This window comes from Gastrolobium bilobum, unplaced genomic scaffold (genome assembly GCF_033153095.1).
Source record: "Gastrolobium bilobum isolate Gb01-03AN ecotype WA unplaced genomic scaffold, APGP_CSIRO_Gbil_v1 utg4377, whole genome shotgun sequence".
Lineage (NCBI taxonomy): Eukaryota > Viridiplantae > Streptophyta > Magnoliopsida > Fabales > Fabaceae > Gastrolobium > Gastrolobium bilobum.
Window position 1 is genome coordinate 995,003 of NW_026895684.1, and position 71,492 is coordinate 1,066,494.

Sequence of the window (71,492 nt, forward strand, 5' to 3'; positions counted from 1 at the left end):
GCAAGCGATAGGTTGGGTGAACAAGGCAAATAACGCACAAAATAACCATTAACCCAAAAAGAGTGAAAAATAAATGAACTTCTGCAAATATGGTTCCAAACCACACATAAATCACAAAACACAAACCATGGACACAACTCAAGAAAACTCACAGAGATCTAAGGAGGTGAGTATGTCGAACGAGGTGAGTAGACAAGTTGTCAAAATGGAAGGGTAGACATGCCCAAAAATTCTAGACTACAATTCCTTGTTTCCGGTAATTCACAAATACCACACTTTCGGAAGTAATTTCAGAACGGAAACTAATCACAATTTCTTCACAACTTTATTTCCTAGGTAAATTGGATACCAAGGCAAATAATGACAAATTTCCTACCAAACATGGGTAAAGGCAATACCCACGTCACTTTTTCTGACATTTTCACAAATATATCTCTACCAAACGGGCCCTAAATCTCACATGGTGTTAGGAGAAGATCACCTTTGATCTTATCCTTTAGCAACTAAGTCCTAGTTTTTAGCAAGAATAGTTTGTTATTATTCCATGTATAGTTTGTTGAACAGTATACTTTATTCTAGTTGATCCTCCTTGATTCTGTATAACCGACTTGTGTATATATTGGCTATCAGCTATTTCATTAAATATAACAACATATTCTTTATATGGTATCAGTTTGAAGGTATCGATCCACTTTCCCAATGGCTGATTCTGATTCTTCCGCTGTCAATATCAATGCTAATGACAAGCGTCCCAACCCATTCAATTTTTCTGCATCACAAACAGCAGCTGCAACACCTATAGTGTCCAACCAAAACTCGATTCCCAACCTGAGTCCTGAGCTTCTACAGCAAATTGCCAACATGGTTGTTTCCTCCACTACACCGTCTGCTAACACTACATCCCTTTCTGGTAATCACACTCTGCCTTCTACCTGGTTGGTGGATAATGGCGCTTCTCAACACATGACAGGGAACCTCCATTTAATCTCCAATGTTACATCTATTCCACCCACTACAATAGGTTTACCTGATGGTGATCAACTTGTTTCCAATCACAGTGGCAGTCTCAAGTTGACATCTCATATTTCTCTTCATAATGTGTTATATGTTCCCAAATTACAATGCAACCTCATATCAGTTGCTCAATTACTTGCTGATACAAATTGCATCATTTCTTTTACTCACAATGGCTGTGAATTGCAGGACCCCATAACGAGGATCAAGACTGGGCTGGGTAGATTGCAAGCTGGTGTTTATGTGCATGACTCATCCAACAACAAATCCATCTCTACTGCATGTGCGGCTCACACTCAACAGAATGCAGATGTTTGGCACCGTCGATTGGGTCACCCTTCATTTCAGTTTTTAAGCTTTCTTCCTTTTGTTACAGTGAATAAAAATAGGGGTCATTCTCCTTCAGTTTGTGACATTTGCCTACGCGCACAACAAACTCGTACTGTATTCCCTATTAGCATTAATAAAACTACTGCATGCTTTGATCTTATTCACTGCGATATCTGGGGTCCATATCAAACTACCTCTCTAACCGGTGCAAGATATTTTTTAACAATTGTGGATGATTATAGCAGAAACGTCTGGGTTTATTTAATGACCACCAAGTCTGAAACGTTCCAATACTTAACTCGATTTCTTCTCATGGTACGTAATCAGTTTAATACCATGGTCAAAATAATACGCTCCGACAATGGATCAGAATTTTGTGCTCATAATCTCCGCAAGGTTTATTCCGATATGGGAATTATACATCAAACATCATGTGTAGACACACCACAGCAGAATGGTCGTGTTGAACGGAAACATAGACATATTTTGAATGTTGCAAGAGCATTACGCTTTCAAGCTAGTCTTCCTATCGAGTTTTGGGGTGAATGTGTTCTAACTGCGGTACATTTAATCAATAGAACCCCCACTCCTCTTCTCCAAGGAAAAACACCATATGAATGTCTTTTCAACCGCACACCCAGCTATGATCATATTCGCATATTCGGATGTCTTTGCCATGCTCATCCACGTCCCAAACCGTTGGACAAGTTTGCAGCTCGATCAACTCGGTGTCTGTTCCTGGGATATCCTTTTGGCAAAAAGGGTTGGAGGCTTTATAACCTTGAAACACATACTGTTTTTGTATCCAAAGACGTGGTATTTGAAGAGAACACCTTTCCTTTTGCACCAACCACAGTCATTCCTACCACTGATATTCCTCACGACCCAAACCCCCATAACCCCATTTCACCCGAACCAAACCTTGCTCCACAAAGCCCATCCTTTGATTCCCAAGTTGTTACCAACCCTGTCCCTTTAATTGAAGACACTCTCCCTGTTGAACAGGCTCAGCCCGAATCTGCCCCTACTGTCTCCAATGAGCTTTCTATCCGACAAGAACAGCCCCCAGAAGTCACACATCCATCTGCACCTTTGGGACGTGGTCACCGTTCTCGCCGTCCTCCATCATATCTCCAAGATTTCGAATGCTCCAAAGTCATCGCACATAATCCACTAGCTTCTTCTACTTCTTCCAGTCCTTCCTCAGGTATGGCTTATCCTATTGCTAACTTTGTTTCTTGTTCTAGATTCTCTCCCAAACATCAACAATTCCTTGCTGCCATTTCTTCTGGTGTTGAACCAAAAACATTCAAGGATGCTGTAACTGATGAAAGGTGGCGTGTAGCAATGCAAAAAGAAATAGATGCCCTTGAACAAAATCACACGTGGGAACTCACTTCTTTGCCACCAGGAAAACGTTCCATTCCATGCAAGTGAGTATACCGCATTAAGTACAACTCAAATGGTACAGTGGAGAGATTCAAAGCACGGTTGGTCATTGCTGGTAACAATCAAATAGCTGGAGAAGAATACTTCGATACATATGCTCCTGTAGCCAAAATGGTGAGTGTCCGAACACTTCTTGCGGTAGCTGCTGCCAAATCATGGCACCTATACCAGTTGGATGTTACGAATGCCTTTCTACACGGAGACCTTACCGAAGAAGTTTACATGCGCGTTCCACAAGGTTTCAATCATCACAAACCACATCAAGTATGTCGCTTACGTAAATCTCTCTACGGTTTGCGGCAGTCCCTCGCAATTGGTTTGCTAAGTTGCGGTCTTCCATTGAATCATATGGCTTCATCCAATCCAAGGCAGATTACACCCTATTCACCTTACACAAAGATGGCCACTTTGTTGCTCTTCTCATCTACGTTGATGACATTATTCTAACGAGCGACAATGATGCCTTATGCACCGATGTCAAGGTCTTTCTCCAGTCATGCTTTCACATCAAGGATTTGGGGATTCTTAAATATTTTCTTGGCATCGAAATAGCTCACGGTCCATCAGGTCTTTTTCTGAGCCAACGAAAGTACGCTCTCGACATATTGGAAGACGCTGGTCTCCTTGCGTGCAAACCATGTGCCTTCCCTCTCGAAACAAATCATAAGCTTGCAGTTACAGAAAGTCCTCCATTCTCGGATCCCGCACGTTACAGAAGACTCATAGGACGTTTGGTTTACTTGACAATTACTAGACCTGAGTTAAGTTACTCTGTCCATGTTCTTTCCCAGTTCATGCAAAATCCTACTATTGCTCAATATGATGCTGTCATCCGTGTTTTAAGGTACATCAAAACTGATCCTGGCCAAGGTTTACTCCTTCGATCCGACAATGATCTCCTTCTTCGTGGATATTCTGATTCGGATTGGGCTAGCTGTCCACTCACCCGTCGATCAGTTACTGGTTATTTTATCATGTTGGGTACTTCTCTTATCTCTTGGAAAACAAAGAAGCAACCCACAGTGTCTCGCTCCTCCGCTGAAGCTGAGTATCGTTCAATGGCAGCAGCTACAGCTGAGTTGTTATGGATCAAATCGTTTCTGGACTCGCTTGATGTTCTACATTCACACCCTATGCAGTTGCACTGTGATAACCAATCTGCCATGCAAATAGCTGCTAATCCAGTTTTCCACGAACGTACCAAACATATAGAGATTGATTGTCATTTTGTACGCGATCATGTTCTCAGCAATACAATCACTACTACCTACGTTCGTACAGATCAGCAACTCGCAGACATATTTACCAAACCGCTTGGCATGAAGCAATTCAGTTTTCTTCGCAGCAAGTTGGGCATTTCGTCACTTCATGCTCCAACTTGAGGGGGCGTGTTAGGAGAAGATCACCTTTGATCTTATCCTTTAGCAACTAAGTCCTAGTTTTTAGCAAGAATAGTTTGTTATTATTCCATGTATAGTTTGTTGAACAGTATACTTTATTCTAGTTGATCCTCCTTGATTCTGTATAACCGACTTGTGTATATATTGGCTATCAGCCATTTCATTAAATATAACAACATATTCTTTATACATGGTTGACATGCAAGATTGACTGCAATATTCTAGATAATTATTTTAAAAATGAATTATATATATATAGAGAGAGAGAGAGAGACAGGATCCTTTGACACCTCATCTGAGAGTTATTAGATCAAAAAAGATCAATGGTTGTGATTTGTAAGCATGTGACACCATTGATATTTTGTGATTTAATGGCTCTCAGATGAGGAGTCAAATTTCAAATTTGACACTGGTGTCAAAAGATCCTACCTCATATATATATATATATATATATATATGCAAATGTAGTTCTCCTTTCAATGGAGAAAAAAATTACGCAGCAATCGATTTTTACTATGTACCTTTGAAGGTACATAGTAAAAATATTAAAACTGCAAAAAATTTCTCTCCCCTCAAAAGTTGTTTGCTGAGGTGGAAAGAAAAAAAAATGACTTTTCATATTTTCACTACGTATCCTCGAGTATATACAGTGAAAATCGGTTCTTGTGAAAAATTTCTTCTCCATTTATATAATGGTATATTCTATCTTTGCACGTAAACCTAGCATACACATGATCTTTATGTGAAATGATGGCAAACACATAGAAAGGAAAAAAAAGAGTAAAATTTTGAAGATAACGGTCAGACATTAAAAAACAATAACCCAAAAATATTTAAAAGTAAGATCCAAGAACCCAATAAATAATAGTTTGCAAAATAAAGAAAGAGTACGAAGTTTACATTCTGAATTTGTCTGAATTGGGAGAATCTCGATTTTTCTACCTCAACCCATTGTTTCTTCTTAATTATGCAAATACTGTACCATATGGTCCTTGTATCTCTCTACCCGGAAGAATCAGCGGTTAAATTTTGGGGGAAATGTGTAGACACAAATTTAAGATATACAATGGCCAATCATGTTATCATATTAACAGAGAGATAGATTTGGATCCTCACGTTATCATGTTATTTTATCATAACTACTCATTTAAGAATCATACATTTTTTTCTCTCTTATGTTATCATCAACTTGTGATTGAGATCTACATCTTTATACCTTTATTTTTTTCAATATAACTCGTACCTCTTTATATCTATCTGTCTCTTTAAAACAACTAAGATTCTCTCCTTTAAAAGGATATACATTTTTTCTATAAATTTTATTGATGTTGATGAATATAGCTAATTCTTACGCTCTTGAATGCGGCCTTGGCTTGTGGGCACTTTTCACATTAAAAAAGTTGCTGACCCTGAAATTGTTGCCACCAATAATATAAGAAGTACCTTTTACATGCATCAAATCTTTTAACTTCTTCACCTACCCATTTATTAGTGTATTAAGGAGGTTCTTCGTAGAATTTCAATGTCTACACCTACTAATCCTTTTGCAGTTGAACTAGTCACCTCTAGGGGAAGCAAGTTGAGTTTTACTGCACCGCAATATGTTGATGTTTCTCACCAAAAATATCTACTTATTTAGATATTTTTGACGTGGGGACTCCATGAACCATACCAAAAATATCTTCGTACTATTACATCAATACAGAATTTGAACCGAAATTCAAATAATAATCATAGTGTTATGCAACAGAAAAGTGAAAGTTAGAATTTTTCTTTTTCTATAACCGTGAATTGGAAAGAGTAAGGACGAATAGGATACATCAATTTTCTTCTAGCCAGGGGAAGAACAAGTCAATCTGCACACTCAAGAAACTTGGTTTAATTCATTATCTTGAAGATATAACTTTCAATGATCATAGATATCTGTGCAAAGAACTACCATCCCGTAATGCAGATAACAAAGAAATAAGGTGGTCATCATTCGCATCATATTCCACCTGATTTTGATATTTGGACACAACATCATCTGGCAACACTTTGTTCCTGCAGAGTGGGCATGTAGCACAATATTGCTGCAACCACTTGTCCAAGCAATCCTTGTGAAATGTGTGTTTGCAATTCAAGTTTCTTACCTTCTCCCCTTCCTCGAATTCTGATAAGCACACCCTACATTCTATCTGCTCTGGCTTCAGTCTTCTGGTGTAGCAAATTGTGGGGTTCTTCTCTTCTATGAAATTGAGGTACTGGGTGGTGGTAATTGGATGTGTATCTGACTTTAGGTACCTAATGAAAAGGATAAGTTCTATTAGCATGTATGTGAATAGGACAATTGTCTTGGTGAAAAGCTGATCCAAGAGATCAGAGAGAGCCATTATGGCTTCTTGCTGCTATTGGATTCCTGAAAGCAAAATGGCTTTTTTTCTTTTCTTTATATATTGTAAAACAGTGAGTGTAGCCGGTTGGAGTATAATTATATCTTATAGATTCATATTAATTACGTCATATATCAACTACCCCTCTATTAACTTTTTTTAAAAAAAAAGTACCATAAGAAAGTGTGAATCGTATTATATGGTTGCAAGTACTTATATTGCTTTTTATGAAAAATTGATGAAACCTGGTCCCTTGTCTCAAGCAGGTGAAGTGGGACAACTGCTGGGGAATTATTATGAATTGTAGCAATTGTTGTTCCACTTTCAAAATAGAGTCAAACTAGTAGACCGTGAACGAAATGAAATGGAACACTCTTCCTTTTATTTCTCATGTTTATTCCTTTGTGTGTTACAGCAGGTATATATATATTCATGTTGGATATATTTTTTTATAAAAAAATATTTCTGTTTGTTGCAAGGTTTAAGAAACTATATTGGAAGAATAGTATTTTTCTGTATTTAAAAAATAAAGTATGAATTCTTTTGCGCAAAATTTTGACTAGTTGACATAAAGAATTACTTCAAAGTTTCATCTAACTCGTGCAATAGGCAAATGTTGTTTGCCAATAAGTACTAATGTAAACTTGGTATATCCAAATTAGGTGTACTATATTAATAAACTATTAATATATAATTAATTAAATAATTTATCTGTGATTATTATAATTAATAATGTGTTAATAATTTATGCAGGATTTTCCGCCTAAAATGAAGAAGATTCCACGAACACAAAAACGAAGAAAACTATAAATTCTAGTTTAAAATAATAAAAGATTTGTATTTTATCAGATAATGTCTCATATATGTAATTCGCATTAATTAAGAAATTTGGTGCGGGTATACGTAACGTTTTACTTGTCCTCATTAGTTGTTTGGAAATCGTCGTGGCTTTATTCATTCAGAGTTGTATTTTTAATCATACCCATACAAAGATCTCTTTATTAATTTTTTAACTCATGTGTTTACCAAAATAAAAACTAATTTTTTTTTTGACACAAATGTATATTCACATTGGAACTCGAAATCATTAATTAAAATGAAATAATACATACTAATTTAATTTATCATCCACATGCATAATCGTCATTCAGAGTTGTATTTTATCCGCAAAATAAGCTTCAATGCAAGATTTGAATTTCGCACTCATTAAAGGGGTTGGGTACCGTCAAAACCCGCCATCTAAAAGAGTCAAATTATATAAAACTAAAAGCTGATAATGGACCAGTCCCATCTGGTTTTGGGGTGGCTTCCTTAAAATGCAAATTATTAAAGGCATTGAGGTTTGGGAATTGGGACCACTTTTTTTTTTTTTAAGTAAGAATTGGGACCACTTTTTATTTAAATTAAAGAGGGGGGATATTTTGACTACCAAAAATGTCCACTACCACCTTACTACCTATCAAATCACCATTAGATCAAAGAGAGAGAATGTTAAAAAGTTTTTTAAGAGAGAAAAAATATTAATCCAACGGTGATTAGATAGGTAGTAAGGTGGTAGTGGAAATTTTTGGTAGTCAAAATATCCTCCTCTAAATTAAAACCTTAAAAAATGATTTGTGCAGCAAGACTTCATTCAGCAGTTTAATTATGCACGAAAAAAAAATATAAACTTAACTTCGTTACGTAGAAATGTTATATTTAAAACATATTTTCATTTACAATTTTTTATAATTATATCGTTAATTTTTTTTAATTAACGGTTATCATTTATTATAAATTAATAAATTAATAATTAATTAATGAATTTAATTTGCACAAATAATAATCGTTGATTGAAAAAAAATTAAGATATGATTGTAAGAGGCTATAAACGAAATTAGGTTATAAATATAACATTCATCATCTTTCTATGTTATATCTTAAAATGGTTATTTTAATTACCTGTATAATTTATCAATAACGTTTAAATATTTTTTTTACTTCTTAAACTAGACAAATGAGGGAAACAGTACTTACAGAAAAAGGGTGAATTATTTTTTTAAAAAAATAACAAGCTATCACAATTTCGTGAACTTAGAAAATAATATTAAAATTTATGTTGATTGATTTTTATTTGAGAAAAATGATTTTAAAAAACGAAGGACATAGTTGGAGATGAGAAAAAACTTGGATCAGTAAGTTATGGTAACTCAACTAACTTATAAAGTAATTTATTTGAAAGAGGTGACCAAATTATAAAGAAAAAAAATTCTTTAAACAGGAAAATTATTATAATTCAGCTGACCTAAATTTTATTATTTAGTTGTTTTTTATTTAAGAATAATGTTTTTTATCTCGAAAAGTTGGGTCTCGTTAATTTTAGTGCAAAAATTGGTTCTCGGCTCGCCCTCACATCCAACAGTGAGGTTATTGGCAAAAATGATTTTAGCTTTTTCTCATCAATGCGACAGTGAGGTTAATGTTTATTAGAATGATAGTAAAAAAAATGGATAGAAAAAATATCCTACCTTTTAAAAAATATTTCTTACCTATATATATTATCCCTTAATTTATTAAAGTGATATTTTGCATTGTATTTATAAACTGTTATTCGGCCAAAATATAAAATCAGTGCTCATTATTCATTCTTTTCTCTCATCGGACCACTTAAGGGAACTCCGAAATTTGGTTCATAGGACCAATGTTAATAAAATTGGACCGACCTGGTCAAGTCGATCTGAGAACCGGTAACTTGATCATATAACTGGTCTGGTTGAAGCAACGGACCGACTATGCATCAAAATCGTTGTGATCCGATAAGATCCGATCGATTTTCATGAGCACCGGTGACCCGATCCGGTCCCAAAAAAAAAATTCCAAATTTTTTTTTCAAAAAAAATTATAATGGACATATTTGAATTATTTTTTCTTATTGACTTACATAAGTTATGTACTTACAACACTAATATTATCTCAATTATGTACTATGCAGAAAATTTTGATTTGATTTATAGTTAAAGATGTCATTTACTGAACCTAAAGTCACATATTACGAGCATTATATTTTTGTTTGATCCTTTATTGGATAATAATATGTGATTTATTATTTTTTATATTAAAATATTTAAAAATTATCATTTTTTTAGATATTTGAGTATGTTTATAATTTTTTAATTAAATTATAGAATTGCATATAATTATCGGGTCATGCGAATAAATCAGCGACCCACTAATTGAACCAGTGATCCGCTGACCCAATACTTTAATCGAATCAATGACCGAGCCAATTTTAATAAAATTGCATATCACTCTCTCAAAAAGCACTTCCATAATCTATAACAATATACTTCACCCTGCATAAAATACATACCTAAGTTCATAACACTAACCGTTCAATTAATATTTTAATTTTTAATGTATACATTATAAATGTATAAATATTTTTTCAAAATATATTTAACTTATTCTTTGTAAAATTTTATTTATTCTATAATTTATCATTAATAGGGTTTATATTAAAAAAATAATAACAAATATAGGTTTATGAAGTATCTATAATTTTTTTATTTGTGCAAGTAGCACGGCTGTAAAAAATAAAAAAATAAAAAAAATCTGGGACAATGACATATTGTCACTTTTTAGACAAAAATTTATCGAAATTTTTTTATTTGTGCAAATAGCACGGCTGTAAAAAATAAAAAAATAATAAAAATCTAGGACAATGACATATTGTCACTTTTTAGATAAAAATTTATCGAATTTTTTTTTTGCCAAAATGTCACGTCACAATCTCGCTGATCTGACAAGCGAGAATGAACTGGACACGTGGCAACGTCTGAATGGTCAATCATTCTAGCTGAGCAGCCCAGCGAGAATGACACAATGTTGACACATGGCAAAAGTACATGCATCCTGTACTTTTGCCGAGAATGTCTGTATTTTTGCCACATGTCAGCATTATGTCATTTTCACTGTACTGCTCAGCTAGAATGGTTGACCATTCAAATACTGTCACGAGTTCAGTTCATTTTCGCTTGTCAGATCAACAAAATTATAACGTGGTATTTGGACAAAAAAAATTTCCTCATTTAACAATTCGGTAAATTTTTATTAAAGGGGTGTTAGTTGGTCAATGTTCCCAAAATTCTCATATATCAGAATTCACAACAAAAGGAAAGAAGAAAGGAGGGAAGGAGAACTGCAACATCATTATCCTGACACCAATTATCAAACAGAAAATGTAGCCTCTCTTAACTAAATTTTACGACCACTTCATTGTCCGCAGTCAAGTTTGGGTCTTTCAACATATTTATGCCCACATGGACACATTCCAAAAATACGGTCAATAAATGCTTAATCACATCCAAATTCCAATGCAGCCAGCCTAGCGTATAGCTACTAGCTAAGGCGGTTAGGGTTTAAGGTTGCAACTTGCGAAAAAATATTTGGTGTTATAATTGTATTAAGGATTCAGTATATTTTATTAATGAAAATATTATATATTAGTCAAAATTTTATTTTTTTTGTCAAACTTTCTCTCTTTCATTTGACATGTAATGCTTCTTATAATGAGATACACTAAATCTAAATGCAACAGATGAACTTAAGATTTATTCGCAACTTGCAAGTGTATGAAAAAGGATAAATTGGGTGGGAGTGAAAATGGACTTTTTTATATGACAAATGCATTTTTTTAAATATTCTACTGGCTCAATTTTTTGATAAAACCTATTATTAGACAAATACAAAAAGACGTGCATTAGGTGTCCATGTCTAATTGTCTATAGTCATGCATAAGGCAGGTGTGCATATGATGTCTGTGTCGCGGGAAATACGTACTTGGTACTGACATGATTAGACGAGCATACACAAACTTTACATATTCAGATTATTTAAAACACGCATATGATGATGACGTGACTAAACACGTAGTCATAGATTACGCGTCTTGCCGCATTACTATAGTAATACATTTGATTACAAAACTAAACCGGTGGAAATGCTTTATAAAATCCATTAGTACGGTCAAAAGGCCGTGAAAATGGTTAAATGGGTGGACGATTTCGTTTGTGCCTAAAGTGATTAATTTAAGGATTAGGTCCAACTGTATATTATAGAGTTGGGCCACTTTATTTTACAAAAAAATAATTTGTAAATGTTTTTTAAGGGATTCGTTTTTTTACAATTGCAGGAAGCAAAACATACCTCCCACTAAACCTTAGTTATTCGTGCCATAGGTTTTTTTATTTTTTATTTTTTTTACTTAACAGATCCAACGTGTTTTTTTTTTGTTTTTATACATAAGGTAAAGAATCTGTAGCAACATGAGATGATTTTTTAATTCTTCATATTGTATTTTTTTCAAAAATTTAACTTTTTAAAAATATTTACCTTCCTTTTTGTTACATTTTTTTTTAATTTAGTCAATCAAAAGTAATTTATTGTTGCCAGAAATTGAGAACTAAAAAACAATGTAGTTTGTACCATAAAAAAAAAAAACAATGCAGTAGTTGTTGGCGTTGCAAAGGGTGTAGCTCTAAGAAGGAGCGGTGCTAGGAGAAAAAGATGTTAATTTTATAATTAGTTGAGTGCAAGTGTGTAGGGTTAGATTTGTGTAAAAAATATATATAGATTATTATCCATTAAACCTCAATTAGCAAAGGTAAAAGTGACTTGTACATAATCTTTCTTTATATATTTACAAAGTGACTGTTTTCGAAATTCGAAACCTCAACCTTTCATTTAAAAAAAACAACAACTTCACCGCTACTTAAAACTTGCTCTCTTCTATTGTTAAATTTGTGTATTATTAGTTTCAAAAAAATAAAATAAAATTGTGTATTATCAAAAAGTAGAAAGAACCCAAGGTTGTTTATTTCTCTGTCACGAGTCATGACTGACGAAACGGGGATGTATGAGATGGGAAGCATTCTCAAATAACATGTTTGTATATGGAGAAATGTTTAGTTTACAGTTGATATAATTTGCTTTAATTAAATTAATAAAAAAATTTATGCATAATCATTCTTTATTTAATAAATAAAATTCATATAAACCTAGGTGATAAACAGTTAATTTAAATTTAAAATATCAAATATAATAATTTTGTTTATGCAAAACTTTATCAAATCCGGTACAAGTACAATCCAACCCGTTTTCATATGCTCCATTTGAATCCGATTTATCTCGTAACCTGATCCTACCAGTGAGCACCCGATCACCAATTAGTTTACAGGTTTTCTTCTTGTCATTAATATTCGAAATGAATTATTAAATATTTATTAGTTATTACGATTAATAATTAATAAACATACAATTGCGGCTTGGAGCCAGCCACCATTAATAAACAGTCCTCAAGTGCTACACTGTGCTTATAGGTTGGAACCGTACGCATGTCACCAAAGAAATTAACAAACTTCTTCAAGTAATCATGTAAAACAGCACACATATATCAAAGAATGGAAAGAGATTGGTGCATTAAAGCCCAAAAGGAATCAACCACTATTCAGAGTGGCCAAAATGGATCCAGAAAGCAGTCCAGTAGTCTATAGCCTTCTCCATCATGGAATATGAGTCGGTGGTCAGCTAAATGACGTGTTGCATTATGGTTCAGCATTTCATCTTCTAGGGCATCAACTATATATTCAAATTAACAGAATACCTTTCAAGGTCTTTGCTTAATAGGACTAGAGCCTTCTTTCAAGGGGATTTTGCGATCAAACCCGGGTCTATAGAGAGGACAATGACACAGAGTCAGAAAATTTTGAAAATTTTGTGAAGGGAGCAAAATTACAAATATAATATTCCTTGTAAGTTATAATTTTCTATATAATCAGAAGAACGGGAATCATGGTCACAATTAAAGACTTTTGTATGAAGTTGAAGGAAAGCGATCATTATCTATATAACAAAAAAAAACGCATAAATGACAACTCAGAATTAAAGCAATATATAAACTTGAAGGGGGACAACAGCCCTCCCAAGCCCCACCACTAAGGGAGGTCCAGCCTAAGGTTCTATACTCCGGGGGGACATAAAACTGAGAAACTTGTTGCACTAATACAAGCACAACTTAAAACACAAATCTAATACTCGGGGAACGTAAATGTTACTCTCTGGCTAAGTTTCCTTCGTGTAAGCAGGAGGGGTTATAACAATTACGTCAAAGACTGACCAATTGTTGGTTTCCTGATCCGTCTTTGTCCAGATGAATATGATTGAAGAATTATTTGATTAGCCAATTATATACAAGTATATTACCATAAAAAAATTTCTGTCAAAATCTTTCTATCTCCGATGAAATCAATACCTTGCTCATGGAAATTCACTGCATATTAGACTCGAACGAATTTGTTTAAAGCGTTTGGAATCTTACGCTGATCTACTTTCCTTTCACATCCCAGGAGCACGGAGCCAGTCTGTAATCTTGCTTCAACGTATTCACCAGCTCAATCCCAGCCAGCATACCATTCGCATTAAAATAAAATTCCAAATCTCCAGATCTTGCTTGTTTCAAACAGGTCATGTTCATTACGGTCTAACTACTGCAGGTCTCATATAGAATGCTGATGATTACCAAAGTACACCATCCCTGGTGGTTGAAGTGGTCTGAAACTGGGAGGTGCTGGGGCTTGCTGTGTCATGTTTATTGGTAGATGCTGAGTTATAGGTGCTGGCTGCTGCTGAGTTATTTGCAGTGTCTGATGTGTCAGTGGTACCATTGGGCCCGCCATATGGGGTGGGGGCGGTCCTGGTGGTAATTGTGGGATGCTACCATAACCATATGGAGAGACGACCCCTCCTGTTGACTGTAAATATTGCTGGGAGGATGAATTACAAAGCATGTGATATTGACCTTGTGATGCAGCGGCTGGATTCTGCATGATGGGTTGGGGTATCAAAACAGAAGGATATGAATGATTTGGAGTAGAAATCAACTGTTGTGTGGAGATAAAAGCATTTGGATCTGACATGGGCATTGACTTCTCGGGTTTTGACATGGACTCAGAATTTAGACCAGCATTTTTTGCCTCTTCTGCTGCAAATGTAGAGAGAACAGAAGCCATGATTAATTGAGACGACGATGAAGCTGCTAGCTTATCTGCAACCTCAGCTGCAATTGCTGCAGCTGACTTCTTTGTTGCAGCTTCTGAATTTGTATTTGCATCAGCAACTGAAGTTGTTGCAGTTGATGCTTTATGTGAAAAATCTTCATTATCAAGTCTCTTCCGCATGTAGCAAGCCTCTTCTACTTGTGCTTGTGCTACCTACATACCATTAATGAGATATATCAGCATAAAGTTCAAACTTGTTAGCATCAATAGAAGCAAAAACATCTCCAAGTTCCAGAATGAAAGCTTACTCAACAATGTAAGAATGACATCCAATGCCTAACAGGAACTTAGTTACTTTATATTTGTTAATGATGCTTTTACTGAGTAATTTTCAACTGAAACTAACTTTTTTCTCTTTCTAAAGTGAGTTTATTGCACTGAATGCCCTTGAGGTTTACGAAAAATTATACACAGTTTCAGAAATTACACCGAATTCCTCTATCCCCTTCTCCAGTTTAAATTTGTTCCACACACATTCTCCCTCAAAAATCAACTGAGGAAGGGTATGAAACCTCAATTAAAAAGGAATGTAATTACAACGAAGACACGCTCCTATCAGTTACTACAGATTGCAAGAGACACTAAATGGCTAACATAGCCTTGAAACAATAAGAAAGAAACACCCAGGGGACTCCAACAGTACCCCTTCACCCCACAATTCCCCACTTAAGTTCATAAACATCCTCCCCTCAATTTCCCCTTAACCCGCTTATAATCATTTCCTCATGTCCCCCCACTCTCTCTCCTGTAACTAACTTCCCTTCCCACAAAACTGTTATGGCCTCTGCGCAACTGATTCTCCTCCACTTGGACCTGCCTTGGGCTGTAGACAAATCCTCCTTTGTTGGGTGTGCTTCTTGGCTTGCTGCCTCTGGCCCCCCTTGTTCAGGCCCATTTAGTCTAACTCCATCCTGTTCTGGCCCACTTTGTCCAATCCCACGTTTCACTTTCTTTCTGCTGTACACCTTCTTTAGCACCTCACCAGAAGGCCTTTGAATAATAATATTTTTCTAAGAGGCAGGTGTTTTTGTGTGTTACGTAAGCTTCAAGGAAGGTACTTATTCTATTAAATGTTTTACAACTACCAACACTATTCATGAGCACTTTATTGACTTCATAATAATTGTCCAATTGCATCTTACAGATATATGTAAAAGAGACACATAAGATAAGAAATAAAACGATGAGAAACCTTGATACACGATAAATAGTTATCACATTACATCTGATAACAAATTATTCAATAGGATAGTCAGCTGAGGAAAAGATTCATGATAGTACAAACCTGAATCTGAGTACGAACATTCTCCAGTTCAGATTCCTGTACAAATACCCACCAAGAATAGCAAGATGGCATCAGGAACTCAAAATATCAATCAGAAAGCTAATAACTGCAGAATTCAAATACACAATCTTAACAAGCACATGAACACGATAACTTGCCTGCTCATGCAAAGCTTCTTTTAACCGAGATACTAGTGCTGCTCTACTTGCTTCAACTAATTTAAGATTTTCAACGCATTGTTTCAAAAGATTTTCTTCCTCCGTGAGTTCATTAGCCAAAGTTTTTCGCTTAGGGTCCTTTGCTGAAAAAGAAAGCAATATTAGAATCCTAGCTTCCGAAACTCAAGTGTTAATTTTGTTGTGTTGATACCTTACCAGTGGTGCATGCAATATCAACAGCTTTTTCCAACTTCCTCACACGATGAACAGAAGACTTGCATTTACTCATCTCTGCATCTTCATTGGAATGTTCATTAAGCACCATATGAAAGGCTGAGACTATTTTTTCTACTGTACCACCAATGGACAATTTCTGGATTCCATTAAATTTCACGACAATGAGTTATGCAACAAGAATCGCAGACTAGTTTGAAGGATGTAATAATCTAAAAGCATAAATATTTGAGTATAAAATTGGGGAAGGGGTAGCCACAAGGCCCTAGTCTCACCGTTTTAATGGAGCGAGAATCCTTTTTCAGAATTCTTACAGAACGAGATCGCTTTCTGCTGAATTCTAATGGTGGAGGTGCTTCTTCTCCAAGTATTACATCTTTAAGGTTCTGTGCCCGAGATCCAAACACTCTCCTTTGCTCCCATATATCAACCTAAAGTTAGGTAAACATCAAGTTAAATAGATCAAACTGCCTACAGTAAAATCAATATCACGGTACACACTTCAAACCTGGAAATGGGGCTTACCAGTCTAGATACCACACGCTTTCCTTGATCATCACCTTTATCAAGAACATCCTTAAGTGCAGTGGGAAGAACCTTCCAAAACTCAGTCACAAATTCATTTCCTTTACGTTTACTGTTCTGCAGGATGTCATTTGCAAGATATAGAAGGGGGACTCGCTGAACCATCTCTGAATTGTGAAATTGTTTATTCCATGTTCCAACAACCAGTTCTGCTTTGCTCCGGTGAAATATACACCAATGTGATAAAGCTATACAAAATGTTAAGATAACAAACTACATGGCATCAACAACCAATACGCAAATTTCATAAAATCAACTTATTAATATGCAGTAACATTGAACTGCTTTTAAGACAAAAACAAAATCCATGTAGAAATACTTAGTCAAAAACTCATACTCCACCAAGACGTTAACCCCAAGAACTTACATGTTAATCTTAAAACTGGAAAAGTGTGACAACAAAATCTTGATGCTTCAAATATCTGACTTACTTAAACTATTAATTTGTTATTGCAATACAAAAGTAAGTTCTCCAACAGCTAGGGATGCCACTCATTTGACAAACCCTTTTCAAGTTGACCTTATTCTGATCAACAGTGGGTGTCACTGTAGATCCTAAAAAATAAAGAGAGAAAAGGGGGGGAAGGGAGGAAAATGCATAGCAAATACATGCAAGAAGACAATGGATGCCATCAAAAAGTTTGAGATCTAATTGTTTGTTGGTCCAAAATTAGGGTGGACTTACTTGAACTTCACAAAGCTGAAGCATCATTATATGCTTAGTTAATATACACAAAAGATGCAACCATGCATGATTAGACTCATTGCATAATATGCAAATTGATGTGGACATAAACTTATTTTAACTCCTTTGCATATGGATCACATGAAACACTGAAACAAACCTGGATTTTAAATAACACTGCATAACTTTCTGCCATGACTCAAAGATAGGATATCCCATTACATTCCATTCTAGTACCATAATGACTTCGCAAATAAGAGAGATTCCTTGGTAAAGTTACTTTAAGAGTCTCAAGTCATTCAAACACGAAAAGGATAAATAATATATTAATCTTGGGCAAGAATACATGTTTATTTCATTGAATAATTAGCTAATCCTGCAATCACGAGCTGCAGTTCAATAGTTCTTCCCAATTAAGAAATCAAAGACAAACTGAATGTATTCTGCACTGCCAGTTGCCAACCTAACTAAACATTTTCAGTATAGACAGTATTCTAGTTTCAATTAATTACAAGTTACCAAATATATAGAAACACTTCCCAATCCCCAAAATAAAAATCCCAATTTGGTTAAGCAATGAAGAGAATTAAAAAGGAACATTCATATAGTAAAAACATCTAATCAAGTAAAATTTATTATTTTTCCAAAAAAGGATACTTTCAATGCATTGCTGGGTGCTGTTAAGCTTGGACAGCTTGTCCGCGAGTATCTGCTCGCTGAAAACGCTATTCATAGCCACCTACCAACCAACCTGCACGAGAAATTATATGAGCGAAACCCTAGCATCCTATACAACCAATTCATCGAAAAGAAATGTGAGAATTTCTAAACTTTGGGAAACTAAAACCCTAGAATATAATGAAAACATAAACGCAGCATGAGAGAAACCGAAGCGGGAAAGAAAACAGATTCAAATCAAGTTGAAAGAGGGAAAAAAATAGATTTAATCGAAAAATTAAGCAAATGAAGAGAATGGAAGAGAGGGAATTGAGCAGCTGAGATACCACGTGCAAGAATGCCGAGGAATCGGAACGGAACGGAACCGATTGAAACGACCGCGTTTTGGGGAAATCGGAGAAAGTGATGAGAGTTAGAGAAGAAGGAGAGAGAGAGAGAGAGAGAGAGAGAGCGAGCAAGCTAAAAGTTTACGTTTGCGGAGTTTCGTTTGTCCATTTGGCGCAAACTCTGCGAGTTTGTCTAAACGGCGCACGATAATACGCTGGTTTCTACTTTCTAGTACCCACTCATGCTGGAAAATAATAAAAATATAAAAAATAAAAATCGTCTGTTGTAGTATTTTCTAGTTTCTGTTTTTTACTCTCGTCCTTTCATTTTAAATAAAAGGTACGAAAATTATGATCATACAATTAATAATAACAGAGAGAAAGAGAAAAAATATTGAAATAAATAGTTATATGAAAAAATATTTTTCCATTCAAATGACATAACTTATGTCATTTTACTCTCACAATGAGGTGGAATCTACACGTTTATATTTTTTTGTCAACTCTCTCTCTCTTCCTTTATCTATTTCTTTCTCTCACTTAAAATGACACAACTTTACATCCTTTAAAATGATACACACTTTTCCCATAGTTATAATATTATAACTGTTGATTTATTTTTGGATGATTGTGATTTTCTCACATAATTTTTGTCATATTTTATTTATTGTGTGATATATGAGATAGAGACTCAATCCAATAACGGCCCACGAGGCTCAAAACCCACCAAAAACTTGACCAATAAGGCAATCCATCCCGCGTACAAAGTATGCGAATCTGTTCTGCTTGGTTGATAATCCAAAATGACTTAACATGAAAGAAAATATTACTGTCGAGATCAATTGCTCAGACAACTTGGGCATCACCTGAAACCAATGAATGAATGGCAGCACCAATTTGCCACCACATCTACTTAAGCTAGCCCGATCTTAGACTTATCAACTAAGGAATAGCTTGTGAAAGATCATTCATTTCCCCCAATGAGAATGAACACCGTCAAATGAAAGATAGTATGAAACGAGACACTCTACACTATAAATACAGAGATATTAAACCCATGTATGATATCTTTCTTGGTATTGCACATCAATTTCCTTCCCTTTCATATTTCCTTGCATTTGCAAGTACTTTCGATCTAAACAAATTAATAAATTTTGTTAATGTATAAAAATGTGATTCAATTATGTAGAGTAATCAGGTATATATTAACCAATTATATTATCTCTTTCTGTTTTCTTTTTCTTTTTTTTTAATCAACATTTATGGATATCAATCAATGGTATATTTTACGGCAAGTTAGAATCTTCACTTTCCATTACTTCATTCATCATCGGATTACTTATTCGACCAAAAAAAAAAATCATATGTTTCCCCCCACCCGCAATGACTTCATTTTTCTTGTCCCCTGGAATTTTGTTGCATTAGTAAAAATATGTTAACACTCGAACCGAAATATATGTCTGTCAACACCCAGATTTTTCGTAACCTTCGAGTAATTAAATAGCATCAGATCAAATTCCACAACTTCATTAGGACATGCAGAGCTTGAACGATAGATAAAAAGGAAAATTAGCCAAAAATTTGCTGTTGCCAGAAAATATTAAAAAAAAAAACAATCACACTACGAATATAAAGATGTTTGGGTCATGTTAGGCTTCAACTAGTTCAAACAGAGGGAAAAATCTATCCAATTAAGTAGCTCTTAGTTTGGAGAAAAGTTCTGGTGGACCACCAAAATTCAATGATCCCCCTTTGTATTTCCACAAAAAAAATCCACGTTACTACTTTCTTTCATTTTATATTTCCATCTATGTCCCACAAAATACAAAAGGGACCACTGAATTTTGGGGGTCCTGGTCCACCAAAAAAAATTTCCTTAGTTTGTGCCGTTCTAAGTTCTAACACTAGACAATACAGGTCTCAACCCATGTAACAATATCAAGGACCAGAAACTAGCAACTGGCAACAACAATTTCTTCCCAAGGTCAACACCAACGCACCTACCAAGATGCATTTACAAAACACTTCTTAACTAGTCAAATCACCAATAATAAGAAAATCAACAAAAGCTGCCAGGGAAGAATCCTTAAACTAATTGCCTACTGCTTAATGCTTCTGCCCTGTGCTGCAAGTTTTGCTGCAACTTGCTCTTCAGATAAAGGTAAATAGTAGACTCTAGGAGTTGCTCTGGTTTTACGAAAGAGATCATCGAGTGTGACAATAGGTTGGTCAAATTTCTCAGGAAGGGGTGGTGGGGGTGGAAGCCGTTCTCTTGCTGCTGGCAGGGGCTTTGACAACGGTGGTGGAGGAGGGAGTGTAGCTGGAATTAGAGGCTGCTCCCTGTGCTGAATGGGAGAAGGCTTTGGTTGTGAGTTTAAGGCTTTGATTGCAGGCGGTACTGTTGAATCGCTACTGACAGGGGCAACCTGAGTAGGAGGAGCTTCTAGCTTCATTTTCACTTCTTGAGGATCAACATAATCAGCAACTAAAAGGCGTCCACCATTTGGAGGCCATTGCAGATTATACACAGCATTTCGTGTCTCAATAGCTTCTTCTACGGATGTGTACTGTATCACATCATCAGAAGATTACTTAGGAAGTATATATCATGAATGCAGTAACATCACGGGATAACCTCACACTAGCAAAAAGACAGAAATATAAGAATTAAGTCTTACAGTGATATAGCAATGGGTCTTTATTTGGTCCATCCAGAAACTGATGACATTCCCAGTTTTACCAAGAAGTTTTTGCACTGATTTTAGGGTAAAAGGACGGAGGAATTGATCAATCCTGAGGGAATTAGTTGGGGCCCTTTGTGATGGAGGAACTACCAAAGATTAAAAGCAACACTATTAGACTTAAAGGAAGAGAAGCAGAGGACCCAACAGATGCTGGTAAGACAACAAAGAAAAATCCAAAACATAAGGACACCATAAAACATAAAGACTAATTACTATATAAATGTTTACAAGTATGGAAAATCAACTAATAAGTGATTATTTATGTTTCAAATAAAAAAATTCAGGAAATGCATTTTTTTTAAGTGTATATTGGATGAGCCCAAAATGTGCTTTGAGAAGTGTCCCCAATTAAATTTTGAGTATCAGAAATTGATTCTTTTTTTTTCCTTTTTTCTTATTTAGGGCTACAAGACAGGAATTCAAATTTGATATCTATTAATCCAACTCCAAAAATAAGAGCATCATCTCTTCTCACACCCCAACCAGAATAAATGTCGACTCACCAATTCGTTCTTTGGGTGCATCATTAATTGTTGAGGAATCAAACCTAGAGAAGTTGCGCTTCGAAGCCATTGGCTCATCCTTTGGTGCAGTAACAGGTTTGAGAGTAGGACTTTGTGAATCTGAACCTTTAACTGTTTCAGAGTTCCACCTTCTTTGCCGTTTTGCAGGCTCATTGTTCCCAACTGATGCTTGATCTGTGACACAATTTTTCAAATAATTCAGGGGGAATAAAAAAAATACATAAATAAACTTGTTTAGCGATAAGAACTGATAATAGAATTCAAAAAAATAATACATACTAGTATCTGAAAATATAAATGATATCATCAATATTATTGTCATTATGAAATGTTGCAGGTAACTAGATATGCAGGAAGCTTGTTCAAAAATCTAAAAGTTAAATTATACCCAAATATCCTGTTTATGTAGCACATCAAAGTTCAGAAGGTTCAATCAACTACAAGTATATGATCAAGCAGTGATTGCTATTTGTCTGAAAACCATATCATACAGTAATAGCCCATAATGCCATAGAAAGGGTAGTCCCCCATCTGGTCTTTTGTCACTTTCCCTAAAAGCCAATGATTTTATGTGTTACTATAAATAAAAAAGAGAACATTTTCATTACAAAGGCACACCATTTACAGCCAGTCTTACTTTTAAAGAAACTTGCATTTTAAATTATTTTTTTTATCTCACAGTTTAAAGCCACTTTACATTTTCTTAATATTTATTTTAATTTATACAGGGTATCAAAGGTTCTTATACACACAAATTCCAAATGATTAATAGAACTGAACATACTATGTGTAGAGTCTATGGATCAATCTCCAGTCACCCCATGAAACCAAACTCCCACTATAAGTGATATTACAATTCGACATGATTAGAAATGGAGAAGGTATATCCAGAACAGACAAAGATGTACTACAAAGTAAAGACCATAATTAAAAATGCAGAGTGGATAATGAGATCGAGAATAAAAGACAAAAAATATAAAGCTTACCATGAAATTTTCGTTTCTCAACAAGGGAAACAGGAGGAATATCATTATCATGGCGGATACCAACTTTCTCCAAAGATAGACCATCTCCAACAACTACAGTACTACCTTCCTCCTTCACAATAGGCACTTCAACACTCTCCCCCTTGTCTCTAATTTCATCAACATTAGACTTAAAATCAAATTGCTTGCTTTCCAGCAAATCCTCTTCCATGGAATCATCACAAGAACTTCTATCCAAGTTTAACTTTTCTGGATACCCAACATCCTCACCACTATTGATCTTGTTCAAGTCTGGACTTTTATTACTGCTATTTTGCTCAACAGATTCCTTTTTCTCACGTAGCTCTTCAACATCCATTGAATGTGATTCATCATAAACAGGTATATCATTTCTGGATAATGGTTCTTGCACCATCTCTGGCCTAAAAATATCTTGTTCTAATTTGACATTATCAGCAATTATAGTATCCCTTAGTTCATTCTTATTATTAATTGACACAGAATTACAAGAAATAGAATCAGATTTTACTTGAGACCCTAAACTAGGGTTGACCTCAGATACCTGATTTTCATAAAGAGAAGAGTCGGGCATGATGAGATCCTCGCATGGGGGCTTTAGGTCGCACTCCAGCGGGGGCTTTGAGTCCTTGTTATCAAGCCATGCTTTTGATTCCACATTCTCCTGCTTGGCTGCTGAATCACCATAATTGTTCTGTGGTTCTGCACTATAAGAATCCTGAACGCTGACTACTGCGTCTGTCAAGACACTCTCAGTGACTGTTACAGTGGTCTCTATTGTAGAAGCATGAACAATTAGGTCCTCTCCCACATTTGCAGCTGGAAAGTCCATATGTTCCACTTCTTGATCCGCAGCTGGCACATTACTATTAATGTCAACTGGGGTGGTAACACCATACAGCTTGTCACTCTTTTCCCTGTCATTATCCACAACCTCTGGAATCTTTTCTGCATTTTCAGTTTCAATGGGTTCAACTATACCAGTATTACCCTTTTCAGATGTTTCAACTGTTTCAGCAGTTTCGCTTACAATTACTTCGGCAACTACAGTCTCCATATGTGAATTGTTTAACCCAGCTACATCACCATTGAAAGCATTAGCCTCGTCCTTCTCAGAAGACTCAGCAGCCTCCATTTCAATGCGAAGAGCTTCATCCAAACGCCTGATCAAATCATCCTTCAAACCCTTGGTAGTTAGTTTCCTTCGCTTTAGCTCATCTTTCAGAGCTGTAACCTTCCACTGATCAATGGGTCGATCATGAAGAATTGGATATCTTGATGACATAATATCCAAATCAACTCAGCTTCCCTAACCTGGAGTCAGTAATCAAATTAAACGCACATTCAACATCAGTGACAGTGAGACAACCAAAGCAATAATCAGAAGGACATATAACCAACTATGGGAAGCAGACAAAGACACATATAAGAACAAACCAAGGACAGGGTTCTTGAAGAACTCAAGCAAAATAGGGAAAGACAGTTATCATCCAGTACATTTAAAAAAAGAAAAGTACATTTCTTTCATTCTTTGTTTACGGTTTGATTCGAAAATAATAATAATAATAATAACATCTGTCCTTCTGCAGCACTTCTGCTAAGAAAAAGTGAAGCTTGGTAAGGATTAAATAAAATTTCCCGAATATTATAAACGAAAATTACCAAAAGGGCATCTTCATTCAGGAGAATCAATGTAAAAAAAAAAGGTTAGAGAAATATAATCCTGAGAGATATAATAACAAAAACAGAAAAAGGCACAATCAAATCAGCAATATTAAAACTGACCCGACCAACTTGCATTCACCTAAAAATTAAGCAGTCTAATACAACCTAAAATCCGCCCAATGACACTCACAGTAGATATTCAAACGGAAATATCAAGAAACCCAATGCACCCAAAAATGAAACGTTAAAATTGAACATGTACACATGCATTGTATAAGAAAAATAATTATAAAGAATATATTCATCGCCGAATAGAAAATGAGATAGCAAGATCCAGAGTGGGTGGTAGTATTACTCACAATAACAAATGATCGTTTCTGGGACAAAAAAGGGGGTGAGGCTTTGCTTAATGGGAAATGTGAAACCCTAATTTGAGAAGAGAAAATGGAGCAGCATTAGAGAAGAAGAAACGTTCACAAGAAACCCACATATGGAGAGAGAGACTCGCCCAAACCAAAAGAATGCTTATGCACTCTCTCTCTCTCTCTCTCTCTCTCTCTCTCTATTTTTCTCTACACTCCGCCCTAACTCCTTTCTTTCCTGAAAAGCAGCGAAAACTCTAAACAAAACAAACAATACGAAACACCCAAACCGAACAAAATACTGACATACACAAAATCAAATCCAATGTTAACAAATGTTTTATCCAAAAGAAGGAGAAAACGATTAAAAAAAAAAAAAAAGGTTGAGATTTTTTGTTATGCTATTCTTCTTCTCTTCTAAGGCTTTTCATTTTGTGTTCTTTGTCACATTTTGTGCACTTCTTGTTCCGGCTATGTGGTTTATCGTGAGATGAAAGATAGAAAGAGAGAGAGAGAAATGTTAAAAATTCTCCATCTGCATTACCGAAAATAACCTAAATGACACGTGGCTGAAAGATGATCGGGAATTAACGTGTCAACGTCTGGGCTCCTATTCTCTTAATGGGCCTCCTCTAAGTAATGGCCCAATATGGAAACCAAGAAACCCAATCCAAAGGCCCAGTTACTACTGGGATCGACCAGCCTTTATGTTTCCTTCCAAATTTACGTGAGAAGCAAAATCAAATTATTCATCATTAACACTCTATTTCCCTTGCATGCTGTTACTGTTACCAGTCAACAAAAAATAATAGTGTTTGTATGTACACATTTTATTCTCGCAAGCTTTTCATAGACTCTTGTTCTGTAAGTTATTAAATAAAGATTTAGATGAGTTCTTTTGGAATATGGGATTGGGAAAGGCTTGTGATTGTGAAGACAAAATATATGCAACTATCGTTTAGGTTCATTCATAATTGTTCTCATCCTTTGCTTGTTGTTACCTTTCTATGCTTTCTTTTAGAACCAAAGTGTGAGTGATTCATTGTTTTTATTTTTAGTGTTCCTTTTTTCTGCATTGATAAGTTATCTATGTTGAGTCCAAAACGACATCGTTTTAAGGTAGAAATCAAAGTATTTTTATAATTATAATTTATTTCAAGGTTATAATAATCTTTTTTATTATGCTTTTTTAATATTTCAACTCAAAACGACGTCGTTTTGAGAATGAATATAGATAATTTATTTACAATTCACTGTAGAAATATTAAAGCCTTAATTTTTAAATATAAATTTCAATATCAACTTAAGCTTTAATTTATTATTGTATATGTCAAATCCCTTTTTCATTTTTTTTTTTTAAAGTTATTGGTATCAAATCTTACAGGGTCATCTCTTATTTGACAATATTACCCTTGCACTACTTATAACTTTTTTTTTCATTCCATTAGATTTGCTAATTTCAAAATGTTTTGAAAATCGGATTGAACTGACTAATTGAACCGACCAGGCGACCATGTTTCTAATCCATTCATTCCATAATATATTGTTCATTTCAATCACAATTAGATCATTAATTTAAGGGGAAATATTTTCTCATGTTGTTGAAAAAAGTATTTTTTATGTCACTCATATATTGATTTACATGTTTTTTTTTTTTTTTGGTTTTTTAATGGTGAAATCCACCTTAAATATGTGTATGTAGGGGGGAAAAATTGACGTGAAAGAAAAAAAAACAAAGCCCTTAATTCAAAGAATTGAACTATAAAATTCTCGGATTTAATTTTTAAAGCATTTTCCAAGACTATTCATCAATGGAAGTGAAAGTGAGACTTTCATTTTAGATGGTGCTACGGTCCTTTCCAAGATTTGAGGCATGCATTCATCAGGAATAAACATTTGAGCTTTTATGATAATTTATGTCCCCCAAGTTGTATGGCATGTTACTGATCTAAATAGCTGCCTTTCGATTACTCCTATAAAATTTGGGAAAAACATATATCTTTTTAAAGGATATAACCTTATATTATTTTAGATTCTAACAGTTGATTTTCGTCTATCAACAATTATAATTTAGGGAAAAAAGTTTCTGATGTTACTTTAGATAACTTTGTCTAATGTTCATCGAAACGACGTCGTTTTGGAGTTGAAAAATTAAAAAATTAGAATGATAAAGACTATTATAACCCTGAAATAAATTAAAATTATAAAAACACCATGATTTCCGTCCCAAAACGACATCGTTTCGATGAACATTAGATAAAATTATCTAAAGTAACTTTAGAAAAAACAAACCCTATTAATTATATTAGGTCAAACTTAATGGCCAAATTTTTTATTAATTAATTAATAATTTTGATCCAATAAATTATAACCGTTGATGGACAGAAATCAACGGTTAGGATCTAAAATAATATAAGCTTACATCCTTTAAAATGACTGATGTTATTCCCATAAAATTTTAAAGAAATTTGGCTTGTTCTGTTTTTCAGAAATATTTTTTTCTAATCTATTTTGATGTAAACAATCATTTTAACGACAATAAGCCCATTAGGTCAAACTTAATGGCCAAATTTATTATTAATTGATTAATAATTTTGATCCAATAAATTATAACCGTTGATGGACAGAAATCAACGGTTAGGATCTAAAATAATATAAGCTTACATCCTTTAAAATGACAGATGTTATTCCCATAAAATTTTAAAGAAATTTGGCTTCTTGTTCTTTTTTTCAAAAATATTTTTTTCTAATCTATTTTGATGTAAACAATCATTTTAACGACAATAAGCCCTTATTAATCTCTCAAAAATATTTTTCTTCTCATAATAACGATCTGTATCACCAATAGCTATTTTTAAATACTCCTAGTATTAACTTTAGAACCTTTTAAGATGAAATCAAATTTTAAACACTCACTACTATTGGCCATAAAAATTTACCTAAAATTTTCATTTTACATTATAATATCCCAAAGTCCATAACAGTCACGTTGAAAGTAACACATATAAAAATCATCACCCAATAAACTCGTTTACATTAAAAATAATTAAAATTAAATACATAATATTTTCTCAAAAGAAGGAAGTTTAATATTTAAGGGGGGAAAACCACATTGTAATTTAAACATCTTTTGTGGGAAGATAAAAAAAGTGATTTGGTCTTTCACTAGTTGATATTTTCCCCCTTCACAATGTTTTCTCAATATTTATAAAATTCAATACAAATTCATAGCTTATATGGTTCAGTAACTCCAGCTGAACTATGGGGCTTCTAGAAGAGCTATACTGACACAAAATTAGGGATGCTGTTAAGAGTTACTGAGTGTACAGTTGTTTTGGATGAGTTTAACACATGACAGTTCCTATACCTGTCGAAGATTTGGTGTATCTTGTGGCTTTGAAATAATTTCCTTTTCATCATAAATATAAAATGATCACCCATGACGTCATATAAGTATTACACACTACAAATAACCAAGATGATAAACAAATCACACATTCAAAACCTAATAAGGAAAAATATACGTATAGCTTACTACTTGCTGACACTATCATATGTTCATATTTAAATACTTTATAAATAAAGTAAAAGAAAGTACTGGGAACTAAACGCCATCTGTGTTGATAAGACGCATATTTTGTTAACCAAAATTTGTTGCCAAGCAATTCTGCATTGCGCACACCTCCAAATCACTTCCAGTATCGCAGCATGGTTTGAGAAATCTCATGTTAGAGACTTAAAAGTGCATCTACTCACTCTCTTCATCACTATTGACTATGTTCAAATGATTCATGTTCTTTTCAAGAGGTGGAAGCCCATCTTCAGAATCGGAAGAGTTTTGAATTTTATCCTTACTTTCAAGTGTCACAACTGTCCATGCAACAGTAGAAAACACAACACATTAGGACAAATTCCCAATATATTAGATGTATCTATAGGTAACAATCTTTTCCTTGTGATACAATAAAAAATCAGCACCCACACAGTAAAAACAAAATGCATCAGAAGCATAATTATGGCTTTATGTGCCCCATCTGAAGTACTGATATAAAAACACATTGCTGACTGACAAGGCAATAACTTTCTGCTCGATCTGCCTTAGAAAAGTTGATGTTATGCAATAGGCCTATAGAATAGAATTGCGAGAGAAAGGGAGGAACAAAAGGTTATGACCACAGTGGATACGTGTATGCATCAGTGATATCCATGCGTTCTCTCATTTGGATCAACAAAAGCAGAGTCATGGCATACCTTCCTAGCTAAATATACAAATGCTATAGAATATGTTTAACAGACAGGAGTAAAAGGTTAAGTGAAACGTGAAACAGCCAGAAAAAAAAAAAGATTCAAACCCCAATAAAAGGTGGTCTAATGCATAAGGCATTAAGACTACTACTATTACGTGGTCTGGAGAGAGTCAGCTGTACACATTCTTATGCCCATAGCGAAGAGGCTGTTTCCACAACCAGAACTCATGACCACCACCAGGTCACAAGGCAGCAAGATTACAGTTGTGCCTGTGGGCCAAGACCATCCTCTATACTGGAGATTAATTAGTTATGGTTTCCATTGTGTAAAAAACGATATCACAACCAAGACATACCTTCACTATCAGTAGGAGCCCTTGAAATCTGACTCTCTTGTGACAGCCAAGCATTTTGAACAGAAATAATATCAGCACTATTTTGGCATTTGGAGTAGGCATTCAGTAATTCTCTGCATGTATTTGCAGAAAGTTGTGAATATAAAAGAGTCTATGAAGCCATATGTAATTGAGAAACATATTAATTGAATCCCAATGTTTAGTTATGTATCTCATGGAAACAAAACAATTGGAATGAAGGGCCTAATTAGGAGATAATGACAAGCTAACTTACAGCCTAATAATCATAGCTAATCAGTAACTAGTTATTTACACGTGCCTAACCAATTCTAACATTTTACTTGGTTCAGTGAATTGATAATACAGATGTCCCAAAATTATTTTTTTACAAAAAATCTGTTCATGGTTACATACAGCGACAGCACTCAGCAGGTTCTACAGCAGTATTCATTTGCAAGCCATTTTTGCTTAAGATTTAAACTCAACTCAACAGGGTAGAAAATAAGCTTTGGAAAGGACGAAGAGTCAGATATGTAAATTAAGGATAGTTTTTTATGATCATAAATTTGAGGGTTTGAAAGAAACCAAGAGGGGCTCTGTGAGTACCCGGTTGCTTTTCTCATTTAATGGATGGGGATAATTTATGCCATGCTGGTATTTCGACTTGTGCCCTCATATATATCAGAAGTGAAAATAATCTTGATTACAAAAAAGAAGATAAAATAACAAAATTATATAAATGAAACATATCATACCCATTCAGAGACATAAAAGCGTGACCCCATTTGAACTTGTCAAGCAACAGATTTGCTGTTTCTTCTTCCCCACTTCAAGACCATAGCAAAGAACTTTAGCCATAGAGAATTGAGAAATGAATTATAGAAACACACCAAAGATAAATATATCATCTAATCACAGATGAGGCCATTTTGGTACCATATTGTCAAAGCAGCAGATAAGGCCTCTACACAAGATAGCTTACATGGCCGACCATAATTTACCGGATTTGCTGCTACAAGCCATGGCACTGCAATAAACAGAAAATATGATAAATTGATTATTATCACCTAAACAAGACAAGAAGATCAAATGCATTGGCGCTAGAAGAAACTTTAAGGCATCATGAACAACTACAATGGTACTTGTGTCAAGCATGAATTTTCTCATGCACTAGTGTATTTGAACAGAATATAAACAAACAAGTATGCAAAACCAAGAAAATAAAACGAAATTTGAATATATTCATGTTGGTGGCTAAGTTCATACAGAGGCGAGGAGCACTGCAGCGCAGCCTCACAAAAGGCACATCATCTAAGCGTGCCCATGAGCAATCCACAACAGCCAATCCTCTCTCCTTGATTAAAGAGTAATCTTCTCTTGAGACACATTGCTTTCCAACAGGACTGCCAAAACATAATTACAATAGATAATCACTATTAAGTGAACACAGGAACTTGCAATATATAGCTACTTAACAATCAAAATAGAATGCATTGTTTTAAAAAGTTAACTTAGTGCCCATTTGGTCTTGCTGTGAAATTTTTTGCATTTTCAAGAATTGCTTTCTTAAAAAATGCTTCAATAAAAATGTTGTTATATAGAAACAACTTTATCCAAACTTTTCATTATTTGCTGCTTCTTTTGCTTTCAAGGAGAAACATAAATTTCTTGTTTCTCTTTAGAATCAGAATTTTGCCTCTGATGCCATATTTGTATCCTGTGGCTAAATACCTCAAAATATCAAAATAAGTGTTCTTTAAACTAAAAAACAGCTTTTGTCAATTTCACAGCATGGTTAAACAGACCCTTAATGAAGGGACTAACAGGTGTTACGAGAGCGTTAACAACACTACTAGTGGAGACTCATGTATGGGGTCAACCCAACTTTCTACCATCCAATCAACCTCCTCTGCCAGTTTAAAGGCCAACATAAATGATTGTTTTCAATGATCGATTGCAATCATTTACTATCTGACACAGCATAATGACTAAATATTCAACCAAAAGCTTTAGGGCTGCAGCAAATTTGACAAAATAAGTTATATTGCAAGAAAGAGACAGGTTTATAACTGATTGAAGCAGAAGCCAAGAACATCTCTACAGTTCTAATCTTATGCCAAATCAACTAAGTGATAAAAATCATGAACCTGTTGACATGATATGTTATAATATAAAGATAAACCATGTTCAGGCAAAAGTAACAAATTGTTTAGGCATATAGTGAAAAAAAGATAGTTTAAGACCAAGTACCTTAGAACAATGCCCCCAAAACCATTACTCACACGTAACTCCTGCATAAAATCTATCATAGTCAGGAACACTAACATATTAAGCATGTTTAAATAGTGCAATTAGACCTACCTAGAATACTGAATCAATGATGACAAATATTAGGTGAGAACGTGAGAGGAACTAATCTTGAGTGACCATCCATGTCAGATTAAATGGTCAATATTAGCTCCTCTCACCTGATATGCTAAGAATATATGTGTGTGTTTAAAACCATTAACCAACCCTTTATAACATGAGTTTTTTTTTATACAACATCACTAGATTTTTCGATCCAACAAATTGTAACAAAATCCAAGTTATCTGAGTACTGTCTACAGATACTATGATATCTTGATAGATCACTACAGCAAGTAATTACCACAAATTAAAGTACTTGTGCCATTACAAAAACTTGAGATGTCTGCTCATTCATTAATCTAAGCAAAAGCTTCTCTTCCATGCTGCCTTGCCATCAAAAGGCTGCCTAAACTCAAAGGACTATCCTATTTAAAAAATTAAAATTCTAAAAGGATAGTTCATCTTACTGAAGTTGTCTTTTTGGAAATGCCTCTTCATATGTATTTACATATACATGATTATGCCTATATATGTAAACACATACATATACCAAATCATATGTAAAAAATAATTGGAGAATGAAGAAATAAGAGACCAAATACTTGCTTTTAACAAGCCCAGTCTTGAAAGCTTGCGTCCAGTGCATTTTTTGGCATCGCATTGCCCAAAATCCTGAGTTAACATCATGAACAACAATTACATCCAAAATATAAAATTACATGCCATGTAAATATTAGATTTGAATTCAGTGATGACATATACAGTAATATTACGCCAAATTGAAGGAACTTTTCCCAATAGGAGGGAAGACAGAAAACCGTACAGTTATAAATTCTTTTTAATCCCAACTGATTAGATGCTTCAAATTTTGATACAAACAAAATAAATAAATAAAGATGTTGTCATTGTAAAATCCCATATATATAGAAGCATGCACTGCTTCCTCAATATATATAAAGACGTAAAAAAACAAGAAATATAAATCCCATATATATAAAAGCACGCACTGCTTCCTCAACATCTCTTTAATTTTTAAACAACAAGAAATAATAATAATGGATAACTAAAAACCTCAGTCAAATTAAAATTAGGAAAACGGTTATATGCATACCCACATTGCAAGCTTTATTTTGGGGACAGTGACCGTGAGCTCTTCCTCCTCCACACCCCCACCAACTTCTGCAGTTAGAAACATATCATAGTGGGGAGAAAAAGTTAACATCTTTTGTTTGAAAACAAGAACGGGAATTGAACAAAAGATGGGGTAATCGACGTGCACCTTGAACAGAGCTTTGAGAATCTTCCTCTCTGAAGTACAGTGAGATCAATAACCAAACCCTCATGAATAGGAAATTAAAAGAAAAATAAAATAAAATTGAAAAGGGAAGAAAATAAATAAAAAGAATTGGGCACGAGGCACAGATATTGGGAAAGAATTTGTTACAGTAAGAGTTGGTGGTGTCGACTTGATTGACCACGATGGTCGCGATGAGTTCTGAATCTCTTTTGTCTATTATTGCCCATTTTTGCAAAATCATGCGAACCGGAAATCGGTCACAACAACAGTATGTTGCTCTTGTCGATGCTTGCTGCTTTTGGTTTTGCTATTCACTTCATATTTAGGTTTATTTGTTCATGTTTTGGTTCTACTAACGCAACAAATAAATAATTTAAGGGTTTTATTAATCTCATGTTAAAGGAGATAAGTTATCTCATGTCATAGAGATAAATAAACTTGTGCGCTCCATCTTCTAAAAAAAAAAATAGCATAGTCATCGAAGAGTGTGTAAGAGATAAAGTTGTCACATGTAGCATAAGAGTAATTTTTCTCATAATTTAATGGGTCCCCAACTTTTCGTGTTCCAAAATTTTGGATCCGTGAGCAATTACAATTATATCGATAAAAATAACGTATAATTAAAGGATTTAAATTGTCTCCTTTTACATGAGACAATTATCTTATATCAGTGAGTATAAAAAATTGAGCCATTTTTTTTTTGAAAATGGTGGGATTCACAAAATTTATTTTTATGGCACGATGCAAGTTATCTCTTATTAAAGAAGATTAATAAATCCCATAATTAAAATAGGAAAAAATATTTCTCTGCTCACCGGAGATAAAGTTATCTCCAATGAGCTTAAAACGACGTCATTTTATGATTATAAAATTAAAAAATTATAATAATAAAGACTAATATAACTTTGCAATATATTAGAATTACAAAATCATCTTAATTTCGGCCCCAAAACGACGTCGTTTTGAGCTCACCGGAGATAACTTATCTCTATTGACTAGAGTTATATCCCTTCCCCTGCCCCCATCGAGAAATAGAATAAATTCTTTACCCATTAAAATATTAAAGTTATTTTTTTTCTCTCCTTCGCATTGGCCGGCAACCTTATGACGATAGAGAAAAAAAAAACATTTTAAAATTACAATTACGTCTTACCAATAAGACATTCCTGTAACCGTATTTAAAAATCCAGCCACACCATCGACTCGGTCGAGGTCAGGGGTCACGGGTTTAACCGGAGGGTGACGGGGTCACTTTGCTTACCCGGTTTTATACATAAAAAATATGTAAATATATATCCGATATTAAAAATTCAAAAAAATTAAAGCACCAATCATTAAATATACAAAATATACTTAACATAATTCAACCAATTACATCCATAAGTCAATATTCACAAATTAATCAAAGTATCAAAGTATAAAACACATTCCAATTGAGTTAATGAAAATTTATATCATCACACTCTAGCACTTTTTGTCCTTCTCATGCACTTACAACAATATGTGAAAATAGATCATTTACCTAATAAAGAATAATGGAGGAGAGGGGATGGCACGACCAATTAACGTTGGGGAGAGAAGAATCAGTATAGTGGATGAGATTATCGAACGAGGGAGACTGGGTCTGGATCTGGAAGAGAAGAACGGAAGAGAAGATAAAGAACGATTCAGATTTCAGATATAGTTATAAATCTAGGCATCAACGAGTTTTTGTTTTGTTTTGTTTTTTGTTTTTTTATACATCAAAAGACATCATTTCGTGTATAATTTTTAAAAAAAATAAATAATGCAATGCCCCCTTTGACTCCTCTAACCCCGGGAGTCACGGGTTCAACCGAGGGGTTAGAGGAGTCAACGTGTAAGTAGGGTCTAGCTATTAACCCGAACCTCAGAGAGAGGGGGTAGTGACCCAGCAGGGTTGACCCCAGGGTGAGGCGGGGTTTTAAAACATTGGTTGTAATTGGTTGCGGCAAAAAAAAATTCTTTAGAGAAACATGAGAAGTGATTTTGCTAATTTAATATATAGGTTCAACGTCTCTTATATTATAGAAGATAAAATCGTTTCTTGTACACATAAAAAAGTTTTATCGGGCCCATACTTTTTTTTCTTACTCTTCTCTTCACATGACTTCATATGGACCCCATATATTTTTATATGTGTGTAAGAGATAATTTTATCTCTTACAATAAAAGAAACATCAAACCCTCACTATATATGTATAGGACAAATTATTTGTCATTTTAAATGACACAACTTTATTTTATTTTTAATGAAATTATGTTATTTTGGTGTGTATTTGGCAGTGTCTTAAAATCGGACTGGCCGGGTCGACCTCGGTGACCCGGTGGGTTCCCCAGTCTGAGCGGTCATTTGGACCAGTTCTGCAATCAACTCGGTTTGGATTGGTTGACCCGGTCAAGACCCGACGACTCGGTGACCCGATTGACCCTCTCTCTTTTTTTATAATATTTTGTTGTTTCTGAGAACTCTTGAAATAAATCATGCTCATATTTTGTGGTAAATATGATTAAAAAGTAAGATCAAAATAAGAAGGTATTTTTGATTAGTGCAGTTCGTTTATGTAATTTAGTTGCATATTATAATGATCTCAAGAAGTTAAGTAGGGATAAATACTGATTGTCTCACCCTTAACGATGGACACTTTCTCTTAGTGTATATTTCATGCCTACCATTTGATATCATGATTTAGTTTATCTGAGTTATGTCAAGGCACAAAATGTGCATTTAGCTTACATTACAATTTTAATCCAAATTTAGAATATGGTCTAGAGTTAGAAGTCTATAAGTATATAATATTTGCTATCATGGAGAACCAACTTATTTTTGCAGCTCATTGATAGTTTTCTTAGGTGAATTTTTAATATAAGTAATACGTTTATGTTTTTTTAATATGTAAACAATAAATTCGATTGAACTAATGACCCAGTGACCCAGTACCTCGATCGAGTCAATAACCGTTTCGAGTTGTAAAACACTGGTATTTGGTATTTTTTTACATTTTCTCTCTTCCATAAAATTAAGAAGAGAGAAGAAGGGGAAGAGAGAATGTAAAAATTATCAAATACATATCAAAATGATGTAGTTTCATAAAAAAATTGACACCAATTTGTGTCATTTCAAATTACAGATATTATACAAGAAAATAACAAATACTTTTCATATATATATACCCCTTTCAGTATAGTTAGATTATAATATTATCCAACGGTGAAGATTTACTATATAAAATAAACTCTTTTACTACTTTCGATCTCTTACCGCCTCTTAATTTTTTTTCTCTCCTCTCTTTTCTCTCTCTTTAATGGCGCTTCAGCATCAAACAAAGGTGCAAGCTTTTTTCTCAATTCATTCAACCCAGTCATTGTTATGAGCATTTACATAAAAAATTGAAAATGAGTGTCAAGAAGAAACAAACCCAGATGCCCTATGCTATGGGATCAGGTAGGGGTATTCATCAACAGATCCAAACCGATTCAAACCGTGGTGACCGAACCGATAACCGATAACCAAAAAAAACCGCAAATTTTAATTGGATTGGATCAGTTTTTGGATGGGTTGATGAAAATCGATCAAATCCAAACCGATCCAATATATTAATTCCTTTCTACCTACTTGGATCTTTCCCCAATCATAGCCCAAAAGTTTTTAAACCCAAGACTCATTGGGTATCAACTAAACCCAAGAAAAAATCTAGTCACATCTCATCAACAATTTTATCTTTGTAGAGTTTCATATCTCATTGCCCAAAAAAAAAAAACTATATTATAGTTTACTAATGCTTTTTGTATTTAAAATAATAATAATTTACAAAGCCAATATATACAAAAGATATTATTTGCATAATAATCATGGAATAAATTTTAGGATTTTCAAAAAACCGAAAACCGATCCAATCCAAACCGAAAAAAATTGGATTAGATCGGATCGGATTTGAAAAAAAATTCAAACCGAATGGATGATTATATGAGCAAACCGATGGGATTAGATCAAATGATTTTTGCTTCCAAAATCGATCCAATCCAGATCGCGAACACCCCTAGGATCAGGTATGCATATTGTTGGGCGTATCAGAGAGAACAGAGATCATTTTCCCACTTCAAGGTGAAAAATAAGATAAGAAAAAGAAGGTGATAAGTTAATTCGATTTCAAATTTCAACAGCAAAATAGAAACGTTACGGTAATCGTGGATTCATTCAAAGAAGGGATTCTTCGTGGTTTTCATTTTTTTGTATTTATGTGGTTTTTGTCGTGTTCAATTATATCAAATTCAAAGAATTTTAAAAATTATATTTATCCAACAGAATTATCATGCCATCAATTATTGATTGGATTTAGATCCAAATATAAATTAGATTGTGAATTACGCAAATCGATAGAGAGAAAGAGTGTGGGAGGTATAAGGAGAAAGAAAGGAGAAAATGGTTTATTTTAAATAGTAAATCTCCACCATTAGATAAGATTGTAATCTAACGATATTGAAAGGGGTAGACAAAGGTAGGCAAAATAAGAGTAGACAGAATAACCTATCCTCCCCCCCCACACATATATATATAGGGAAGAATCCTTTAACATCGGCGTTAAACTTAGAAATTTGACATCAAATCCTAACCGTTGATTTCTGCTAATCAACCATTATAGTTTTCGTAAATCAAACTTATTAATTAATTATTAATTTTCAATAAATGATGACCGTTAATTAGCGAAAATCAACGGTTAAGATTAGTGTCAAACTTTAAATTTTGACAACTCCGGTATCACACGATCCTATATATATATATATATATATATATATATATATATATATATATATATATATGTTATTCTGTCTACTCTTAATTTGCCTACCCCTTTTAACACCATTATATTATAATCGCATCCAATGATGGATATTTGTAGTATAATATAAATATTTTACTCTTTTCATTCTCCTTCTTGTCTCTCACCCTTTCTCTCTCCTTCTTCTTCTATCTATCAACCAAGACAGAGACAACTCATTCTACTGTAGAATTGTATTCAGTGTTTCTCTTTTAAATAATAACATATGATGATGCAACTCATTGTATTGTAGAATTGTAGTAATTGAATCAGCAAAAAAAAAATTCGATTAATATATTTGTGCCCGCAAGTCATTGTATTGTGGATAAATCAATCAACATTTTTGTTTTCTTTCTCAACCACGAAGGTCTCCACCCTCATTTGCACTATTCAACAATTTAGAGGTCCTTGATATGAAAATTCCCTTTTTATTTATTGGATTTTCTTCATTTTGTTGGGGATTGAAATCATGGGGATGAGACTGCACCCTTTTGTTATCTCTGCCTTAAACCTAGTTTAGGTGTTTAGAATTATCGATTTTACAGTAAAACAAACTATGAAGAAAGGAGAAGAGAGATGTGTTGAGGAGAAAGAAAGGAGAAAAATGATTTATTTTATTTCGCAGATCTCTACCATTTGATGAGATTATAATCTAATGGGTATTAAAAGGAGTAGGCAAGGGTAAGAAAAATAAAGGTAGGCAGAATAACCTATTATATATATATATGGTTATATTTATCTCATTTTAGATGAGATAACTAAGTTCCCTACACACACAAAAGATGGGTAGGTCCTACTTCTTCTTCTTTTCTCTCTCCTCTTACTTATGGGTCTCACTTGCAATCTTGTTTCTACAACATAAGAAAATTATTTTCCATATATATATAGAAAAAATATTTGTCCTTTTAAAAGATATAACCTTGTGTCATTTTAGATCTTAACCGTTGATTTCCGTTAATCAACAGTTATAATTTATTGGGTCAAAATTATTAATTAATTAATATTAAGTTTGACCTAATAAATTATAATCATTGATTGACAGAAATCAACGGTTATGATCTAAAATGACATAAGGTTTATATCTTTTAAAGGGACAAGTATTTTCCACATATATATGGGAAAAATATTTCTCAATCAGCTTGAGATAAGTTTATCTTCGACTAACCCCAAACTACGTCGTTTTATTTATTTATTTTCTTATATCAATTGATTCACTTTTGAATGGTTATGATTACCTTTTTCTCTCTCTATTCCTTTATCACTATTGATTCATCTTTGTACGGTTATGATTTAGTAGCTGGAGATAAAATTATCTCAAGCAGCTTGAGAAATGATAAGTCCTATATATATATAGTTTATATTTATCCGCTTGACGTCTAACAGTCAATTATTTACCATATACATAGGTGACAACATTCAATATGTGAAATCATGACCATATTAAAGGTGAAAGCATTAAACGTGAGAAATCATAACCATACACATCATTGTTGGACGTCAAGCGGCTGGAGAAATAATTTTACAATATATATGAAAAATCATTCTCTCATTTACATGAGAGAGTTATCTTATGCACTCTCACATTGAAAATAATGTCACCATTTTTTTCTTTTTTTTAATGGGCGATGGGTCCCACCACAACATGTGTGAGATACTTATCTCCAATAACATGAGAAAATTGAACCCTCTGAAACACGGACACGCCATTTTTGAGAAAAATTGCGTGTCCGACACGGACCAGTTAGGACACTCGTCCGACACGCGGTCAATTTTTTGGGACACGTTGACTAGTGGGACACGCGAGTTTGACCGAATTCGACACGCGGTCAACGTATGGGGACACGTTTTGCATTTTTTTTTTTTATAATCTCAGGGAACTCTTTTTTTTTTTTTTTTTTGGTAATCTCAGGGAACTTATTTTAAAAAGAGTGATTTGTTATTTGTTTGAATAACAATTTGTTATTTGTTATTTGTTTGGATCAACAGTAAATTATCCATTTATTTGAATAAATATCAAGCAGAGGATATTAAATTCAAAAATGATAAATTCATTATTAATGATGATAATTTAATAATTATGTCATTTTAAGAGAGAGAAAAATACAACCTAGTATTTTTTGTATTTAAAATTTAAAAAAAATTACTCACTTTCTCTCCTATGATTTAAATTTTAAAAAATTATCGATATATAATTATCAATATCGTATGATACACGATATGATTTGTACGATACGATACAACTTAGAAGCATACCGATACGTATTGTGAGGTGTATTGTACGAGACAATATGATACTGTATCATACGATACGATACATGATACAAAAATTAAATCAAAATCTAAAATTTGTAATATAAAAAATAAGGATTTTTGACCCTTTTGCCCCTAATTAAATAATTAATAACCAATTTGCCCCTCCCCCAGAACTATCCACCATCCTGCCCCCATTTAGTCGATTAAGTTGCACTTTTAATCGACTAAATGGGCTAAACTCATAAATTATGAAACGCGAATTTTAGTCGACTAAAAACTCACCTTAATCAACTAAATTGTTTGCACTTTTAGTCGACTAAGAACATTATTTAGTCGACTAAAGATCGCGAAAAACCCTATATCCAGACCTCTCTTGGCCTCATTTTTATTATATTCGAAATCAAAACTCCTCTCTTGGTCTCTTTCTCTTGTTTGTCAGCTGTGAACCTTCCAATCACCCTTCCATTTCATCCCACCACCTCTAAGGCATAGTAATTGTGAAATCATTGTCATTTTCCTTTATTTCTCAATTGTTTCCCCCAAATCCGAACCCTAACCCCTAAAATCTGATTCCTACCCCCAAAATTCGTGTGAAAGATGAGCTCAAGTCCAAACATGTATGTTACCATGATTTACTATGATGGAAAGCATTATGAAGGCCCCAACGGTGTTCAATTTGAAGGAAAAACGAAAATGTTGAAAATCAAACGGGGCACTACGTACAATGAGCTGAAAGGGAGAATTAACCAAAAATTGGGGCTACACGGCAGCCATGGCGTTCAACGGATGATCGCCAGGGTAGAGTCTACAGTTGGTAAGGATGCTATATTCTACATTGGTAATGATATATGTGACGATGAAGATGTGGACTGTGTCATAGATGCAATTGTGGACCGAAAATTTCAAAACTTTATTGAGATATATGTTGAAATAGACTGTGGTCAATCTTCATCTGCACCTGTGCATGGAAGAAGTCAAAGTCAAGAAGACACAGTGGTTGGTTTATCTGCACCTGCACCTGTCTTAAGTCAGATACCATTGAGGGAAATAGACGAGGATGAGGATGAGCATGACGAGGATATGGACAGTGAAGACGATGGTGAACCCGAGAGTGTTATTCCGCTGGGTGACACCTCAGATACGGGGGTTGAGATTCAGACTTGGTTGGAGAGAGGGGACGAAATGGAGCGATTTAGTCGATTAGGGTTTGAAAATAACCCCGTTTGCGAAATGGGAGGGTTTTTAAAAAACCTGATCTGCGACATTTAGTCGACTAAATAATGTTCTTAGTCGACTAAAAGTGCAAACAATTTAGTCGATTAAGGTGAGTTTTTAGTCGACTAAAATTCGCGTTTCATAATTTCTGAGTTTAGCCCATTTAGTCGATTAAAAGTGCAACTTAATCGACTAAATGGGGGCAGGATGGTGGATAGTTCTGGGGGAGGGGCAAATTGGTTATTAATTATTTAATTAGGGGCAAAAGGGTCAAAAAGCCTAAAAAATAATGTAATTTTTTTTTTTTGGAGTTACCCAACCCTAATTACCTCTTTGAGGCGAGTTGGCTCCCTCCGGTATCCCCACGAGCTTCGACTCTTTGAGCCGGCTATGAGACTAATCCGAAGTGCGGGGGATCAGTGATGGCTAAAGGTTCAACCCCCTCCCCAAGAATGCATTCAGCGGGAATCGAACACATGTCTAACCCCACTAACTCAGTGCTAAGGAACCAACTGAGTTGCACCCATTGGGTCAAATAATGTAATTTATAATTTAAATTAAATATATCTAAAAAATTATTTTAATAAGGAAAAGAAAATAAATATTTAATTTGTGATTTAAATTCAACAATTAATCCAAAAAATTGTATTAATAAATAAAATAATTAAATAAATATTTTTAAAATATTTTTTAGTATATTTCTGTATCTTATGATTCATGATATATAATATAAAAAAATGGCTAAATACCACACGTTAAGTATTGTAATTCAATAACCTTAATTTATATTTTAATATAAATTTGATCAATTTAATACCCTTTACTGTACCCGATAACAAATTGGTCGTACCAACATATAAAATTAGATTTTCGGGCGAGGCTCAAGCACAGGTGCACTGTAATGACGGTGAGATAAATTGATAAATAATTTTCAAGGTGGAATAAATTGATAATTTTCTTTTAAAACAAGGAACTTTGGCCACTCAGCGAGTTTAAAAGAAAAAGAAAAAGAAAAAGAAAAAATAAACTTTCTTCAGTAGGGATTCCTCCTTCATACATGATTAAAATCACATAAACATCCAATTTACTAGAAAATAAGGTATCACCCTGCGGTTGCCTTTGTGGCAGAGGCTCGGACACAACACAACCACTGCAATCGGCAAACAAATAGCTTCACTTCACAGATCACTCCCTCCACACTCTCAAGTCTCATCTCACCCGCATTATTACAGTCTTTTCCGCAAAACACCTTGTGTACCCAATCTCTCAGACCGTACTGCTCACTGCTACAATGTTGCTGAGGTACACCTATCTAAACCTACACTTTTAACACTTTATTTATCTTTGCGTCATTCATTTCTCGCACTGCAATTGAATCCTTTCGTTTTTTTTTTTTTATTCCAATGATTCCATAACCGCTCTTTTGATTTCACTCTCTGTGACTTCAATGCTGAGACATTCTTAAGCTTGATGGCTTGTCGTGCGTATTGCAGGTCCATTTTGGAAATATCATCTCGCCATACCCTTAGAAGGAACCCTAGACCTTATATAATTCAGGTACCTTTTTTGTACTGTTTTTAAAATTCGTTTTCAATGCATTTGGGGAATTATTGTTTGCATATGCCGTGATGGCAAATGATTCAATAGAGGAACCAAATATTTAATCTGGGAACTGGAATTGGCTTTGCTGTTCACCTTTATGTTTTAATCTTTTCACAAACAGTTTTTGACCCTTAATAGTTAATACCAATTGACCAAGTCCAGACATGGGAGTTGGGATTGATAATTAGCTTACTCAGGAAAGCATTTGAACAACAGAAATACTATTTCACTTTTATTAGCATGTCATATCCTCATTCTTCTCTACTTTTACTCAATTCGATCCAAAAGGAGTAAACAATCTATGTCATCCCTTTTTCAATGTTTTTGCCTCCATCTTAACTGACAGTCAGACACCAACAATTGAAAGTTAAAACCCTTCCATGCCTCTTCTGAGTTATGATGCATGACAGCAGAACAGTTAGGATTTCTTAAATGAGTTAAATGTATAAATTAGGGGAATTGAAGGCTCATTCAGGCTATGTGAGCGGAGTGCTGGTCTGGAAGCAATAGTTTGGGGTTTAAGGTTCAATTGGTGGCTATTAGAATACTGTGAACAGAATCTGTGATGTTAGGATTTTGAGATTGATAGGCCTAGGTTAGGTCTTTGAAGAATAGACACTCACATGGACATGCCAAGCAGACACAGGGACACATCAACATCACCTTTATTCCAAGTTAATTGGGGTCGGTGGTAGATGAACCCACATGAAAGATACAACACGGTTGTAAAAAAAAAAAAACGAGAAGTAGTGATATATATATGTATATATAAATAAATAAAAGTAAAAAAGAAAGGGAAAAGAAGAAGTGGGGAAAATTAAGGGGAAAAAGACTAAAAATGGACCATCTGGAACATAGGAATAACAATGAGTCTAACCCTCCACCATACTTATAGCTTTTCTCCATTCCGTTCTAAGACATACCGTCTGCCAATCTATATCCCACTCCATTAAGTCTTGTTTTACTACCTTTCCGTAAGTAAGTTTCGGCCTACCTCTGCCTCTTTTTGTGTTGAGCTCTTGGTAACAAACTTCTGTTCTGACAGGAGCATCCAGAGGCCTTCTCATCACGTGCCCAAACCACCTCAATCTATGTTCTCTCATCTTTTCGGCTACCGGTACTATTCCTACCTTTCGTCGAATATCTTCATTTCTTATCTTATCCATCCTTGTATAACCATACATCCACCTTAACATCCTCATCTCTGCTACTCCCATCTTATGCTCATGTTGCTTATGCGCTGGCCAGCATTCCGCTCCATATAGCATTGCCGGTCTTACTGCTGTTTTATAGAATTTTCCTTTTCACTTAAGGGGGATTTTGCTTTCACACAAAAACCCAGATGCACTGTGCCATTTCATCCACCTTGCTCTGATTCTATGATTTACATCCTTATCAATCTCTCCACCTTTTTGCAAAATGGAGCCCAGGTATTTAAAAGCATCTTTTTTGGGTACCTCTTGACCACTTAGTTGCACGGGATCTTGGTCCCCATCTCGTACCAGAGAAAACTCACACTTCAGATACTCAGTCTTGCTTCGACTTAAAGTGAATCCTTTGGATTCCAATGTGCTTCTCCACAATTCAAGTTTTCTATTAACACCATCCTTGCTCTCATCAATAAGCACAATATCGTTTGCAAAAAGCATACACCATGGCACTTTCTCTTGAATATCTTTTGTTAGTTCATCCATAACTAAGGCAAAGAGATAAGGACTTAGAGCCGACCCTTGGTGTACACATACCGTGATAGAGAAATAATTTGATGTTCCGTTACAAGCTTTTACACATGTAGTAGCCCCATCATACATATCCTTGATTGCCTTTACATACTTTAATGGAACCTTTTTCTTCTCCAGAACCCACCATAAAACTTTCCTTGGAACCCTATCGTATGCTTTCTCAAGGTCTATGAACACCATATGTAAGTCCTTCTTCTTTTCTCGGTATCTTTCCATTAGTTGTCGCATCAAGAAAATGGCTTCCATGGTACATCTTCCTAACATAAATCCAAATTGATTTACAGAAACCTTGGTATCTCTCCTCAAGCGATGTTCAATAACCCTCTCCCACAACTTCATAGTACGACTCATTAGCTTAATGCCTCTATAGTTTGAACAACTCTGTATATCTCCCTTGTTTTTGTAGATAGGTACAATCATACTTTTCCTCCATGCATCAGGCATCTTATTTGGCTGAAGAATCTTATTGAAAATATTGGTCAACCATTTTATTGCCACATCCCCCAGGCCTCTCCACACTTCAATAGGGACACCATCAGGCCCCAAGGCTTTATTAGTCTTCATCCTCTTTAAAGCCTCCTTAACTTCATGTGTATTAATTCTGCGCACAAATCTTCTATTCATATCATCATACGCGTCCTCCAAGTCCACCTCGCTTGTATCTCCATCCCCATTAAACAGCTTGTTGAAGTAGTTCAACCATCTTTCATTTACATAGACACAGGGACACACTAAATTTTAAAAATTTTAGACATGGCATATATATATATATATAGGGTAAGGATCATTTTACACCAGTGTAAGTTACACTCTTAATCTTAGCCGTTAATCCCACTTTTATCTAAGGGCTCAAATTTTTTAGTAATGTGAGCCATTGGATACAAGTGGATCAATGGTCAAGATTGAGTGTAAGACTTCTAATTCTTACACCGGTGTAAGAATATCCTGCCCCATATATATATATAGATAGATAGATATTCATAATTCATATGTCATATATATAAAGGTTTCCAATGTCTTGATACATGTCATGTGTCAATGCTTGCTATTTGTAAGCCCCTCTCAAAAAATATGGAGCGTCATTTCTATTATGTTTAAAAAAATTTCCTAAACGAACGTGTCATAGTAGAACAAGTCATGTACAATTACAAGGACAACAATAATTTTCCCCTAATTTTAAATGGCAGTGTCTGAGTTGAAAGATTATTTTAAAATTGAACATGTAAGGACATTTGACGGACACATGTTGCTAGATGTTGTACAAGTGTCCATGGAAGACATGTAGACAAGGCACCAAAATGGTGTGTCATGCTTTATAGGGGTAGATGTAGGGAAGAATCAACCTGCAAACAAATGAGTTCTGGGTGCTATCTAGCTTTGGATCCAAATCTTGGTGTGCATATTAGAAAATCAGAAAAAAGGGTTAAGAAGAGTAATCATCAAACTTAGGGTGTGGTTGTATCACACAACAGGAAGGCATGATATTGATGACCAAACACAAAGCTAATCATCCATTCCTTCTTTGGTAGATGAATACATGACACATCACTTAAATAGAACTAGTAAAACTTGGGGAACATGTAGTCCTAAAATTGAAGCCCAAGTTATATAACCTACCACTAATAGGCACAGATTGAAGCCTAAGTAACTGAAACAACTTAAGAAAAAGCCACAAATTTGAATCCCCAAAAAATGATTAAAATACCAAAATATCTGTATGTCTGAAAATATAGTATTAACTAAAATAAATTCACAAATCCTTAAGCTTCCTCCTTATAGTTTTTACTGCTGACTGGATGATTCTCTTTGTTTGGAGAAGCTTTGAAATCTATAAGTTCCGTGCCCTTGCCTCTGAATAAGATTTATTTTCTAAATATTACTTGAGCCTCCTTGTTGTTGTAGAAGGAAATGATTATAAAGACCAATGACTTTGTTGCTCACAAGGTTATATTTATGTTCTATTCTCTGGATAGTTTTGAATCATGCACTGCAGTAACATCTTCATTTTCACTTCAATTTCTATTTCCCATCTTTTCGTCTTCTACATTTTCTATATAATACAGACTTAGTTGGCTTTTGTTAGATTTTGCCCCATGTTCATGCATGATCATATTTGTGGATGTAGCTCCCTACATTAAAATAAGATACATGTAGGTAAATTGGAGACTAGGAGAATATATTGAAGCTTTTAAAAGTTAGGAACAAAACTATGAAGGAGATCTCTGGCTGCTACCTGATGCATAGCATGGATAATGGCTTGTTTTGATTGGAGTAAATCTGTAAACATGCTCAATGGTTGCTTGGATTTAACCAATTTCATGGTCAAGTCACAAGTGTAGATAGTTATTGTACAAAGTAGGAAAAGTACAATATTTAAAACGTGCAGTACTTTAGTAGACTAGTAGTTAGCAGAGAAAGAAATGCTTAGCACAAATAGTGTAAGATCCTCAACAATCTTGAATATTTGAAAGAGGAAGAGTGTTTTGTGCTATTATGATAGAACTGTCACTCTTGCCTGCATATATGCTAATTGGTGCTATGTTGAATGAAATGTCAGAACAATAATAACTCAAATGAAGCATCTATTCTGTCTGCATATTTGATGTCTTTATATTATTCATTGAATTACTGTTTCTGACTAACAGCATTGTTGTAGCAATTATGTAATTTACCTGCATATTTCACTTCTTTATAGCACAATGATCAATGAATTTATATATGGATATACTGCATTGCTGGTGCTAATTCTGCCACATCTCATTATTGTACTAATTTGATTATAGGATTGTAGGACAGGAGAGGTGTTAATGTTGAAATGCTTGTTCTTGCTATAAAAATACAATTTCTATAATTTACTGTACTTGTATATATAAAGAGGGCAAACCTGGAGCTGTGGTAAAGCTACTCCTTTGTAACTGAAAGGTCATGGGTTTGAATTCGGAAAATAGCTTTTTTACAAATATGCAAGGGTAAAACTGCATACCCCTACCCTTGCTAGTCGGGGTTTAATAGGGAGTGGTTACTGTACTTATATATATATATATATATGTGCCAGCCTGCCAGGAACTACTTTGGCTGTTGATTTGGTGATACTGATTTCCAATTTGAATCAGCTCCATATGTTACCCCTTTTCTAATTTATTACCCTTTTTTCTTCACTGCATAATTTTGCAGATACGCGCACATCTATCTTCACATCTAAAAGGATTCCCCTTACTCCTACCCTTGCTAATCGGGGTTTAATTGGGAGTGGTTACTGTACTTATATATATGTGTGTGTGTGTGAGATTTCCAATTTAGGCTGTTGATTTGGTGATACTGATTTCCAATTTGAATCAGCTCCATATGTTACCCTTTTCTCATTTATTGTCCTTTTTTCTTCACTGCATAATTTTGCAGATACCTACACATCTACCTTCACAAAAGAGATTCTCAACTGCATCGAAACCAAGTGGTGCCCCAGCTCCTGGTTCTACTGGCAAGCCACCTGAGTCTAATGACACTTTATCAAAGTTTTTCATTGGAAGTGTTGCTCTAGGTGCTGCTTTTCTTGCTGCTTACCAAACTGGTTATTTGGATCAATATCTTCAGAAGGAGCAGCATAGTGTTCCCCAGGAAGCTCAAATCAATGCTGCCACTGGAGATTCGAAGAGTGTACAACATTCATTGGACCAGTTAGTTTCACCTAGCAGTGAGAAATTTAACAATGAAAAACCTTCTGTAGAACATGCAGAGCAGAAGATTGATACCCATTTTCCTCAGCCAGAAAATGTAGTAGAAGATCAAGGTGATAAGTTGTTTCAAGTGCAAGACAAATCTGATATTGCTGAAGATGGCACTACTGCTGCCAAAGAAAACCAGTTGCCTGAGTATCCTCATAGCAGTCTAACATCTGCTGATACAAGTAAAGAGTCTGGGGTGCAATCTGAAGGGATTGTTGACATAAAAAGCACAGAGACAGATATTGTTCCAGGACTGGAAGAGGGAATTCAACATACATCCACATCTACACAGCCCGGTGCAGTTCCAGATGAAAATGGGATGAAAAATATTCAACCAAAGCAACAGGAAATAGAGGAGAGAAAAGAGGTACTTATGAGTTTGTCATGACTTAATATCCAGGTTAATCATTAATATCAGCTGTGGTCTTTTTGATAATTATGCTGGTTTAAATTTCATAATAATATGTGAGCTTATCAAATGATTTAGTTGTTCCCTAGCATTCAACAAGGATTTTTTTTCCTGTTATCATTTTTTTTCTGAAATGAATTTTGACATTTATTGCTTTTTAATACATTTCCTTTGTAACACCATTGCAGAATGCATTTGGTGAAGATATAGAACAACAACCCACTCTCCTTGAGGAATATAACTTACGGAATAAGTCAGAAGGAAGTCCTTTAACTTATTTATATAGTCATGGCCTTACTGAGAATACCCATTTTCCTGAAGAAAAAGAGGTTACTTAGAATCTTTTATTTATTTTTATTTTATTTTTGGTGCATTTATTTGTGATCTCGATCATGCATGAAAGCTAATTTGTTAAAGCGCTAGGCTCTTGGTGGTGCAATGGAGGAGTTGAAAGATGGTTACGTGTCTCAGGATGGGAAACTGGTTCTTGATTTCTTACAAGCCATCCATGCTGCGGAGAAAAGGCAGGCGGACTTAGATGCACGTGCTTTTAATGAAGAGAAGAAAGTGTTGAAGGTTTGGCCTATAACATAAATAACCTTTGTAATGTACTCTCTAATCTCAGAAAGTGTGCTTAGTGTTTGTAGATTTTTGGTTTATTAATGAGCTATGTAATCTTAGTTTTTCTTACCACTTCGATCATGTAAGGAAAAATATGAAAAGAAGTTAAAAGATGCAGCTGCCAGAGAACTTATGCTTGCTGAAGAGGCTGCAATGTTGGACAAGGTAAAAAGGTTTTTGGTTTTCTTTTTTTATTCAATTTAAGTACAAAAGACATTGAGAGAGGCTGCCCCAGTTTTTTAAACAGAGAATAGTTCCCGTATATGGGACTATGGGTTTGTTGTTCAGTTTATATACATTTACTTAATCATAGTTACTTAGTCTTGATTGAGCATAATAGTTCATATTGAAATTGAAGCTGTACCATTATATTCCGAGTTTGTCTCTATAATGGTCACACAAAAATAGTCAGTATCAAATTTGAACCCTCAGGCTATCAAGTTTGTTTTATTATTGTGAAGCTTGTCCATGCATCGAGTTAAATGATGTACTGTTTGCTTTTTCTGTCCAGATGACCAGAATTCAAATCTAAAAAGTTATGAAGTTTTTATCTTTCCTCCTTTATATGTATATATATATATATATATATATATATATATATATTTGTAAAGAATCTGATAGGATCACAACAATGGATCATGGGCTGGAGGCTGTTCTGGAGGCAAAGACAGAATCTCAACCCATTCATAAGAAGTGGAATGGTCCAGTTTTAGTGTATCAGAGGAGGAATAAAAAGAAAGGGGAGGGAATAGATGACGTGTAATGGTTGGTTACGAAGTTGTTATGCGTGAGTTACATGGGCAGGGAAGAGAGAGAATTAGTGGTAGTTTGTTATTTCCATTGTCTATAATAGTTTGAAGATTCCCTTAGAAGGGTATTCATGTTATTTCCATTGTCTAATGGGGAGATCTCCATAGCTGGGAGCTTTGGCTCTTTTAATATTTCTGTAATCGTTTGTCTCTTTTCAATTAATATACAGATTAATTCCTCTTGTTTCGATAGGAAGAGTTTAAATCCTATCAATTGGTGCTCTCATTGAGAGTGTTAATTTTCTTTGGAGAGGAAGAACAATAGTGTATGCTCACCAGAATGACGTCTCAGCGTGTAGATGTTCTTGACGCAAGAATGACAGCGGTGGAAAATTCGTTGAAATCGCAGGAAGCACTTCTTCGTTCCCATGACCTCACAACCAAGTCTCACTCCAACCAACTTGCAGACCACTCTGTGAAGCTCGGTTCATTAGTCACCAGCGTTGCAGAAATTGTGAACAGCCTGCAAGCATTGCACGCTGAAGTCAAAAATGGGTTTCAACGCAATCAACCAGCAACGGAAAACTCAACCGTGATTTTGGGAGAGGGCAGCGTGACGTCGAAGGAGAAGGCAGCGATTCAGAGCGATGACGGATCTCCGATAACAGTACTCAACAGCGAAACCCAACACGATGATTACCGGATCAAAGCGAAACGCATAGAGCTTCCAGTATTCACCGGAATCGACCCCGTGGGATGGGTTGCTAGAGCGGAGGCTTATTTCGCAGTACAAGGAACACCGGTAACCATGCGCGTCCAATATGCCCAGATTTGCATGGAGGGCCCCTCATGGCATTGGTTCAAGGTGCTCAAAGAATCAGATGCTCGATTAGATTGGGAGCGGTTTAAGCACGCACTATTCGATCGATATGGAGAGGGTCATTTTGGCAACCCCTATGCCCAATTGAAGGGGCTGCTTCAGGGCGGTACGGTGGACGAATATGTGGAAGCATTTGAGATGCTCTCAGCCCAGATCCCTCCCATGCCTGATGAACAATACATGGGTCTTTTTATTGGCGGCCTTCGAGATGAAATCCGACTTGAAGTCCTTTCCCTAGAGCCACAGGACCGGTACAAACTGATCTCCATGGCTAGAACAGTGGAGCGTAAGATACAAGGAGGAAAGACGACGCAAACGAACCATAGCCACAACTTTAAGCAAGGGCTGGTTTCTGTTCAGACCGGTTTGGGAGAGAGAGCCCCAGCCAAACCAACCTTAGGTATAAACCCAACAAGGCCCAATAAGCCTGATGATAGGAAAAATGGGCCCAGTCCACGTGGAATGCGTAACTTATCCTATCCGGAGATGATGGACCGTAGAGCCAAGGGATTATGCTTTAAATGTGGACAAAACTACAGCCCAACCCGCCAGTGTCCAGACAAGCAACTTCGATTGCTCATTTGGGAAGAGGACGACGTCGTTGGGAAACCAGAACCCCTAAGTGCAATAGAGGAGCGCACCGACACTGAAGATTGGGAATTGGTGTGCAACAACGTCAACTACGAAGATGTGATGACGGAGACGCTTCAAGCGAAGACGATGAAGGTTGAAGGAGAACTAGAGGGGTTTCCGATCTTGGTGTTGATCGATAGTGGCGCGAGTCACAATTTTATTACTGCGGAGCTCGTGAATTCGTTGAATCTTCCGATTGATAGCACCAAGGAGTTTGTTGTCAGTCTCGGCGACGGTAGTAGAAGAACGTCGAAAGGGAGATGCACAAAACTCCATCTACAGTTGGGTCAATATCAACTGACGATAGGGGCGTACCTACTGGAGTTGGGTGGAATCGATTTAATATTGGGAATCGAATGGCTGGAAACCTTGGGAGAAGTGTGCCAGGATTGGAAGAAGAAAACGATGCAGTTCTCTTGTCAGGGAAGGAGGGTCAAGCTGAAGGGTTATCAGATGCGTAAAGAGATGCAACCCATGTCTCTACAGGGGCTGTTACACGGCATCGAAGCAGACGTCAAGGGGAAACCTGACGACTCTGTTGTCTTACTGGGTTCGCATCTGACAGAGGAGCAACAAGGTGTCCTCAATCACACCCTCACCCGATTCCAGGACGTTTTCACAAAAAAACAGGTGCTGCCTCCCGTTCGACTACACGACCATGCCATAAACCTTCTCCGAGGAACCGGTCCGGTCAGTGTCAGACCCTATCGATATGCTCATCACCATAAGGATGAGATCGAAAGGCAGGTGAGAGAGCTATTGCATGCTGGAGAGATCACACACAGTGTCAGCCCTTTCTCTAGTCCAGTTATACTAGTTAAAAAAAAAGATGGCTCCTGGCGTATGTGTGTTGACTACAAAGCACTCAACAAGGTTACAATCCCAGATAAGTACCCCATTCCTACTATTACTGAGTTATTAGATGAATTACATGGCTCACAATACTTTTCAAAGATTGATTTGAAATCTGGGTTCCACCAAATTCGAGTTCGAAGCGAAGATACTCCCAAGACAGCATTCTCGAACGCATGATGGACATTACGAGTACCTCGTGATGCCTTTTGGCTTGACAAATGCCCCATCAACGTTTCAAGCCACCATGAATTCTATCTTTCGGGAGAAACTTCGCCATTATGTGTTGGTATTTTTTGACGATATCCTCGTCTATAGCCCTTCATGGGAAGATCACTTACTTCATTTGGCAGATGTTTTACTCTTACTGCAGGAAAATAATCTAGTTGCTCAAAGAAAGAAATGCAGTTTTGGAGAAATTTCTGTGGAATACTTGGGGCACATCATCTCATTCGAAGGGGTAGCCATGGATCCCTCCAAAGTACAAGCTGTGATTGATTGGCCCCAACCAGCTAATGTCAAAGGAGTTCGAGGGTTTTTAGGATTAACGGGCTATTATCGCCGTTTCATCAAAGACTATGGCAAGATTGCGCAACCTCTCACTGAGTTGACCAAGAAGGATGGCTTTGTTTGGACCGATGCAACCAAATTAGCTTTCACAAAATTGAAAGAGCTTCTTACCACAGCTCCTGTCTTAGCACTTCCAGATTTCATCAAGGAGTTTATCATCGAGTGTGACGCTTCCGAGGTTGGACTAGGAGCTGTACTGATGCAGGAGAAACAACCAATTGCATATTTCAGCAAGGCTCTTGCTCCTAGGAATCTTTCTAAATCAGTCTATGAGAAAGAAATTATGGCTCTTGCACTTGCCATTCAACATTGGCGTCCATATCTTTTGGGGCGTTCTTTTACAGTATATACAGATCATAAAAGTCTGCGTCACTTGCTTTCTCAGCGAATTACTACTTCTGACCAACACTGCTGGTTATCTAAGTTAATGGGGTACCAATTTGAAGTCGTGTACAAACCGGGACCGGAGAATAAAGCGGCAGATGCCTTATCTAGAATGATGGAGCCTGTGGAATTGGAGTTGTCTCATATTGTATCTAGTCCCTATTGGCTAGATTTAAGTGTGGTGAAGAGCGAATACCAAACTGATCCCGAGTTGCAAAACATTATTTCAGCCTTGCAATCTGGCCAGAACGCCTCCTCTGATTACTCTTTACATGGGGAGCTTCTGTTTTACAAAGGTAGGATGGTCTTGTCTTCTACCTCTTCTCTTATTCCTACCTTGCTGCACGAGTTCCACTCTTCTCCTACAGGGGGACATTCGGGTTTTACCAGGACCTACAAGCGGTTGGCTGGTGGAGTTTTTTGGAAAGGAATGCAGAAGCGTATTATGATGTTTGTAAGATCATGTGATATTTGCCAAAGGAACAAATATCAGACCTTGTCTCCTGCTGGCTTGCTGCAGTCATTGCCAATCCCACAGCTCGTTTGGGAGGATGTTTCAATGGACTTTATCACGGGGTTACCCAAGTCTCAAGGTTTTGAGGTTATTCTTGTGGTTGTTGATCGTTTGACAAAGTATGCCCATTTCATCCTTGTGAAACACCCTTTTACTGCTAAGAGTGTTGCTGATATATTTGTCAAAGAAGTGATACGTCTCCATGGTTTACCCCGTTCTGTTGTCAGTGATCGTGACCCTTTGTTCCTTAGCAATTTCTGGAAGGAGCTATTCCGTTTACAAGGAACCGTCTTGAAGATGAGTACTTCTTATCACCCCCAAACGGATGGACAAACGGAGGTTGTTAATCGTTGCCTTGAAACATACCTGCGCTGTTTTGCATCCGAGCAGCCCAAACAATGGTCTTATTGGATCTCGTGGGCTGAATTTTCTTATAATACTTCTTACCATAGTTCTATTCACACCACTCCTTTCTCTGCTGTTTATGGTAGGCCTCCACCCAACATTACTCATTATTTGATGGGTGAAACTCAAGTGGATCCTGTTGCTCGGGTTCTGTTTGATCGTGATGAGGCCCTGCGTCAGTTAAAGTATCATTTAACTCGTGCTCAAAATTCCATGAAAAGGCAAGCAGATGCTCATCGACGGGAGGTGACATTTGATGTAGGTGATTTGGTCTATGTTAAGTTGAGACCCCATAGACAAGTTTCTGTTTCAAGACGCATAAACCCAAAGCTGGCTGCTCGTTTCTATGGTCCTTTCCAGGTGGCAAACAAAATAGGGGCTGTTGCTTATAAGTTGCTGCTCCCTGCGGGATCCCGCATACATCCGGTATTCCATGTGTCTCAACTTAGAAAAGCTACGGGCACGGTTGTGGCAGAGGGCAGTTTACCTGAAGGACTGGCTGTGGATGATTCCCATAATCATGAACCCGAATCTGTCTTAGCAGTGCGCCATCTTAAGGACCAGGGCAGAGTGCATGAGGAATGGTTGGTCCTTTGGAAGACCAAACCAGTAGAAGAGGCCACATGGGAGAAGGCAGGTGATATACAGGGACAATTCCCAAATTTTTGCCTTGAGGACAAGGCAGAATCTATAGAGGCAGGTATTGATAGGATCACAACAATGGATCATGGGCTGGAGGCTGTTCTGGAGGCAAAGACAGAATCTCAACCCATTCATAAGAAGTGGAATGGTCCAGTTTTAGTGTATCAGAGGAGGAATAAAAAGAAAGGGGAGGGAATAGATGACGTGTAATGGTTGGTTACGAAGTTGTTATGCGTGAGTTACATGGGCAGGGAAGAGAGAGAATTAGTGGTAGTTTGTTATTTCCATTGTCTATAATAGTTTGAAGATTCCCTTAGAAGGGTATTCATGTTTTCATTCAGTTTCTACAAGAGTAGGAAGGGCTAATGAGGAGATCTCCATAGCTGGGAGCTTTGGCTCTTTTAATATTTCTGTAATCGTTTGTCTCTTTTCAATTAATATACAGATTAATTCCTCTTGTTTCGATAGGAAGAGTTTAAATCCTATCAGAATCAATTAAACCAAAAAGTTTAAGCTGTTAGGAGAATGTCAATTAATGATTTTATATTATATTTCTCTAGCACGCACTTCACATGAGAGCTCATTGGACTTGAAGGGTAGACAATGCACAGGTTCATCTCTCTGTGCTAAGAAACTCCACAATTTTAAATTATTTATTAATAAAATGAGGGGTGGTGAGGAACGAATTCATAATCACATAGGCTCTGATACCTTGCAAAGAACCAATTCAACCCAAAAGCTTAAGCTGTTAGAAGAATGTCAATGAATGGTTTTATATTATATTTTTCTAACAATTTTAATACTTTTTAGGAGATAAAAAGAGAGAGAGCAAAAGCAGCCCTCGCTATCAAGTCACTTCAAGAAAAGATGGAAGAGAAACTGAAGATAGAACTTGAACAAAAGGTGCACATTTGGTTTTTTTTGTTGGTAGTATAAGAACTGTAACCCCCCCCCCTTCTCCTCCTGTGTCTCTCTTGTGTTACTGTACGGGTTCGGACGGAGATACCACTATTGAGACCGGGCCTGGATCTTTGGAGTCCGTGTTGCCTCCCCGGACACAGAAAGGCTCGTGGAGCTTTATATGCCGGTCTGTTCAAGGAGCAGAACGGGCGGGAAATGGACTACTGTGCAAAGATGAATTTGATTTTGAATCCATTACTATTGTTGAGTAAAGCGACTACGTTCCATTAAGAGCATATTCTATTAACAGTAATCCTTAATGCACTGAAAGAGAGGGAGTCCCCCACCCCAACTACTTCTCCTCCTGCGTCTCTCTTGTGTTACTGTTATCTGTATATATTATGTAATATTTGTTAAAATCAAGTGCATCTTTGAAAATGCAGGAAATTGAAGCAGAACTGAAGTTGAAAAAAGTTCAGGAATTGGCAAAGGCAGAGTTAAATGCAGCCATAGCAAATGAGAAGTCAGCTCAAATTGAAAAAATGGCTGAAGCAAATATTAATGTGAGGCTTTTGCTAAAATCTAGGATGGGTAGATACACCCAGATTTAAATTAGTCATAGCGTAGTAAGGGTGAACTCGAATTAATTTATGAATATTCTATACGTGGCTATAGAAGAATAACTATAATAGTTCAGTATGAGTATTAAAATTTTCTGTAGCTTCTACGAAGAGTAAATTGGTTATAAAAGTCCAAAACTCAGTAATTAACTCAAAGCGTGCAAAATAACATCTAATTATGACTTCAGCTATCTTATTTGTTTTTTATCAGATTACACCCAATATAACTCTGCTTAGTAGGCAATTGAATTCTTAGTCATTACATGATGCGGAGTTTCTAAACAGAGAAAAGTTTGTTCGTCGGTGTAGATTTTTTGGTATAGTAGGTAATCAACTTTCCATCATTCTTAGCAAATATGATGCATGTTCATTACCATGGTGATACTAGAGAACTGACTTAAATACTTTAGTGTTGAGAACCAAAATAACGACAAACCTATTATTTGTTTGAATCTTCTCTGGTTTGTGACAGACCTTACTGTACATCCAAAGCAAATGTTGAATAAATTGTTTACAGACAACTTTCAGTATAGCTGCATCAAGGCTGGTGGATTCACCCTGAATGAAATTGTAAAATGTAATATAAGTCAATTTCTTGCCTTAAAATGTTTTGTCTATGGACCTGTGTTGCCTCTTCAAATGATGAACATACCACTCTAATTTTACACATGCTGATATTTGTTCTGGATATGAGCTAATCATTATTTTGTCAATGGAAACCATTATTTTCTTTTTACCAGTATGTGCTGTTAGACATCTACAGCATGGCTGCCTTGAAATTATTGAGAAAATTGTTTTCTTATGCAAACATAAGTATTGATCAATGAAAAATCGTGTTGAAAAGAACAGAACACTGGACGGACTTTTTACAGTTGCAAAGTTGACATCATACCTTAGCTTGAGAGGCTTGATTTGGAATTTTTATTGATGGACATACTTGTTGACTTTCTGTTGCTTATTTATATCTTTAATATGGCATTAATCAAAGTTGAAATTTGACTGGGTTCAAAAATTTCTTTCCGTCCAATTCTCTAGATAAATGCCTTGTGCATGGCATTTTATGCCCGATCTGAAGAAGCTCGTCAAAGTCATGCTACTCAAAATTTTGCTTTGGTAATCATTCACCTTCTTTCTTCATGCTGTTTTTATCTCAATCTTTCGTCCCTGGAGAAGCTTAATGGCAAAATGAGTTTATAGTAGTTTATTAATTTTTCTGGTCCTGCTTACCAGTTTCTTGCTACTTGTGTTTGGATCCTGCAGAAAGCACTTGCACTGGAAGATGCACTGTCCAAAGGATTGCCAATTCAGACAGAAATAGCATCCTTGCAGTCTGATCTTGAAGGCATAGATAAAGACTCAGTTTTGGATTTGGTGCTAGCATCCCTTCCTGAAGAAACACAGAACGATGGTACAGACACACAACTGCAGTTAAAGCAGAAGGCAAGTTGTGTTCTTGTCTGTTGTTGACTTTTTTTGTGAGTCTTGGATTACTAGTTCTATATAACGTTGCTACATTTCTTCTGTAAATTGTTATTATTTGGTAACCTTGTAGAAATTCTATTTGATGATCTGCTTTAGAGATAAATTTATAGGAAACATCAGAATTGACTAATGAAGCGATTTCTGGAATTATAGAACATTGTTTGCAATTTCCTGAAATGCACTTGTCTCCTACTACGTCAATTCTAGAACAAATCATATAATTTTAGATTTCAATCATGAAGGTTTCTAAATTGTACATATTCTGTTGCAGTTTGATGCCTTAAAAGGTACACTACGACATTTCAGCTTCTTTCCCCCAGGAGGGGGAGGTATATTGGCGCATTCTTTGGCACATGTAGCATCCTGGTTGAAGGTATATTGATAACTGACCAACATGCCATTTACATTTAAGCCTGTGCTTCATGTGAAAATAGAATTTGTGGGGGCAGTGATAATTGGTGCCCATTTAGACATAATATGCGCTTTGATGCATTGACCATTTTTATTTCTTTCCCTCGCCCCAACTCCTCCCATTTGCACTTCTATCGAGCTCATCCTAGAGAATAAGATGTTGACTTGGCTCGTAATTAGGTTAGGGAAGCTGACCAATCAGGTGATGGGATTGAATCAGTCATTAATAAAGTTGAGAGTTACTTGGCTGAAGGAAAACTTGCTGAAGCAGCAGATTGTCTAGAAGACAGTGTCAGAGGTACCCAAGCTGCAGAAATTGTTGCAGGTTGGGTGAGGCAAGCAAGAAACAGGGCTATTTCTGAGCAAGCTGTAGTTCTTCTTCAATCTTATGCTAATTCCATTAGCCTTACATAACTATCAAATTTTGAATATTTACAAAAACCATGTTGATTTAAATACCTAAGGCTGCAGAGATTATTATCTGGTTCTACAGAAGATGCCAACGGGAATCGCCTGAATAATTGACTCACAAGGAAAACAAATTAAACTTTTTTCTTTCATAGCAGCTGAAATTGGTTGATTCTGTGATATCTATGTAACTCCAATGCATTGGAGTTTGGACTGAAGCGATGTCAAGCTCTGTATAATTTTGCTCTTTTTTCCCTGAATGACGAAAATGTTGCGTTGCTCCCTATGGAAATTTCAATAATATACCGCTGGCGATAAGGTCAAGGTTGGACACCAAATGTGTATTAGTTTTTTAGCAAAATGTTGGATTGTATATTTGCAAGCTTGCATTCATCTTTTTCGTCAATATTTTAACGGGTGGCTAGGTTGCAACATGGCAAGCTTATTTGAAATCTGTTGGTTGGACGTATTGTGTGTAAATGACTTTGCAAACCTGATTATTGGTGAACTTGATTTTGCGAACTTAAATTTAGTAGGAAGTGAGTTTAATTGTATTAATTCGTGTTTGAAATTTTCTTAATTTGATTTTATCAAAATGAAAATTGTGAGATACTATTGATTAAAATTATTTTTCCAAGTGTTATTGCCGATAGGATATGACCTATTTTTTTTTAAAATTAATTGCTAATAAATTGATTTTGAAAAATATTGTTTATAAGTAAATTTTGAAAAATATTGTTTATAAGTAAATTAATGGTAAAATAATTTATTTTATTATTGCCAAATAAAATCACATGGAGTATAATTATAATAATATTTTAAATTTTTTAAGTTATAGTTATTGAATTATTAATAAAATTGTGATATAATATAAAAATAATAAGGGTAGTTTATGTCAATGTGTACTCAAACTGGTTTTCTTTTGACGCAAATAAACAATGTTACTTTTACGTTTAGAATATTAAAATCAAATTTGTACTCAAATGATATTTTGCTCTTATGGTTGCTAAACATATTCCTACAATGTTCAAGAACTTTTGGGATGACAAATGTGGTTTTGCTTTCGTAAACACCATCACTACAACAAAAATGTTATTTAGCCACATTTAAAAATGTGGCAAACATTGATAAAAAATGTGGTTAATGAACTTTACCTCATTTTAATTAAATGTGGCTAATAGTGGTGTTGCAATAATTTAACCACATTCTTTTATTCATTTTGCCACATTTTGACTAAGTGTGGTAGCCTTTTTTTAGCCACATTTATTGTTAATTTAGCCACTTTATAAATGTGGTTAAAGTATAGTTTGCCACAATAAACAAAATGTGGTTATTTATGTCTGAAAATAATTTTTTAGCCACATTCATATTCATGATGAATGTGGCTAAATATATGAAGTTTTTTTTTTAATTAAAAATATTTCAAATTGAATAAATATTATATCAATAAAGAAAATAATATTAAATATTGCCCGTGCAAAATAATGAACACGATAAAACGTAAACCAAACTCTAAACCCTATATCCAATTTTGGATATGTAAGTTTTTTTTATTGATATCATTGAAGAATTTATACAAAAAAAATACATGACTAAATAAAGATAATACCACTAGAAGAAGCAGAAATGTGAACAGAAAATACAAACTCAAGGGTATTGAGACCAAGCAGGGTATAATGAGACCAAGCAGGAGCATTGAATTATTGATGAATGTTAATCATATTCCTAATAAAAAATAGACTATGTCAGAACATTGAATCTTTTTGTAGTATGTAGGTGAAGCATTTTCCTATGCTTACATGTGAGTCAATACTACATAGTTCAACATTTTGGCAAAACTTAGTAGAGGTAATAGCTTAAATGATTTCTGGACAAGAGAATGAGGAAAGAAAAGAGAAGCATATAAAAATGAGTAAGATAAAGCTTTGAGTACTTCTTCAATGATTCTAGAAGGGCTGACAGCTTTGTCCATTGCAAATATTGTCTTCCCCATAGAGTTTTTCCTCCAAAGCCATGGCTTTTGGTTCATGATTTCAGGTACTGCTCAAGAACTAAAAGAGAAAACTTCATGCTATTGCACAATAACTGATGTAAGGAGAACTTCTTTTTCCTACATTAGTTTCTCTATTTGGTCGTAAAAAATTTCAATGAGTAACTCCGAAAAAAAAAAAAAACAGAACCAAAGAAATATGGGTACAGGCTACAGAATCATGAATTTAAAACTAAAACTAATTTCCTTTTTATAAATAACCAAATTCTAAAATCAAATCAGGAGAAAGTAGTAGTTTTTCCGCAGTTTCATGTTTGGTGTATAACAAGAAACAAGATGGAACCTGTTGTGAGAAAAAGGGACTGAGATGGAACCTGTTGTATTTGTAGAATTCATGATATTAGGGGGGTAAATAATGATTGTGAAAAATAGAAACCCAAATTGATGCAAAAATTCAGTAAATTCATCTTGTGTGTATATCTAAAAGTAAAATAAAAACACAGTACTAAACAGACACACAGTAAAATAAAAGAGTTATATGAGTTACCTTCAAGTGGATGAGTAAACAACAACCATGCCCTGAGAAATCAACACATCCCTCAAGAAGCTTTCCCTTTCCTGAAAAAAACACACAGTACTAAACATGCATTCTTTGGTCGGTTCCATGTAGCAAATTGTGCCATATGTAGTCAAAAAATTCAAAAAGCCACTACTCACCACTTTTCCGAAGAAAGATCCAGAAAAACCACACCTTTCTTTGATTTTTTTTAATATTTAAAGGGACTTTATTTTATTTTATTTTCATAAAATCGAAATCACATGCAGAACCCAAGTTGCATCTGTGATACTCACTCCTCATTCAATTGAAACAGTTTTTAGTAATTTTCAATGAAACCATAACTTTTATTGACAAGAAAAAAAATATAATTTAAACACGAAAATACAAAATTTGCAAGTTTAGAGTAGAGTTATAGATACATAAACCAGATGGAATAAAGAACAAAAAAAAAAATTGAAAAGCACGAAAAGAAAAAAGAATGTAAAGAAAAAAAAGAACAAAAATGGTTGATACTTGGATTGCAATGTATTAATCTGTTTTCATTATTTGATTCATGAAATGCTTACTTGTTAAATTCGATTAAACTCTAGCCAATTTTAATTAGATATTTAGGATTTGGCTAGTTAAGATTTGTTACTGCAGGGCATTCTAGATTTTGTAGTTTTAATGCAATGTTTTGAGAAAATCAAAGCTCAATCTATTTCTATATTGTGATATTTGTTCAACTCAGTTGCCATTTTGTGTTATGTTCAGTGTTTTCTTTTCTATTGTTAATCGAATTCAATTACCCTCATGCAATCACTCAAAAGCTTCACTTAGACTTCATTAACTAATTAATTTTTTTCGAGGGAAACTATACTGATAGGTTACATACACATGAGGACTCATCCCATGATTGAAGGAAGCTTAAGTGATAAAATATAAAAGGGTATATGCTACCTGAGCAAAGACCATGAGCAGGTGTGGCTTGAACTCTATGTATACAAGCACAAGAATTGGATTGAATATACAATGATAAAAACAGAGGTGGGAGGTTAAAAAATCTAAGAGAAAATAATAGCAATACAGACTTACACTCTGGAAAAAAATATGCTTTCCTTAGAGCAGGGCGTTCATAAGGTGCTACCTATGTAAGAAAAATAACAATATGAGGTTCACTTGATAGAAATTTAATACAAAATTTCAAAAGAAAAATTAGAGAGGACTGAATGCACGAGATACTACAAGGCATATGCATAATGAATCTTCACCACCTTATCAAAGAAAAAAAGAATAATTTTTATTAAAAATTAGAAAGATAAATTATTACTAGTTGTACCTAAAAAACTAGTAACAATTGTATTTATGTTAAGCGAAGAGTTTTATTTCTGCTGAGTCACACCGTTTTTATTTGACCAAACCCATTCTCCGTTTCCCACCTTTCTTGAAAAAATCAAATAAATATATATTAACTCCTATTCCTGTAGCATAACCTTTCTTAATTAAGAAGTTCTAGTTTCACCCTTTAACTTAAAAAATCCAAGATATATATAAAGAGACTCCCCCCGATTTAGAACATACAAAATATCAAATCCCAAACCTTTGCAAGCTTCTACTGATATCTCAGAACTCTGTGTGATGGAGAAGCAGCTTAAGCTGAAGAACAAGATCTTGAAGATACTACCAAAAACAGTTTCAGTAATCACTGTCACATTTCAAAACCCTTCGTTCAGCCCAGGTAGGGATCTTGAAGATATCTTAAAGATTAGTACACTAATCACTATCAAACCTGATACTCAAGTAATGGTTTCGCACATTTCGATTTGCAAGACTCTTTAAGATATCTTACTAATCTTGCAAGACATTGTCAAGATTAGTACTTAAAAGAGACAAAGAACTCAACATGATAAGAGTCATAAATCAAAGTAAATATTGATTTGGTATATGTCAGCTATTTTGGATAGTACAGTGTATCATAAATCTAGGAAATGAGATAGCCAGCCCTCATAGTTCAACATCCACGGCATATAAAAAAGCCAAAGCATACATTCAAGAACCAAAAAGTTGATGTTATTCTTATTTGAAGACAACTAATTTCTTCTTCTAGTGATGTATAATGTATAGTGTATCATCTAAATAATGCTGAAAAGAAATGTTTTTGTTGAATAAGTAAAAAGACAAAATGATATAAGCATGTCGACCCAACAAAAATAACAGAGATTGAGATTTAAAAGATACATTTCCGGTCCCAATGAATGCCACATCTTGCACAATGTAACATATCAAACGATAGAGATGAATATGGCAACTGTTTTGAAGTGAAAGAAGCAATCATAGTAGGAAGACCCCTCTCGAGAGTGAGTTGAACTTGACTGCCATAAGGCTTATAGTTTGCAATGCACATAGTTAAAAGTTGACTGTGAAAGAGGTGCGCTTCAAAACTACCATAGCCACACCCATAACCAATGTCTATTATAGTTCAAACTTGCAAATTTAAGGATGCCAGCATGCTCAATCAAAAAAACATTAGGCAAAGAATATCATAGTCAAATTTTAAGAACTCAGTTCAAATTCAATGCCTCCATAACCATCCAAAAATCTAAATCAAGTCCATCGAAGTCACATATATCCAATCTATGCGACTTGTTAATGGATACTGCAGCATAACCAATATTGTCTGTACGTGGCATTCATATAAGAGAAAGGACAAAATTGATAATCATATAATAAAAAACATAGATTTCACGCTGCAATTTTAATGAGACTAGTTTACACCCCTTCTCTGCTTAAGTTGAAATGCATATGCATAACAACATTTAGATCTATGCTAGATTATTTATACTGAATATGTGCTCAAATATCTGTGCTCATGACGATTGAATTTGATAGTAAAAAATATAAAAATTAAAAATATAAAAAAGAATATTTGCATATCAAATAAGCAAATAGTACTTGTAATCAACCACAACCAAAGATATAGCAAAATGTAGCAGAGTAATGTATCAACAAATTAAAAAATTGCAAAATAAAAAAATCATGCTCTCTACCAATGTCACTTGTATAAGCAAAATCAGGACCCAGAAAATGATGAGAAAAAATAAGAAGCAAAGTTAGTTTAAACACGAAGAACATCCAAAACCAACCATGATCTACTAAATCCAAGCCCGAAATTGCAAAGTCAAATAGACATGCAAAATTTCCAAAACAATAAAAATCACAATTGTTCATATTCTGTATATAAAAGCATAAAAATAAAATTCAAGAATCGAGAGAAAATTTTGGATTTACCTATTTGCCGCAAATAAATCTTTAACCTCAATTTCTTTTTTCTATTTTCAATTTGCCTTGTGCATCGATTTGGCGGAGGGAGAGTTTCAACAAAGCAAAGCATCAACGCGCGAAAAATACGAGAGAAAATGGAAACGAAGAAAAGGAAACGGACCTTTGTGGTTTTAAGTATTGACGAAGTGTGGGAAGAGAGACTGAGGGAGCAAACCTAAGTTTTTTATTTCGCGTTAAACAGGGAAAAAGTGTTTATATGATTATAGAGGGTCTCGAGAGTAATTTTGCTACGTGTATAAATAATGTAGTAAATTTTTAATTTTTAATTTTATTTACGGTGATTTTAATGAATGTGGCGAACTGAATGTGGTTAATGCCCTCATTTTTTGTAGTGCATCCTAAACAGTAAACACATCTTGAGTGGTTAGAAAGTTAAAAGAAAAAAAATTGCTCAACCCAATCAAATCTAGAATGATTGTGAGTAAGACAACCGGGTTGTACATATTTTTATATATTTTTAAAATTTATTTATAAAAATTAAATTTAAATAAATGTCTAAATTAGATCGTGATAAACGAGTTTTAAACTGATTGATTGACCCAATACTGATTAAATTTCATTAGTTTTACCCGGTTTAAAATAAATTAACAGAATTAACCAGATTTTCAGCCTCGGGTTGATGCAAGTCCAGTGTTTTTCTCTTTTTCCCGAAATACATCCGTGCTCTTGATAATCGGGTTCCTTATCATTTTTTATATTATTATTCAAATTACTTTCTTTTTAATTTCGATTCTTTGATAAATAAATCTATGCGATAAATTGTTAATACATGACAAATTTTTAGTATTTTCAAATAATGTCATATCATTAATTGTTAAAGCCAAATCATAAATATAATTTGTCCCAGATTAAAAAATTTATTCACATTAGTTATCGAAATTAAAAATACAATTGAGTAATTTATCACATCTCAAAGTGTAAACAAGAAAAATTTGTTAAGATTAAAATAATATACAATTATTTTTCAAATGATAAAAAAAAAGTAGAATAAGTGAGTAGATAATGCCATGGAGAATAGAAGACTGCTGCAAATTCAATTCATTTATATATATATATATATATATATATATATATATATATATATATATATAAAACATCGCACATGAAGTAAACATACCATCCAACTCAACTAAGGTCTAAGGAACATCCCTGCTGTTTTTTTATTTTTATATACAAAACGGAAACAGTGGTTGTTTGGTTTCAATCATTTTATGTCATAGAACCCCCAGAAAATAAATAATTAAATAAAATTAGTTTCTTATTATTGTCTCCAACTCCAACAAGAATAACGAGTCCACAATCTCAATCACTAGTGGTGACATATCAACTTCTGTGAATTAGTTTTTTAGGAAGCGGAAAAAAGTAGGCCCTCTTCTTGAAACGTCAAATAAAAATAAATTAGAATAAAATATAGGACCCGAGACAAATGAAGATTATTCAGCTGTTGTGTTTCAATTGCAATTAGATTAAGAATATAATAAGAAACAAGTAATGGCTATTTTAGCGAGCTAATGTTGATATGGTATAAAGTCCCAATCATCACAGGGATATTAACAGCAACAGCTACAAACAACATGACTTGTTACTTGCCACTTGATTTGATTGCAAATTTTTTGCAATTGCATAATCGTATCTAACCTCGTAACTTGCCAGTTGCTATTCCAGCTTGTCCAAATAATAATGATAATAATAATAATACTTTTCAACCTCTAAGCTAATAAGACCATATTTTTATGCTGTCACTGAAGGTACCAACCAAAAATCAAACTATAGTATTTTTTTTTGGTAATCAAACTATAGTATTTTGTTACAATAAACTCTCCCATTCTGCAACGACGGTGTTGTTTTTACGAAAGAGAATATTTTTTATATATACTTTGATTCACCATGAGATGAATAATTAGAGATTAATTACAACTAAATAACAAGAGTTGATATTTAATTAAAAATATCAAGATTTTTCAAAATACGTTTTACACTTTAGAAAAAAGTTATAATATAACAATTAAAATTGATCGAAAGCAAGTAATTACAGTCATTATTTATGAAAACATTTATATCATGCTTATGGTATATTTGTTTGGTTCTATAAACTGCTGTTCAAAAACGTTATGTTCTGTCTTTTAGGAAGATTTGGAAAGCCCTTGTCTTCAAAGTTCATATGTTCTGGTCTTCGTCGTTTTGCTCAATTGGAAATTTTAGTCTTTGCTGCTTTGCGTTTTTATGACCTTCCAAACTAATGACAGAGACATTTATCTGCGATATTTGGCCCCGATCTTTCTCCCCAATGTAAACTAACCCTAACCATCTCCATTTTTTATTAGAGCATTGAGCTATTTCAACCTAAAATTTAAAACGGAGGGTGACTATATTAATGATTTTATATGTTTGTAACATATTTTTCCATGCAATAGCTTTTAGGTTTGAAGTGTGAATATTATACTGATTTATTTGCCACTAGACTTGAACGGTGAATAATACACAGGTCTATTAAAAAATTTCACAAGATTTAATTAATTATTAATTAAATGGGAGGCGGAGAGAATCGAACTCGTAACAACAAGACTTGATAACATGTAAAGAATTATTTCAATCCAAAACTTTAAGATAATGAGTGGAACTATATTAACAATATTATATCAATAAAGAATTTAATTTTATAATTAGCTATTTGAACATTTGTTCCTTTAAGCTTCAATTTGAGGGGGAGAATCGGGATTAAATGCAGCTTGCTCCATCTGCCTTTTGTTCCATATATACTTTGGTTGAGTCTCGTAAAATGTATGGTTTGAAGCATAATGATGAACTTAGAGGATAAGTTTTTTGCTTTTGTTGTGTATATTATGAAATATTTTCTTCTATAGTGACAAAATATTTCAACTAGCTATTCAGGTGAATGTAAGTTTCCTTTCCATCAATGTTATCTCTCTAGAATCTCCATTATCCCTTTGTTGTTTTCTCATCCATGTTTTGTGGTGCTAAAATTATATTATTTGATTATTTTTTTAAAGGGTTTATTTATAATATATTTTAATTTAGTAAGTTTTTGTCAACGAATATGCATGATCACGTTCGAGTTCCTGAGGCTTCCTCACTGACTTCACAGATTACTAATATCACCTAGTTATAGTGTTGATATAAATAGTTGACGTGTCCTAATTTCATTAGTTCCTAGTTTTATGCCACTTTGCTAGGCAACGCAAATTGCCATTTTCTCCAAGTCATACAAATTCAAATAAATGCTTTGAATTACTGTATATGGACATTTGGGGTCCAACACCACAAGTTTCCATACATGGACAAAGATATTTTTTATCCATTGTTGATGATCATTCTAGATATACATAACATGGGTGATATTTCTCAAGTTTAAATCAGAAGCTCGACCTGCTATCCAACATTTCATCACTTTCCATGAAAAACAATTTGAAACACATGTAAAATGCATCATAAGTGACAATGGTCCAGAATTTCTTATGCATGACTTCTTTAAAACAAAAGGCATTCTTCATCACACCACTTGTGTTGAAACCCCAGAACAAAATGGCATAGTGGAACGCAAACACCAACACATCATGAGTGTTGCTAGAGCCTTATCCTTTCAATCAAACATTCCCAAAACATATTGGAATTATGCAGTAGCACATTCAGTTCATCTTATAAACCGCCTCTGCACTCCACTCCTTACACATCAAACTCCATATGAAGTCTTACACGGTAAGTAGCCCTCTCTTATCCAATTAAAATCCTTTGGCTGTCTATGCTATGCATCCACGTTACGTTCACATTGAACAAAATTTGCACCACGGGCTCAAAAGTGTGTCTTTCTTGGATATCAAGAAGGAACAAAGGGATATCTCCTCCTTGAATTATCTTCTCACAAATTATTCTTATCCCGTAATGTCATGTTCTATGAGCTACATTTTCCTTTTGTAAATTCCTCTGTTATAAATGAGCGTACCCCTCCTATTTTTCCTTGTTCCCCATCCACTGTTTTTGATGATTTTCCTGTATTTAATCATTCCCTACAACACCATACCATCCCTAACACACAATCACACTCTCCTGTTAATAATATTGATGCCACTACTCCTCTCCGTCGATCATCCAGGACAAGGAAACATCCAAATTATCTTTTGGATTATCATTGCAACCATGTTGTTTCAGCTACCCAACCTTCTCTAGGTATTCGTTACCCTTTGTCTCAATTTTTGTCATATTCTAGATGTTCACCATCTTATGCACGTTTCTGTTTCAATACTACCACTATTACTGAACCTAAATCCTACACTGAGGCCTCCAAACTTAAATGTTGGCAAGAAGCTATGGCAGCAGAACTATCTGCATTAGACATGAATCACACATGGGAGATTGTGAAGCTCCCACCTAGGAAACATACGGTTGGTTGTAAGTGGGTATATAAAGTGAAGTATAAAGCGGATGGCATTGTTGAACGATGCAAGGCAAGGTTGGTTGCCAAAGGATACACTCAATTAGAGGGGGTAGACTATTTCGATACTTTTAGTCCAATTGCAAAGATGACTACGGTCCGCACACTCCTTTCGATTGCAGCTGCCAAAAATTGGGTACTTGAGCAACTCGATGTCAACAATGCATTTTTGCATGGTGACTTGAATGAGGAGGTTTTCATGGCTCTCCCTCCTGGTGTTCAGGCTCCCTCCGGTACAGTTTGCCATCTCCACAAGTCGTTATATGGCCTAAAACAGGCCAGCAGACAATGGCATTCCAAATTGACCAGTGCTTTGGTCTCACTTGGCTACATTCAATCCGCTGCTGACCCGTCTCTGTTTACTAAACACCATAATGGTTCTTTCACCGTTCTCCTCATTTATGTTGATGATATAGTGTTGGGAGGTGATAGTCCTGATGAGATTCATCGAGTTAAAACAACTTTGGACAACCAGTTTCGTATCAAGAATTTTGGGTTCTCTAAGATTTTTCTTGGGCCTGGAAATTTCTCGTAACAAAACTGGCATTGCTGTCAATCAAAGGAAATATGCCTTGGAGATTTTATCTGATTCTGGCTTCCTTGGTTCTAAACCTTCTTCCACTCCAATGGTTCCTTTAACTCGTTTGTCTTGTACTGTTGGCACTCCTTTACCTGAACTTGAGGCTTCTTCCTACAGACGCTTAGTTGGTCGATTGCTGTATTTCACAACTACTCGTCCAGATATTTCTTTTTCGGTTCAACAATTAAGTCAGTTTGTTAGTGCCCCCTCCTCAGACCACTATGTTGCTGCCAATCGTGTGTTGCGCAACATTAAAGGGTGTCCTGCTACAGGTTTGTTTTTTGCTTCCAATAATTCTCTCCAGTTAAGTGGATTCTCTGATTCTGATTGAGCTTGTTGCCCAGATACTAGGAGGTCAATCACTGGTTTGTGTGTTTTTCTTGGTTCCTCATTAATTGCATGGCGTTCCAAGAAGCAACCAACAGTGTCTCGATCCTCTAGTGAAGCTGAATATAGGGCACTTGCATCTATGACATGTGAACTTCAATGGATTACTTATCTCCTTCGGGATTTTGATGTTCCATGTTCCGCTGCTGCTCATGTACATTGTGATAATGTCTCTGCCATTTACCTAGCCAAGAATCATACTCTTCATGAAAGATCCAAGCATATTGAGCTCGACATCCATGTCACTCGAGAGAAACTGCAATCTGGTCTGCTGCGTCTTTTTCCAGTTTCTTCTTCTGCTCAATTGGCAGATCTTTTCGCCAAAGCCCTCCTTCCAGCTCCCTTTGCTGCTATGGTTGGCAAGCTGGCTCTCCGTGATATACATCGTCCCGCTTGTTGGGGGGGGTGTCAACGAATATGCATGATCACGTTTGAGTTCCTGAGGCTTCCTCACTGACTTCACAGATTACTGATATCACGTAGTTATAGTGTTGATATAAATAGCTGACGTGTCCTAATTTCATTAGTTCCTAGTTTTATGGAGTTAGTTGTAAATTCAGTTTTACAGTAGTTTAAGAGTAGCTTAGTTAGTTGAACTATACGTATAGTTTTTCTCCTCTCTCTGATGTACTATATAATCAAGCTTGTAACTCATTCATCATTAAGATTCAATAATATGAAATTCAGAAAAACTCTCTTTGATAAGAGTCTTAGTTCGACAGAAGTGTTAGAATATTTAGCTTATATAATAAGATTATGTTTTAATATAATTTAGAATATCCTATTTGATTTTATAGAATAATTTTTATATTTCCTTATATTATATGGAAATTTTTTTATTTAATATTTTATCTTTTGTATCACTTTTATACTAAATTAATGTATAGTATTATTCAATTTTTTTCTCCATCTATTCTATACGCTTATTATTTTAACAAGTCTTCATATAAAAAAATAAAGGGTTTGTTTTTTCTAAAGTTACTTTAGATAACTTTATCTAATGTTCATTGAAACGACGTCGTTTTGGGGCGGAAATCATGGTATTTTTATAATTTTAATTTATTTCAGGGTTATAATAGTCTTTGTCATTCTAATTTTTTAATTTTTCAACCCCAAAACGACGTCGTCTCAATGAACATTAGACAAATTTATCTACAATAACATTAGATACTTTTTTCCCAAAAATAAATGATATT

General features: G+C 35.0%; 5 protein-coding genes across 8 annotated transcripts; 1 reads left to right on the plus strand and 4 right to left on the minus strand.

The window, feature by feature from the left end:
• Positions 1 to 6,106: 6,106 nt before the first annotated feature.
• Positions 6,107 to 6,565, minus strand: LOC133289988 (RING-H2 finger protein ATL57-like). Its single transcript, XM_061488035.1, has one exon. The coding sequence runs from the start codon at positions 6,563 to 6,565 to the stop codon at positions 6,107 to 6,109; it is 459 nt and encodes a 152-aa protein (XP_061344019.1).
• Positions 6,566 to 12,869: 6,304 nt separating this feature from the next.
• On the minus strand, positions 12,870 to 18,777 carry LOC133290271 (uncharacterized). Of its 3 annotated transcripts, none has more exons than XR_009748624.1 (9): positions 18,610 to 18,777; positions 18,263 to 18,356; positions 16,861 to 17,108; positions 16,611 to 16,766; positions 16,318 to 16,474; positions 16,102 to 16,244; positions 15,944 to 15,979; positions 13,920 to 14,811; positions 12,870 to 13,272 (listed from the first exon to the last, which is right to left on the minus strand). XR_009748624.1 is itself a non-coding variant. In XM_061488343.1 (8 exons), the coding sequence occupies exons 2-8, from the start codon at positions 18,336 to 18,338 to the stop codon at positions 14,098 to 14,100; spliced, it is 1,530 nt and encodes a 509-aa protein (XP_061344327.1). In that variant the 5' UTR covers positions 18,339 to 18,356; positions 18,610 to 18,777; the 3' UTR covers positions 13,280 to 14,097. The 3 variants fall into 3 exon arrangements, 1 of the variants encoding a protein (XP_061344327.1); XR_009748623.1 differs by having other exon boundaries at positions 13,854 to 14,811; XM_061488343.1 differs by lacking the exon at positions 12,870 to 13,272 and having other exon boundaries at positions 13,280 to 14,811.
• A 1,479-nt stretch (positions 18,778 to 20,256) lies between these two features.
• On the minus strand, positions 20,257 to 25,399 carry LOC133290618 (uncharacterized). Its single transcript, XM_061488737.1, has 5 exons — positions 24,906 to 25,399; positions 22,864 to 24,195; positions 21,857 to 22,051; positions 21,288 to 21,439; positions 20,257 to 21,176 (listed from the first exon to the last, which is right to left on the minus strand). The coding sequence occupies exons 2-5, from the start codon at positions 24,164 to 24,166 to the stop codon at positions 20,709 to 20,711; spliced, it is 2,118 nt and encodes a 705-aa protein (XP_061344721.1). The 5' UTR covers positions 24,167 to 24,195; positions 24,906 to 25,399; the 3' UTR covers positions 20,257 to 20,708.
• Positions 25,400 to 28,305: 2,906 nt separating this feature from the next.
• LOC133290769 (uncharacterized) lies at positions 28,306 to 33,496 on the minus strand. Of its 2 annotated transcripts, XM_061488886.1 has the most exons (10): positions 33,305 to 33,496; positions 33,140 to 33,168; positions 32,972 to 33,039; positions 32,467 to 32,532; positions 31,762 to 31,802; positions 30,778 to 30,914; positions 30,448 to 30,538; positions 30,267 to 30,338; positions 29,512 to 29,624; positions 28,306 to 28,778 (listed from the first exon to the last, which is right to left on the minus strand). In XM_061488886.1, exons 1-10 carry the CDS (start codon positions 33,382 to 33,384, stop codon positions 28,657 to 28,659), a joined length of 819 nt encoding a protein of 272 aa, XP_061344870.1. In that variant the 5' UTR covers positions 33,385 to 33,496; the 3' UTR covers positions 28,306 to 28,656. The 2 variants fall into 2 exon arrangements, with proteins under 2 accessions (XP_061344870.1, XP_061344874.1); XM_061488890.1 differs by having other exon boundaries at positions 33,140 to 33,462.
• A 9,068-nt stretch (positions 33,497 to 42,564) lies between these two features.
• On the plus strand, positions 42,565 to 59,338 carry LOC133291103 (MICOS complex subunit MIC60, mitochondrial). Its single transcript, XM_061489297.1, has 12 exons — positions 42,565 to 42,765; positions 42,957 to 43,020; positions 48,207 to 48,896; positions 49,127 to 49,267; positions 49,362 to 49,514; positions 49,647 to 49,724; positions 55,999 to 56,091; positions 56,532 to 56,651; positions 57,744 to 57,821; positions 57,969 to 58,148; positions 58,462 to 58,563; positions 58,782 to 59,338. The coding sequence occupies exons 1-12, from the start codon at positions 42,755 to 42,757 to the stop codon at positions 59,013 to 59,015; spliced, it is 1,944 nt and encodes a 647-aa protein (XP_061345281.1). The 5' UTR covers positions 42,565 to 42,754; the 3' UTR covers positions 59,016 to 59,338.
• The last annotated feature ends 12,154 nt before the right edge of the window (positions 59,339 to 71,492 follow it).

Coding starts and splice junctions, on each gene's coding strand:
- LOC133290271 (XM_061488343.1), bottom strand. CDS start 18,338: ATGAATAGCGTTTTCAGCGAGCAGATACTCGCGGACAAGCTGTCCAAG. Junction 15,980..16,101: donor AAGAAGCTTTGCATGAGCAG/GCAAGTTATCGT, acceptor GTATTTGTACAG/GAATCTGAACTGGAGAATGT. Junction 14,812..15,943: donor ATGTTCGTACTCAGATTCAG/GTTTGTACTATC, acceptor AATGGTATGTAG/GTAGCACAAGCACAAGTAGA.
- LOC133290618 (XM_061488737.1), bottom strand. CDS start 24,166: ATGTCATCAAGATATCCAATTCTTCATGATCGACCCATTGATCAGTGG. Junction 22,052..22,863: donor TGAGAAACGAAAATTTCATG/GTAAGCTTTATA, acceptor ATTGTGTCACAG/ATCAAGCATCAGTTGGGAAC. Junction 21,177..21,287: donor AGACCCATTGCTATATCACT/GTAAGACTTAAT, acceptor GATGTGATACAG/TACACATCCGTAGAAGAAGC.
- LOC133289988 (XM_061488035.1), bottom strand. CDS start 6,565: ATGGCTCTCTCTGATCTCTTGGATCAGCTTTTCACCAAGACAATTGTC.
- LOC133291103 (XM_061489297.1), top strand. Junction 49,268..49,361: donor ATTTTCCTGAAGAAAAAGAG/GTTACTTAGAAT, acceptor TTAAAGCGCTAG/GCTCTTGGTGGTGCAATGGA. Junction 56,092..56,531: donor AGATAGAACTTGAACAAAAG/GTGCACATTTGG, acceptor TTGAAAATGCAG/GAAATTGAAGCAGAACTGAA.
- LOC133290769 (XM_061488890.1), bottom strand. CDS start 33,398: ATGATTTTGCAAAAATGGGCAATAATAGACAAAAGAGATTCAGAACTC. Junction 32,533..32,971: donor AAATAAAGCTTGCAATGTGG/GTATGCATATAA, acceptor ATGTTAACTCAG/GATTTTGGGCAATGCGATGC. Junction 28,779..29,511: donor GGCTCCTACTGATAGTGAAG/GTATGTCTTGGT, acceptor TTGCATGGACAG/TTGTGACACTTGAAAGTAAG.